Raw genomic sequence first — 72,089 nt, 5'->3', positions numbered from 1 at the left:
CACGTTGACAACAAGATGTTGTACACGGAAGGAAATAGGCCCCGTGGTCGTGGCGGACGAGGCGAGTCGGCACGCAATGGTGGCCGCAGACGGGAGCAAGGAAGAAGGCATCGTGGTGATGTCGACAACAATGTTGGACCCTCCGGAAGCAGGGAGAGTCGAGGAGGTGACGTGAATCGGCAAGAGAAACACGTCGTAGAATGTTGGTATTGTGGCAAGAAAGGCCACAAGGAGAGCGAGTGTTGAAAGAAGCGCGCCGATTCGGAGAAAACCGGATCCGGATCCGGACCGACCGAACAAGGAAATTGGCAGCGGACACACTACGCTGAAGGATCCGAAAAAGTCGGAAAGGGGGCAACCTTCGTGACAAGACACGAAGCGAACTCGATGAAGAAGACCACCCCAAAATTGGACGAACTGTGGTACGTTGACTCCGGAGCATCAAACCATATGACGAACCATAAAGAGTGGTTCTCATATCTGGAAAAACTGGAACAACCAGGAATAGTCGCAACAGGAGACAACACTCCGCATCCGATCACACATGTCGGTGAAGTTCTCCTCAACCACGTCGGGCAAAAAGGGAAGCTAATGAACGTGTTACACGTCCCGACAATTACGAAGAATCTGGTGTCGGTCGGACAGATTGTCGACCACGGGATGCAAGTCCGGTTCACACATCTTAGGTCGGATGGCAGAAAAAAGTACTTTTCCGGCCAATTCAACAGTTATCTGTAACAAATGGGAATTTGGCACGAATTCAGTTGCAAGTATACGCCAAAGTAGAATGGCGTAGCCGAAAGGAAGAATCGATCGATTGTGGAAGTGGTGCGGGCAATGCTAGAAGAAAAGAGCATGCCCAAGCTCTATTGGGCCGAAGCGGTCCGAACCGCGGTCCACATCCAGAATCAGATCGGCGAAAAAGTTTCGGCACATGAGCTGTATTTCGGAAGGAAGCCAAATCTACGACACTTGAGGGTTTTCTATAGCATCGTGTATGTGCATGTGCCGAAGGAGAAGCGGAGGAAGCTGGAAATGAAAGCTGAGAAGTGTATCTTGGTCAGCTATTTAGACGAACAGAAGGGTTATAAGTGTTGTGTTCGATGAGTTCGCGTCTTAGTATTTGCCTCTGACTCCGGACCTCAGCTCCAATCCGAGTTCTGAAGAAGAGGTCAACGAGGCTGAGATGCCTCCAGATGAACGCGAAGTCGGAACTCTTGAAGAGAGTCCGATCTCATTTCGGCTAACTAGACCGAATGAGCGACTAAGTCGGTTTGACCAGTCAGATGAAGAGTCGGCGAGTAGTGGAGACTCGGCTGTGCATTCCCCACGCAGGAAGCCAAAGAGACGGCTTACGTGCAAAGAAAAGGGAAAGAAGAAGATGCCAGAGTACGACACGGGCAGGGACGAGTCGGATCGACGCGAATCCGACTCCAAGAAGAGCGATGACAAGCCTTCAATAGCGAAGTCTGCGTCAGCTAGAACGGCCTCAACATCGGCTAATGAGCAATTACGCCGATCTACCCACCAAAAGAACCCTCTTGTGTTGTTCGGATACAACGAGCACATGGCGCATCACTATGCGTGCATGACACTTGTAGCGGAAGTGCATGAGCCGGAGAGCTACGCAGAAGCGGCAAAGGACGCAAATTGGTGTGCCGCCATGGAGGAAGAGATGAACACACTTGCGGAAAATGAAACCTGGGACCTGTTTGACGCCCCCAAGGGTGTAAAGCCGACTGGATGCAGGTGGGTGTACAAGGTCAAGTACAACACTGACGGCTCGGGCAACCGATACAAGGCCCGGTTAGTAGCAAAATGTTATGCGCAACTGTTGAGCGGCAAGCTCAACCGGAGCAAGATCGGCTGAATAAGCCGGAGCCGGTAAGCGAGACGGATCGGGCGAAACGGATCGGTATTACGGTGAGCAACCGAACCGGCAAGCAGTGGAGGTCGGGTGCAATCCGTAACCGGAAGTCCAATCGGAAGCCTAGTATAGGATAGACTACTAGGTAGCTATAGTCTCGTAGTAAGTGTCAAATGCTCGTGTGAGCATTGAAGTACATGGTACTTCTGTCAGTCCCAAGAGGACTTGTATAAATAGTGCTACTTAGCACAGTGTGTGTACAGAGTTTTGATATAATTTTGAAATTGTGTTCTGATCTCTCTCTCTCTCTCTCTCTCTCTCTCTCTCTCTCTGTTGTTCTCTGTTTTTCGCTTTCGCAAACACTTACGTTCTCATGGTATTAGAGCGCGAGGGTTGAGAGCCTCTACTGCAGACATTTACTCTTGAAAAGAAAACCCTAACAGGTCGAAAACAGACACAGTAGAAGACATGGATAGAGGCATGGCTACGTCGCTCCCGGTGGAGAAGCTCGACAGGAGCAACTACGCATCCTGGTCTTACAAGATGCACCAGTACCTGCTTGGACACGGGTATTGGAGTTATGTCGAAGGAGCGAATGATGCGGTGCCCGACTCGGCACACAAGGACTTCCCGGTATGGGAACAGGCGGCAAGCAGGGTGATGTACTGCTTCGCGTCCAGTGTCGGCGATCAGCTGCTCAGCCACATCCGTGACGCCAAGACACCGAAGGATGCTTGGGGGAACCTGAAAAAGGTTTTTGCTGCAAGCACCACTGCCTGGAAGCTGCAACTCAGACAGGAGTTGAGCAATGTTCGACAGAAGAACATGTCCGTGGTAGACTACACGGTCCGGATAAAGGAAATCTGCGACTCGCTCGCCTCTATCAATGTTACCGTAGAGGAAGACGAGATGGTGCAGGTATGTCTCAGAGGCCTGGCGTCCAAGTTCGGAGCGTTCTGGACTGTGGTGTGTACAAGGGAGAATACCCCCTCATTCTTTGACTTACAGTCGATGCTCCTTGTAGAGGAGAACCACGCTGGTGCATCTACCAGTGCATCCCCGGACAGCCAAATGTTGTACACGGGAACGGATCGGCTCCATGGGTGTGGTGGAAGAGGTGGGTCGGCACACAATGGAGGCGGCTGGCAAGAGCAGGAACGAAGGCACTATGAGTGTGTCGACATCAGTTCCGGGACTTCCACAAGCAGGGGGAGTCAAGGCGGTGCCGGAGGCCGGCAAGACAAATCCGCTACGGAATGCTGGTACTATGGCAAAAAAGGCCACAGGGAAAGCGAGTGTTGGAGAAAGCGTCCCGATTTGGACAAATCCGGATCCGGCAAGACTGGTAAGGGTCGCCAACAAAACTCGGACTACGCAAACGGATCAGGAGGATCCGGAACCGGAAAGGCCGGTAAGGGGCCAGCCTTGGTGATGAATCACAAGGCAAACTCAATGAAGAAGACCACTTCCAAAACGGAGGAAATGTGGTATGTTGATTCCGGCGCATCGAACCACATGACGAGCCACAAAGAGTGGTTCTCCTTTCTGGAGAAACCGAATCAACCAGGAGTAGTCGAAATCGGAGACGACACTCCTCACCCAATCGTGCACGTCGGAGAAGTCCCTCTAAGCCACGTCGGACAGAAAGGGAAGCTGATGAACGTATTACACGTTCCGACAATCACGAAGAACCTGGTGTCCGTCGGTCAGATTGTTGACCAGGGGATGCAGGTGTGGTTTACGCACCTCGGGTGCTTCATTGAGGATGAGGACGAAGTCATTGCGCAAGGGCGCAGAGACGGGAGGATGTTTATCCTCAACACCAATGACTTTGGCACCGCTCTGTTCGCGAATCGACAGAAGGTTGAGTCGGATATCGACCTGTGGCACAATCGGATAGGCCACGTCAACTACCAGAGGCTTCAAGACCTGCAAACGAAACAAGTCGTTGTCGGTTTGCCGAAGTTCAACGGCCGGAGAGCCGAAATTTGTGAAGCCTGCCAACTTGGGAAGCAACACCGGCTTCCATTCCCCACCGAACGGAACCGGAGCCGTAACAAGCTCGATCTCATCCATTCGGATGTGTGGGGACCGGCACAAAGTGTAAACCTTGGCGGGAGGGAAAATGCATCCTAGTCGGCTATGCTCAAGAGCAAAAGGGGTATAAGTGCTATAACCCCCGGAAGAAGGAAGTCCGAGTTAGCCGGGATGTCGAGTTCGATGAATCGGCATCCTGGTACTCTGTACCGACTCCGACTTCCGATCCCGACCCAATGCCGGAAGATCAGGCTAGTGAGCCTGAATCAGCCCTGGCAGAGGATGATGAAACCGGGACTCAAGATGAGAGTCCGGAATAGTTACGGTTGAGTGGACCGAACGAGCGACTGAGTCGGTTGGACCAGTCGGATGAAGAGACGGAAAGTGGTGGAGACTCTGTCGTGCTCTCCCCGCGCAAGGAACCGAGGAAACGGTTCACGCGCAAAGAGAAGGGGAAGAGGAAGATGTCGGAATTCGAAACCGGCAACGATGAGTCGGATCGGTGCGTATCCGACTCCGGAAAGGAGAAAGGCAAATCTTCGGCAACGAAGACCGAACTGGCCAAGAAGGGCCTCAAATCAGGTGACGGTGTGTTGCGCCGATCAACCCGCCAGAAGGATCCCATCATGCGGTACGGGTACAATGAATACATGGCGCATCATTATGCGTACATGACTAAGGTGACAGAAGTGCGTGAGCCGGAGAGCTACGCAGAAGCGGCAAAGGACGCAAATTGGCGTGCCGCTATGGACGAAGAAATGCGGGCACTCGATGCCAACGAAACTTGGGACCTAGTTGATCCTCCCCGTCACTGTAAACCGATCGGATGCAAGTGGGTGTACAAGGTCAAGTACAACGTCGACGGTTCTGTTAACCGGTACAAAGCCCGGTTAGTGGCGAAGGGATACGCGCAGACCCACGGAATCGACTACGACGAGACCTTCGCTCCTGTGGCGAAGATGACGACGGTTTGTGTGGTACTGGCGGTTGTTGCGGCAAGGGGGTGGCATCTTCACCAGATGGATGTGAAGAACGCCTTCCTTCAAGGAGAGCTTGAAGAAGAAGTCTTTATGACTCAGCCCCACGGATTTCAATCGGAGATGAACAAGTCGGCGGTATGCCGATTGAAGAAGTCGCTTTACGGCTTGAAGCAAGCCCCCCGAGCTTGGAACACGAAGATCACCCACCGGTTGCGTAAGCTGGGGTTTGCTGTCTCTAAGTCGGACTCTTCGTTGTTCATCCGGAAAGGCTCTGACGGTCCGGTATGTATACTCTTGTATGTGGATGATTTAGTCATCACCGGACTAGGTCTTCCCGAAATCAACCGCGTCAAGTCCCAGTTGTCGGACGCATTCGAAATGAAGGACCTGGGGGACCTTCATTATTTTCTTGGGATCAAAGTGATCCGGACCCCCGACGGCATATTGCTCTCACAACGACATTACGTGTTGAATATGCTATATAAGTTCGGCATGACGGATTGCCGACCTGTCTCCACACCCCTAGACCGGAACCAGAAGCTCCGTCCCAACTCCGGACCGGCCTGCAATGAGAAACGGTTCCGACAGGTTGTCGGAAGCCTGATCTACTTAACCATCACCCGACCCGACATCAGCTATCCGGTCGGCATGGTAAGTCAGTTCATGTAGAAGCCGACCGTGGAGCACCTTCAGTGCGCGCAACGAATATTACAGTATGTCAGCGGCACTAAGGACCGGGGACTGCTATACCGGCGAGGTATACCCGAAGAGCTTGTCGGTTACACAGATGCTGACTGGGCCGGCGATGCGTCTGATCACCGCTCCACTTCTGGATACATGTTCTCCATAGGTGGCGCGGCCGTTGTGTGGAGCAGCAAGAAGCAACCCACAGTGGCTTTGTCAAGCACTGAGGCTGAGTACCGGGCCGCTACCGTTGCCACTTGTGAAGCCATCTGGCTTCGGCGACTGCTGCGAGACTTGCGGATCGAGGTACCGACCCCGATCCCGATTTACTGCGACAACATGAGCAGTCTGCAGCTCGCCAGGAACCCTGTGTTCCATGCTCGCACAAAGCACATCGAGGTGCACTACCACTTCGTGCGTGAGCGGGTCCTGAGCGGTGAAGTTGACCTACGGTATGTTCATACGGATCGGCAAGTTGCCGACATCTTCACCAACCCGCTCAGATCGGACAAGTTGCAACACTTTACCGACATGCTTGGTATTCAGCATCTCGACGTGCCGCACTTGAGGGGGAGAAGCAAGGGCAAAGTCTCTACCGAAACGGGCAAAGGTCAAAAAACTATTGAACCCGTCGGTAAGAGGAGAGCCGGAAGAAGAGGAGACAAGAAGATGAAGGAAGCCGAGTCTACGAAGGAAGTCGACACATCCGAACAGGTCGGAGTAAGCAGCTATGAAGAAGAGTTGTGCACTCAGGAAGAGAAGTGCATGTTGTGCAGAGGTCATCACGACGGTACTGACCATGATGCGGAGTCGAATGAAGAATTCGATTTCGGTTCACCGGCTGAAGAAGCTGAGGGAAGCATGGAGAAGGCCAAGACTCAGAAGTGGTCCGATGTGGTGAGAGGCCTGGAGCCGGAAGTCGAATCGGAGAGTAACGATTCGGACAAGAGCTGGAACGAGTCGGAGACAGCTGACTCGGATCAACAGATGGATCTGGACGAGTCGGATCGACTGAAGGCCAAGGGGACACGGACACAGCGGAAGTCGATGCCATCGTGGGAGAACCGACGGATCGGCAAGCGCCGGAGTCACAGCAACATGAGTGCTGAGATGGGCCTATTGAGCAGATATGCCAACCGAGAGGGTCGAGGCGCGCAGAACCAAAGGGGTCGCGGCAAACGGGACCGGACCGGACGAGGAGCGCGAGCAAGGCGGAGTGACGCTAGGAGAAGTCGGTTGGAAGAACCGACTGCCACAGAGGTCGACACTACGACCCCACCTCAGGTTGAGCTTGAGGGGGAGTGTTGAGCGGCAAGCTCAACCGGAGCCGGTAAGCGAGACGGATCGGGCGAAACGGATTGGTATTACGGTGAGCAACCGAACCGGCAAGCAGTGGAGGCCGGGTGCAATCCGTAACCGGAAGTCCAATCGGAAGCCTAGTATAGGATAGACTACTAGGTAGCTATAGTCTCGTAGTAAGTGTCAGATGCTCATGTGAGCATTGAAGTACATGGTACTTCTGTCAGTCCCAAGAGGACTTGTATAAATAGTGCTACTTAGCACAGTGTGTGTACAGAGTTTTGATATAATTTTGAAATTGTGTTCTGCTCTCTCTCTCGCTCTCTCTCTCTCTCTCTCTCTCTCTCTCTCTCTCTCTCTCTCTCTCTCTCTCTCTCTCTCTCTTTCTGTGTTGTTCTCTGTTTTACGCTTCCGCAAACACTTACGTTCTCAGCAACACGACATCCATTACGATGAGACGTTTGCGTCGGTCGCGAAGATGACAACCATCCGTGTTTTGCTTGTAGTAGCTATGGTGAAGGGGTGGCACTTACATCAAATGTATGTAAAGAATGCATTCCTACAAGGTGAGCTTGAGGACCAAGTGTACATGATACAACCCCCCGGATTTCACTCTAGAACAAACACTTCGGCGGTATGCCGGTTGAAGAAGTCCCTTTACGGACTAAAGCAAGCCCCGCGTGCCTGGAACACGAAGATCACGCAACGATTGCGTTGTCGTGCCTTTCGGCTCCGGATCATTGCGTGAGTCGGGTGGGAACCACTGAGGTTTTGGACTAGGAGAAAGAAGAATACAATATAAGGCTAGTTACGAATAGGTAGAAAGAGAAGTGAGAAATAAAACTTGTGAATCCCACGTGTTTAGTGTATTTAATCAATATTTAGATTGTAAGAAAGAGAATTTTGATGATAAACTCGTGAATCCCATGAATATATTAGATTGATCAATCCTTGTAAAAATAATCAACAACACCATACATCTTTCTCTCCTCCTTATATAAGGATGGAAGAGGCTAAGCATAGCTTCATGCCTTTTCTAAACTGTTCATGCACACTAAATGTGCATGAGTTGCTTTTTACACTATGTTTTTATTTCCTAAATATAGTGCTCATGCTCCCAAGATGTGCATGAGTAATTTTTTATTGGTGTACATTTTTCTTATAAATAAAGTATTCACGCATTCTAAAAATGCATGACTTACCTTTTAATAAAGGTAGACGTAAATAAAGGTCTTATACGTATTAAATCTGTATTTAAAACACTTAGGATAAGTTAGTACAATGGTAAGGTTGGGGTTTGTCTACGTGGAGATGCAAGGTTCAAATCTTGCCCTATGCACGTAACAATCTTTTTCTTCTATTTTGCAAATTTGCCTCTTCATCCGGTGAGAGACTCTCACAAGCCTTCTTTATCCAGCTCTTGCCGGTTCTACTTGATCCGGTTCTTACCGGGTCCTCCTTGCCGGTCCCTCCTTCATCCGGTTCTCACTGGTTCACCTTACCGGGTCCTCCTTACTAGTTTCTCCTTGTCGGTTCCTCCATGTCCCATCCGGAGGAACCAAAATGCAAATTTTACGTAGTGTGCGAATTACACTACGACACTCGCCCCCTCCAATCCGTACATCCTCCAGTATGTACCGAAGTTCCCGATGCTCATTATTCGCCTTCATCCGTAGCACTCTCCAATTCTTCCAATTCTCCCCTTATGTCGACTACGAGTTGAAGTCCACTTTCTTTGCTTTCCGCATCACCATGATTTTTGTCCGGTTACTCCTCGTTGTCGGTTTTGTCTAGGGTTACATAGGGTTCGTCATCAGTCCGCTTCTTGAAGATCTTTGCCCGTTTCCGCGCTATAGGCACTCGTAGTATCGTTCCATCCAACTCGCATAATCGGTAAGTTCTATTGTCAAAAACACTCCGAACCTCGTATGGCCCGAACCACCTTTTCGTGAACTTCCGTATCATTGTATGTTGATGATCCAAACTACTGTCATAGACAATCACCCAATCTCCTTCTTCAATCTTCCGTGGTCGTAGTCGGTGATTTGTGTCGAACCGGCTTTTGCTCTGGAATCGCCCTTCTTGTTGTCGGCGTGTTGCTTCCGCAATGTCTTCCGGTCTTCCCTCTAGTTGTCATATCCGGACCGCAAGTAGTTCTTCCCGCCTCATCTCTTCCTTCCACGGTAGCATTGTCCATGTTGCGATTGTGGTTTCCGTCAGCATTATCGGTGCTTGTCCGGTCATAAGTTCTATCGGCATATAACAGGTTACGGAGCTATGCGTCGTCCGATCCGCCCATAGTGCATACAGGAGCATCTGCGGTCAATCCTTCACCCTTCCATTGCATGATTTGGCAAGTGCTTTGACGATCGGACTATGTCCTCGTTCGATTTTCCCATTGGCCTCCGGACTGTATGTCGTTGTTAGTGTTAACCGAACTCCATGTTTGGTGAATAATTCCCTAGCTTTCTTAGAGTCGAGTTCTCCCCGATCCGCAATCACCTGTCCTACACACCCGTACCTGCAAAACACCTCCACCAAAAGAAATTGGCATACCCCAGAACACGTTTTCCTTCATAGCGCCCGACCTTCTACTTGGTTTGTGAGATCTTCCCGAGCTAACACCAAGTACTTCTTTTGTCCGATCCGGGTTGGCATGGCTACAATGTAAACCATCCATTTGAAATTGATTGTCAGTGAGAATGTCGGATGTAACTCATCTCGGTGTCGAACCCCGGAGTAGACTTTGCATTTCTCATAGCTTTCCGTGAACTCCGCGACATCTTTGTACATATTCTTCCACCAATATCTTTGCTTAATCTTCACAAATATTGCCCATGTTCCCCGATGTCCCGACTACTTGAAGTGGTATGCCATCCGGTCTTTTCGGCTCCCTCCATATTAATCCATTTTTCAAGAAGAACTTTCGAACTTGCCGCTTCTAATTTCGGATCTCGGCTCTCTTCTTTTTATTGTCTGATGATTCCTCGATTTCTATTAGCACTTTCCCGATCAGCAAGCTTTCTCCCTCGTATTCTTCTTCTTGGAATTCTCGGATTACGTTCACCTGGCATATGTGCTCCGAAGCAAAGTAGTCCCGCATCATCCCGAGTATTAGAAGACAATCCGTTTCGATCACTACTTCGGCTCCGATCAAATAATCCCGATCCGATTTGATTGCCGGCATGACTACCCATAATTCTCTTTTGACTTGTGCATACCCGCGTTGCCTTTCGTTGAGAACCTTTGCTCTGAATCGGAACGGATATCGCGAACCATCCGAATTGGCTTGATTGATGACCCATCCAATTCCGGTTGGACTTGTGTCAACCGTTACTATGATCGGTCGATCATAGCTCGACTTCTTAAGTGATTCCGGCCTCCGTAGTGTTTTCTTAAGCTTCTTCATGGGTTTGGTATGTTCCGGTCTCCATTCGAACTTCTTACCCTTCCGCAACAAGTGATAGAGTGGGTCCGCAATATGTGCATAGTGTGGAATCCATATATGATAGAATGCACATGCTCCAAGAAACCTTCAGACTTCAGATTGTGACTTGCATACTTCTTTCATAGATTGAATTGCATTGATCTTGGTTTGTAACGGTCTTCGGCCGTAGGGCCCACATAGATGTCCGACTACCAATATTTCTTCTTGTCCGAATGCCGATATCTCTCCAGAAAGTGTTAGGTGCACATCTTCTAGGTTTCGTAGCACTTTCTCGCAATCGCAAATATGGTCGTATACGAACTGTCGACATCCCCGATCATCCATAGTCTCATAGTTTTCTTCCACCGCGCATCCTTTCATCGAAATGTCATCTAGGAACGGCATTGTTATCTCCGGAATGCAGTCTTGAAGCACCTTGTTCATTGCATTCATCATATGTGCGATCGAGTTCGTTGCACCTTGTGGTAGTGTACACATACGGATTAATCCTATCGGTGTTCGCGTGGTAGTCATGTCTTGGCTTTCCATGGCTAGTTGGAATTGGTCATACCCGGAGTATAGGTCTCTGATGGAGTATATCGCGCGTCCGGCAAATGCTTCCCCAAATTCGTCCACTATCGGACCGACTCCGGAGTTCCGAATCGTGACCTTGTTCACCGGTTGCAAGTCTTGAATAAACCGGAGTGACCCATTCTTCTTCGGAACCGTAAACCATCGATTTGAGTACGAACCGTTTGATGGCTCTAGAATCTCCATCACCACTTTCTCCTTGAGCAAGTCGATGACTTTCAGAATATGCGCCTGTGGCACCGGAATCGGCTTCCAGTTCCACGGCACATGATCAATCGTGAAGATCACCATCAGCTCCACTATCTTCAGATCAACGTACCCTATCTCCTTCGATGTGAATGCAAATGCTTTTCCATGTTGTTCCAACATCTAACGAAACCGTTCTTCTTCTTTTTGTAAGAGGAAACCACCTCCACCGATCCGAAGTTTTTTCCGGGTCTCATCCGTGAAGGCATGTCTGATATCCAAGGACTTTCGAAGTGTCGGATCTCCCGAGACTTCTTTCCTCTTGTGTTCGCTATCGGCAGGTAGCGGTCCCGCGGACGGTTTCACTTTCTTCTCCACGGTCTTGTATTCCGTACTTATCATTGCTTCTTCTTTGCGGAGCGCATCCGGCCCCATTTTCCCAATGATCTCGTACATCTCGACCGATTCCACCGGAACTACTCGATCTCCCTGGCTCTTTTCTTTCGCAAGCTCTTCAAGTCGTTGTAGCATGCTCCCATAAAACACTTATTCGACTACTCCCACGATTTCTTCGTCTTCTTTTATTATTGATGTTGATCGTAACTTATCTGTCATGGCAAGACTCGAACCCATGACTTTATGCTACATGGGTCGAGCTCTTACCATTAGATTAGGAATTGTATTTTGTAGGATATTATTTTCATTTATACTTTATCATAGAAAATTGATGTATATTCCAGATCTCTCTGGAACATTCTAGAAGCTTCAAGATTATTCCTAAAAACACTATAAAAGGAGGCACAAGGCATTGTTTTGAACCAAATTGGTTCAACGCCAGTCTTAAGCCTCTTAGCCGCTTGTACTTATCTTTTCACATAATATATAGCTGCTGTCATCATCTCTCTCATTCTCGCTATCTCTCTCTCTCTCCTCTTCTCACTTCCTCTCTCGGGAATCTTACGCAGTCCCGTCCTCTTAGTACTAATTCCATCTCTGTTTTAGTACTATTCCTGACAGTTTGAACCAATTTTCCCTCTAGCCTACTTGTCACTCTCCCTCATCCTCCTACCCTTTTCCCTATACTATGGCTACTGTTAGCGCCCAAGAATACCAATCCGTTTTCTCCGAGCTACAGTGCCTAAAAGAAAAGTTTGTTGCCCTGGAACAAGAAAACCAACGGCTAATAGGGGATCTGCAACAAATCGCTCTAGAAAAACAACAAACGCAACAACAACATGGGGAGTTAGCGTTACGGGTACAACAACTCGAAGCAGCGTTGCAACAACAAGGATCCAGTCCCCAAGGATTTCATAAAGAGCCCAAGATTGGACTTCCTGTGAAATTTGATGGAACGCTGTCGTGAAGAAAACCGTCCATAGGCGGAATCGGCGCACCTAGGCGTGGGAACCGGTTCTTCACGCGCGCAAGCTCCAAGTAGCACGAAGAAGCAAGTTCGGGGGATAATCGGCAGGAACGGGCCCTAACATAGGTGGAGACAAAGACCGCGCGAACAGTCTTTTCGGTGGCGCGCGCGAGCTAAGGGACGGCACGAGTAGGCGGCGTAACTACGCGGATGCGCGAAGAACGGAGCGGATCCCTGTTCAAAAGGGACAGGGAATAAAGATGACAGGACGGCCTGCTCGTCGGGCTATATAAGAGCAGGAAAGAGCTGTTGCAGGGGGATCGGGGGACGGAGAGGACGAAGTGCTGTCGGACCGTTTCTGGACGCTTCTCTCTCTCTGTTTCCTTCCTTCTTGAGCTCCATAGCTTTCTGTGCAGGGTTCCGAGGAGGCTCGCGCTATTTCGAGGAACGCCCGAGTGCTTCCGGCAGCCCCTTTGTGCGTCGAAGTGAACAGGCATCGGCACCTGTTCGCCGGCCTGTTCGGTTGTAACCAACCTGTGCCCCATCGAGGGTTGTAGTCGTGATTAGCCATTTTCTTAATATACATATTAAGTCATTCACATCTGTCTGTGTCGGTCTCTGTCCGCGTTCTCCGTGCTGAAGGGCCGTGTCCCTGTGTATCCCCGGTCCTGCGTAGCCGGTTCTCTCTCTTTCTCCTCCCTCGCTTGCTCTTTGGTCCGAGACCCCCGCGGTCCCGCCTCGATTCCACACGCACTTGCATAATATCTCGACATCTTTGGTGAACCCGACGTGAAAGAGGCGGCAGAAGAGCAGAAGATGAGGGGGTCGGATCTCGCAGAGGCCATGGCTTCGGCCGTGGATCGGATTGTAAACGCGCGCGAGAGCACCGGTGCCCTCGACAGAGCTATTGAGGCGGTCGTCGGCACGATCGGCCGGTTCGATGGGAAGGATGACACGAAGTATTTGGCGTCCTACGGTGCAGAGATGCTGATGCGGGACATTCCGGAAGAAAGGCGTCTTGCCGGATTTCCCCGAGTGGCGATGCCGAGCATCCATGCGGAGGTGCTCGAGGTGCGGACGGAGAGCCGTACCTGGGAGGAGTTCGAAGGTCGGCTCCTAGAGAAATACGGGCTGGACGACGCGCTCCGGCTTTCGAAGCGAAGGTTCATGGAATGGGTGGAGTCCCCGGGGAAGGGAAGAAACGCGTCGGCGCTCCTCCGGGAGTTCGAGGAAAACTTTGCGCGCCTTTCGGCGCTCGACCGAACCATCCTGGACACGAGCCGGGTCTTGCTGTTTGTCAAGTCGGTCGACGAGCGGGATCGGGAGCAAGTGGGCCTCTTGCTGGAAACCGAAGACGGGCTCACTACCGACTGGGCGGCTGTCAGGAAGGTCTGTGGCCGTTTCGACAAACGGCGAGAATGGGCGGATAACGGGGCGACCGGGTCGGGCTCGGTCGCAGCAAGGAAGCTCGAACCAGCGCCACAGGTGCGCAAGGAAGAGACCCGGGAGTGGTTGGAAACCGGTTCGGCTTCGACCGGCGTAGTCAGAGGCTCAACCGGAGGAGCGGCGCTGGAGGAATTGACGAAGGCGATAAAGGACCTCCAAATCGCGCAGGCCCGAAGGGAAGGAGGCGAACCGGCTCGTGACCGACGGCCGGCGGCAGGAAACAGGTGCATGTGGTGCGATGAAGTCGGCCACATTCGGAAGGACTGCGGCGACTTCGCGGAGGCGCTGAGGAACAGGGTGGTGTACCTGTGGGAAGGACGGGTGCATGCCAGCGACACCCGAAGGGCCCTGAGCCGAAACGACGGAAAGGGTGGTATGAAAAGGCTGATGGAAGAGGCGGCGGCCCGGCACGCGGAAATCGTCCACTACTCGGCGTCGGCCGGCATTCGAGTCGGGGGCGGCGAGGCCCGAAGAGAAAGCAAAGCCGGATTCTGGCCGACGATGCTGGAAGGCCTTGCCGGTGCAAGGCTTGAAGGGGAGGAATCGGACCGCGCGGAGAAACGAGTACGGGAGATAACCGGGTGGAGCGACCCGGTCGAGGAAAGGACGGGCTTCGTGGAAGCCGCTTGCCAGAATTACGAGGCTCTGGTAGAAGAGAAGCGGGTGGGGAGACCCGGGACGACCGGGCCCTCACAACGATACGAGACCCGGTCCGGGCCACGACGGGACGAAGCCGGCGGGGCCGGTACGAAAGATAAACCCTAGAAGGGCGGGTACCGTCTGGGGACGGAGATAGAAAGGACCACGGACTTACGAAAGGTCCTGGAAGAACGGATCCTCGACAGTAAGGTGGAGCTGTCGTTACGAGAGGTGCTGGGAATCGCCAAGAAGGAGTTCCACGACTCCATCGTGGACTTGGTGAAACGGAAGAGGCTGTCAACGGAGACAGAACCGGAAAGACCAGTGGAAGTGCGGACGACGCACCTAGACGACATGGCGCTGGGAGACGAGTGGGCAGAAAGCCACTATTCGAGACCACACTGGGCCCGAGCGACCACGGAAACCCCGGTGAAGATCGGCGATGTCCAGGAACCGGTGATAGCTTTGGTTGACCACGGATCGGAGATCAACTTGATGTCCATGGACTTCTATAAGAAGGGCAAATGGCCGATCAACACCAAGCACGGGTGGAAAATAAGGGCGGCAACGCGCGCCACCGAGGAGCTGCACGGGGCCTGTCCGAATGTGCGAGTCAAGATCGGCGACGTCGAGATTGACCAGCACTTCTTCGTGCAGGAGACATCTTCGCATCCGGTCATACTGGGAGAACCGTACATCACGGCGGCGCGGATGGAGACCAAGGTGCTGGACAACGGTTCGGCCTACGCGAGGGTCAAAAGCCAAGACGGGCGCCATTCGGTCCAGTTTCTGACGGTACGGCCGAACCACGAACGAAACCGCGACTCCCTCGGTTCCGCAAACCGAGAGGATTTTTAGAGAGGACTGCCAAGGCGTGGGGCCGCGACAGTCCGGATACTCCGGGAAAACCCCACATCTGTACGAAAAAACCGTGTACAATAGGTAGGAAATTTTGCTTCTCCGACAGCGGAGCATGTGCGTTGGTCGGCATCACCGGCCGAGAGAAAACCAAGACGGAGGGGAGACTTCGGGCGTGCGGAGTTCTCGGCCCTGACGAAGAAATCAACGGAGCCGTGGAGGCAGTCTCCTTCGACGACACCTTGGGAATGCTGGGGAGGATAGTCGAAGAAGACCTTATCGAGGACCGGGCGATACCGGTATGTTCAGAAGAAATGTACGAAGTCATCGCGGACTTCGGTCGAGGGCTCGAGTCGGAACGGACGGCCCGAGTTAGCACCAAGTACAAGACTGTGGACCGGAAGGTGAGGCCAGTTGCGGCGCCCCTACCGGAGGGCAGCGAATCCCGAATCAAAGGGGTTGCATCGGACCCCAGCTTACGGGATCCGGCCTGCATAGGACACACCTTCACCAACGAGACGCTCCGTGAGCTGAAGATAAGTGGGGGCGGGTTCCTACTGCCGGCGGAGGAAGACCGGTTCCGGAGAATGCTCGGAAGGCACGGGAAAGCCTTCGCATTCTCACCGGAGGAAATCGGGTGCGTAGACCCGACGACCGTAGAGCCGATGGTGATATTCACGGTACCGCATGTACCGTGGAATCTCAAGCCAATTCCGGTTCCGAGAGCTCACATCCCGAAGTTGATGGAGCTGTTGAAGCAGAAAGTTGATATGGGCATTCTCGAGCCGTCGAGCGCCCCGTACTCGAACCGGTGGTTTACCGTACCAAAGAAAAACGGATCGTTGCGCTTCATTCAGGACCTGCAACCGGTCAATAGGGTGACCATTCGGAACGCAGGGATCGGACCGACCATAGATGAGTTCGCGGAGGCCTTCGCCGGAAGGTCGATTTACTCGGTCGGTGATCTATATTCAGGGTACGACCAGTTCCAGCTAGCCGTGGAGAGCAGAGACATTACGACGATGCGAACTCCCCTCGGCCTAGTGCGGATGTGTACGCTGCCGCAAGGAGGGACCAACTCGGTGGCCCACATGGTGAATGCAATGAACAAGGTGCTGAGGGACTGCATCCCGGACATCACCATGCCGTTTCTAGACGACATCCCGATCAAGGGATGCCCGGTAGAAGAGAGGGACGAGACGACCGGGCCGGACGGATGCCGGCGATTCGTGGTAACGCACATCGACGACTGCGAGAAGGTGCTGCAAAGGCTAGAGGATGCGAGGCTAACCTTCTCGGGGGAGAAATCAGCCTTCGGGCAGTCGGAAATCATGGTGGTCGGACACTTATGTGGGTCGTATGGCCGGAAACCGTCTCCGGCAAAGGTAGAAGCCATCTCCGCGATGAAGCCCGACTGCAGCTCGGTCACGGAAGTACGAAGATTCCTGGGGGCATGCGCATTCTACCACATATGGATCCCGCATTACGCGCACGTCGCGGAGCCGCTGTACGGGTTATTGAAGAAAGGGCGAAGATTCGAATGGCTAGACAAGCACACGGAGTCGGTCCGGAAGCTAAAGGAGGCTCTTTCGGCAGCACCGGCGCTCCGAAAGGCCGTCTACAGGAAGGGCACCCCAGTGTACATAACGGTTGACACGAGTCCGACCGGAATCGGGTGGGTCGTCAACCAAGAAGATGAGGACGGCAATCGGTTTCCGGTCCGATTCGGTGCGAAGGTCCTCAGCGAACGGCAGCGAGGATACGCCCAGGTTAAACGCGAGCTCTGGGGTATCGTTTCGGCGGTGAAGGCCGACAAGGACTATCTGATCGGGACAGAGGTAATTATAGAGACGGATTGCATGCCGATTCTCAGCATGATTTCCGGATGCGCGACGCCGGACCTGGCAATGCTCAGGTGGATAGCGTACATCAAGTCCCTGGACCCGGAAATACGACACATTTCCGGGAAAGACAACGCCATGGCCGACATGCTTTCAAGGGCAAGATTCGATGACGAGGGCGGCATGGTTTCGGAGGACGAAGACGTCGGCGTGGACTTCTTCGAGACTGCGTATGTAACAACCGACGGAACAAGCACTCCGGCGCTTAACGACTTCGACGCGAGCAAGTACGAAGGGGAGTGGCTGCAGATCGGTGGGTTTCTGAAGACAATGACGCCCGATGCGTCATGGACGAAGGACGAGGCCAACCGGATCCGGAAGAAAGCGTACCGGTTCTTTCTCCGGGATGGCTATCTATGGAAGCACCCGAAGAAGAAGGACGGCGTTCCGCTCCGGGTGGTGGCGATGAAGGAAGAACAGGAGGAGCTGCTGACGGCCTACCACGACAGCCCTTGGGCTGGACACCGTGGAACATGGGCTACGTTTGAGAAACTAAAGGGGAAGTATTGGTGGTCGGGGCAGTACCAGGACGTGCATCGGTTCGTGACAACTTGCGAGAGCTGCCAGATGCACTCCGTAGTCCGACATCGAGACGAGCTTCACCCTACGTACCCTCCGGCCATCCATTTCAAATGGATGGTAGATCTAGTAACGATGCCAATGGGAGTAGGACAGATGCGGTACCTGGTCCTAGCGCGGGAGGATCTGACGAACCAGGTGGAAGGCCGGGCCCTTCCGAACAAAACGACCGCGGCCGTATGCCGGTTCCTAATCGAGGACGTGATATGCCGGTACGGGTGCGTCGGGAAGATCGTGGCTGACCGAGGGGAGTTGGACGCCGAAGAAGCCGCGGAGCTGTTCGACCGGCTGGGAGTCGAGCTCTCGCTCACCACTGCGTACAATCCGGAGGCGAATGGAAAGGTGGAGCGAGGACACGGACCGATCGTCAAGGCGTTGGTTCGGGCATGCGGAGGCCGAGTCGGTGACTGGCCGCGGCTGCTACCTTATGCTTTGTGGGCAGACCGGACCACGCACAGTTCGGTAACCGGGTACATGCCGACAGAGCTCATGTTCGGCCAGAAGCCGATCATGCCGACGGAACGGACGATCTCCTCGTGGGCAACGGTCGACTGGAGGGACGAGATGAGCCGGGAGGAGTTGTTGGCCGCGCGCATACGACAGCTCGAGCGGAGACCGGAGGACGTGGAACTGGCTACGGAGAAGCTCCGAGTAGCGAGGAAAAAGAACAAAGCCAGGTTCGACCGAACGCACCGGCTCCGACCGAAGAAAATTGAAGAAGGTGACTGGGTGCTCGTCTACGATAGCAGCCTCGACAACCAGCACCGAGCTACACGGAAGTTCGCACGAAGGTGGTTCGGGCCTTACGTGGTACAGAGCGCCAATGACAACGGGACATACCACCTGGCGGAACTCGACGGCACGAGAATGACGATACCGGTTGCAGGGAAGCGGATCAAAGCGTTCAAGAAGCGACACGACGACGAGCCGGACCCGGCTCTCCTGGTCGGCAGTGACGAACGATCCGAAAACGAGGATGAACCGACGGGCGAGGAATGAAGACGGGCCGGTTTTCTCAGTCCCAACTCTCTTGGCGCATACCGGAGGATGCGCGGTTAGGTGGGGGCGGATGTCGTGAAGAAAACCGTCCATAGGCGGAATCGGCGCACCTAGGCGTGGGAACCGGTTCTTCACGCGCGCAAGCTCCAAGTAGCACGAAGAAGCGAGTTCGGGGGATAATCGGCAGGAACGGGCCCTAACATAGGTGGAGACAAAGACCGCGCGAACAGTCTTTTCGGTGGCGCGCGCGAGCTAAGGGACGGCACGAGTAGGCGGCGTAACTACGCGGATGCGCGAAGAACGGAGCGGATCCCTGTTCAAAAGGGACAGGGAATAAAGATGACAGGACGGCCTGCTCGTCGGGCTATATAAGAGCAGGAAAGAGCTGTTGCAGGGGGATCGGGGGACGGAGAGGACGAAGTGCTGTCGGACCGTTTCTGGACGCTTCTCTCTCTCTGTTTCCTTCCTTCTTGAGCTCCATAGCTTTCTGTGCAGGGTTCCGAGGAGGCTCGCGCTGTTTCGAGGAACGCCCGAGTGCTTCCGGCAGCCCCTTTGTGCGTCGAAGTGAACAGGCATCGGCACCTGTTCGCCGGCCTGTTCGGTTGTAACCAACCTGTGCCCCGTCGAGGGTTGTAGTCGTGATTAGCCATTTTCTTAATATACATATTAAGTCATTCACATCTGTCTGTGTCGGTCTCTGTCCGCGTTCTCCGTGCTGAAGGGCCGTGTCCCTGTGTATCCCCGGTCCTGCGTAGCCGGTTCTCTCTCTTTCTCCTCCCTCGCTTGCTCTTTGGTCCGAGACCCCCGCGGTCCCGCCTCGATTCCACACGCACTTGCATAATATCTCGACAACGCGTTCGCAATTCCGGGGATTCCTTAATCAGGTACGCTTAGTCATCCAGATGCATCCTTCCCGATATCCCACTGATGCATCTCGAGTCGGCCTAATAGGCACGCTACTTAGTGGCTCAGCCTTGGCATGGTTTGCTCCGCTTCTAGAAAAACAATCACCCTTACTTAATAACTTTGAAGATTTTATTGGTGAGTTTAAAGCCTGCTTTGGAGACACCGACAGCATCAGGACGGCGATCAACAAGATCCGGCGATTGCGTCAAGGCGATCGTCCAGCCTCTGCCTACGCGGCGGATTTCCGCCTACTTGCTTCAGATATACCCTGGGATGATCAAGCACTAATGGAGCAGTTTCGCTATGGCTTGCGAAACGATGTCAAAGATCTACTTCTAACTTTCCCCGAAGAACCAAAGTCTCTTACGGAGGCAATCAGTCGAGCAGTTCGATGTGACAACCGCCTTTTTGAACGGCGGTCAGAACGTCAATTACAGATACCACGCTCTAGGCCAGAGCCCACTTACGCCGCAGTCGCGGCTAAACCGTTTGCACGAGACACACCTCAAGCAAATACTTCGACACCGATGGAGATCGATACCATGCGTCGACGCGGCCCATTATCGGAAGAAGAAAAGCAACGACGACGTGCCAATCGATTATGTCTTTATTGCGGTGGACCAGGACATATCGCCATCAATTGTCCCCATAGGCCAAGAAGACAGGTAAATCAAATCGTCGCCTGTACTAAACCCGAGTCAATTCTTCCCTTTGGAGTGTCTGATAGTATTAATAGTACTAATAGAGTGTCAGATAGTATTCATAGTACTAATAGCCCAAGTATCTCAAATAAATTTGAAATCCTTAGTCAATTAGATGAAGAGTTAAACGATTGAGTCCAGCCAAAATAGGAGCCATTTGGTTGGACAGCAGCCCTAGATCTGTACAGCCCATTAGTGGTTCCATTCCTTCCAAGCAAGTTAGCAATGTGTTCCTAGCCCAAGACATTGTTAGTACTAAAAGTACTCCCCCAGTACCCGTCCTAGCACTTTTAGATTCCGGAGCTAATTCCTGTTTCATGGATCGAAATTTTGCCCAAGCTTCTCAGATATCCTTAAGAAAACTTCCTTGTCCCGCATCTGTAGTGGTCATTGATGGTCGTCCCATTGCTTCCGGGAATATTGTAGAAGAATCAGAACCCATTCAAGTTGTCCTAGGTAGTTTTGTGTGTATAATATCATTTAATATAATTAGTAGTCCAGAGCATCCCATTGTCCTAGGATTACCTTGGCTTGAATTACATAATCCAGCCATAGATTGGAGAACAAGAGAAGTCCGATATCGACCACCCCAAGAATCAACTCACCGAGTTTCGACCATTTCACTCCATCAACTACGCGAAGAAGGACCCAAGGAGGCAATGTTCCTATTTGCCATATCAGTACATCCTTCTAGCACTATTAAGAAGGACTCCTCAATACAACTTCCGGCAAAATATCATCCTTATGCCGATGTATTTGACAAGGTAAAAGCCGGTACCCTTCCTCATCACCGTCCCTATGACTGTCCCATCGATTTACAACCAGGAACCGAGCCACCATGGGGACCAATTTACAACTTGTCACCCACCGAGTTAGAAGTCCTTCGAGCCTACATAGAGGAGAACTTGGCAAGCGGGTTCATCCGTCATTTGAAATCTCCGGCCGGTGCACCCATCTTCTTTGTCAAGAAGAAAGATGGCTCACTTCGTCTTGTCGTTGATTACCGCGGATTGAATAAAGTCACCATCCGGAATAGGTATGCACTTCCTCTTATATCAAGTCTTTTAGAGCGAGTTAATGGTGCCAAGTTTTTTACTAAAATCGACCTACGAGGAGCGTATAATCTCGTGCGGATCCGACCGGGAGATGAGTGGAAGACCGCTTTTCGCACGCGGTATGGGCATTTCGAGTATACTGTTATGCCGTTTGGCCTAACCAATGCACCCGCAGTCTTCCAACACATGGCAAATGATATATTCAGAGACCTCTTGGATATCTGTTTGATCATTTATCTGGATGATCTGTTGATTTATTCGAAGACCCAGGAAGAGCACGATTCTCATGTACTATTAGTACTAAAGCGACTCCGCGAGAATGGTCTTTATGCCAAGCTAGAGAAATGTAGCTTTGACTGCAAGCAAGTGGAATTTCTAGGCTACGTCATCTCCTCAAAGGGCATCGCCATGGATCCAGCTAAAATCCAAACTGTACTAGAGTGGCAAATTCCACGGTCGGTACGAGATGTACAATGTTTTCTAGGCTTTGCTAACTTCTACCGTAAGTTTATACAGGATTACTCGAAGATTATTTTACCTCTCACACAACTTACGAAGAAGGGCCAAGCATTTCTTTGGTCCATCGAAGCAGATATGGCTTTTCGGCATCTTAAGAAAGCCTTTACATCAGCACCGATTCTAGCTCATGTGGATACAAGCAAACCATTCATCATGGAGGCCGACGCATCAGATTTCGCCCTCGGTAGCATCCTTTCTCAACAAGGCGATAAAGAAGAGTTGCATCCGGTGGCTTTCCATTCGCGCAAATTCAATGTCGCAGAAATCAACTACGAAATACATGACAAGGAGTTATTAGCCATCGTGGATTCATTTGTACAATGGCGGCATTTCTTAGAGGGCTCTCCACATCAGGTCATTGTCTTTAGCGATCATAAAAATCTTGCTTATTTTCAGAACGCTCGCGTACTAAATCGACGGCAAGCTCGGTGGGCGCAATTCCTCACGCGTTTCAACTTCGAAATCACATATCGACCGGGGAAGCAGCAAGGAAAAGCAGATGCACTATCACGGCGTTCATATCTTGCACCTCGTCCTGGTGACGCAACATTTGATAATCAAAAGCAAGTAATCTTGGGACCAACACGATTGCACACGACGCGGATTTTTCACACCCCGATGGATTCACGGATTACCGATGACATACGTGCAACCTTGAAGACGGATAGTTTTGCTCAAGACATCCTGGCGCACATTGATACTTCTCGGGCATCCTGTTCTCAGTCTCAACAACCAGGTATTGACTACCGACAATTCGAATATCATGATGGTTTGTTATTCTTTAAAAAGCGCGTATATGTCCCCGATTGCTCCGGTCGCCTTCAAATCGTCCAACATTGTCACGACACCCATACGGCGGGACATTTCGGTAGTACCAAGACGTTGGAGTTAGTGCAGCGATCTTTTTGGTGGCCCCACATGCGCCGTTTTGTCGACGACTATGTTCGGACCTGTGATGCTTGCTGCCAAGCAAAGATGCCACGACACCATCCATATGGCTTGTTGGAACCTTTACCAATTCCAAGTAAGCCATGGCAGTCTATTTGTCTTGATTTTATTACAGATCTGCCGGTCTCGAAGGGGTTCGATGCTATCCTAACCGTCGTCGATCGATATACGAAGATGGCACATTTTGTGCCATGTACTAAAGCCATCACTAGCGAGGAAACCGCCGCTCTTGTTATGCGTGAGGTATTTCGGCATCATGGCCTACCAGACAGTATTATCAGTGACCGAGGCCCGCAATTTGTCTCCAAATTTTGGCAGCATCTCTTCAGGATGCTCAAGGTCTCCTGCAACCTCTCCTCCGGCTACCATCCTCAAACTGACGGACAGGCGGAACGAACAAATCAAACGTTGGAGCAATATCTCCGATGTTTCCTGAGTTATCAACAGGACGATTGGGCCGAGATTCTCCACTTTGCGGAGTTTGCGTATAATAATGCTATTCACTCCTCGACTCGGGTCTCCCCATTTCTCGCTTATACGGGTTTCCATCCTCGCTGGTCGGTGATCGACACTCCGGAGCTACCTACCAACCCTCGTGCCGAGGACCATTTGGAGAGGCTACGCAAGATCCAGATGGATCTCTCTACTCACCTTCGTCATGCTCAACACACACAGAAGACTTATGCGGATCGTCATCGGATTCCCTCCTCTTTTGCCATCGGAGATCGAGTATGGCTCTTACGTCGTCACATCAAGACTACTCGACCGTGCGACAAGTTGGATTATCGACGACTCGGTCCTTTCCGTATTACGGGGAAGATTAATGATGTCACCTTCCGCCTGGATCTCCCTCCGCAGCTTCAGATACATCCGGTTTTCCATTGTTCTCTTCTTGAACCTTATAAAGCAAACACCATTCCCGATCGTGTGACACCACCGCCACCCCCGCTGGAGTTGGACGACGGCCCGGAGTATGAAGTTGCTGCCATCCTCGATTCCAAACTTGTTCGCAACAAACTTTATTACTTGGTCGATTGGCTCGGTTATAGTCCGAGCGAACGTACTTGGGAACCCGTCGAGAATGTTGCCAATGCACAAGATCTTCTTGCTGATTTCCACCGAAAGTATCCGGACAAACCCGGTCCGCAGTTAGCGCCGACTCGTTCCACTCGTCGTCTTTAAGGGGGAGATAGTGTCATGGCAAGACTCGAACCCATGACTTTATGCTACATGGGTCGAGCTCTTACCATTAGATTAGGAATTGTATTTTGTAGGATATTATTTTCATTTATACTTTATCATAGAAAATTGATGTATATTCCAGATCTCTCTGGAACATTCTAGAAGCTTCAAGATTATTCCTAAAAACACTATAAAAGGAGGCACAAGGCATTGTTTTGAACCAAATTGGTTCAACGCCAGTCTTAAGCCTCTTAGCCGCTTGTACTTATCTTTTCACATAATATATAGCTGCTGTCATCATCTCTCTCATTCTCGCTATCTCTCTCTCTCTCCTCTTCTCACTTCCTCTCTCGGGAATCTTACGCAGTCCCGTCCTCTTAGTACTAATAGTACTACTGTTCTTAGTACTAATTCCATCTCTGTTTTAGTACTATTCCTGACATTATCCTCTACTTTTCGGTATTCTTTCTTCATTCCTTCGGTTACGGCTGTGTACGTAGCTGCCCCATCCGGACCGATTCGTACTTGCTTTGCTCCGAGAGTTTTCTTCCTGTGTGGGGTATCAGGGCTTCTCTGACTATCACTTCCCCACTCCGCAACAGTCTGCTCTAAAAATCCATCTTTGTTTGGGACAAGAACTCCCTCTTGTTCTTTTCATGATTCGCAGGCACAGTTAGGAATTGGACGGATTTCCCTCTACTTTGACTCCGAATTCGTGCGAAAGCCGCACCGATATTGAGCACCTTCGTCTCCATCCATGATGTCGTGGTAAAGGGTTGCCCAAGGATCATGGAGTGTGAGACCTCATCTTGCAAGAATAAATTTTGGTCTATCTCCACATCTCCGATCTTCACCGTCCCATCCGAACAAGCCGCAAATAGGTCTTCTATTGCTTTAGTGGCTGCCCGGATCTTCCATCCATGATTAGTGTTAATAGGCCACTTCCCCTTCCAGTAGAACTCCTTGGACATCAAATTGATCTCCGATTCGTGATCAATCAATGCTAGCACGGGCTCTTTGATGTTTGCCGATTCGGACCAAAATCTTCGTAGTTGCACGTGCCCAATGTGGCCTTGTGTAGTGGGAGTTTGGAATTTCGTCCTCCAATTCGGTGTCACTCATTAAAATGGTATTTTCATTCACCCTTGGAGCATTTTCCTCCGTACTTTGTCTTTTTCTCTTCACGAGATCCACAAGAAGATTGTAGAACTCCTTCGCTATCCCAAGTAATTCCCGAAGCGAAAATTCTACCCGACTATCGAGGATTCTCTCCTCGAACACCTTTTTCAAGTCCTTTTGTTGTTCGATGTCCGAGGCGAGTTTGAATGCTGGAATTGTCTATATACACTTCATGCAATTGACATAAGGCGTACACGCTATTCTTATCGACGGGGAACTCCCATCCCGTAGCTTCACAGATGCCTTCCACAGTGCTTTGGATCTCATTGGAGTTGGTTTTCTCGCGGTTTTCTAGCACATCCGGACAAAAAGACGCCTTTGCTCCCGACGACTCACTCATACTTATTCCCGCGGTTGTCGCATAATTACCTTCGCTGCTATTTCCTCCTGAAGGACCTTCTTCATGCCACCTTTCCGGAAGTTCAGTCGGAGTGGCTTCCAAGAGTCCATCGAATGGATCCGATTTCCCTCGTAGTAGATAAGATCCCATCGTAACGCCTCCTTGTGCTCGTCGCAATCCCTCCGATCATGTTCGGTGCTATCGCACCATATGCACCGACGGTCCATATACTTTGAGCTTGTGGGACAGTCATCCGACTTCTCTACCATCGCGATTTTAAGATTCTCCATTTCTTTCAGCAACTGCTCCACCGTGGTTGCATCGATTCCCTTCTCAATCGTAGTCTCCTGAGCCCTCGGTTGATGATCTTCCAATCCAAATCTCGGTTTTGGAATCGGTTCTGAAACCCTCTTTTCTTCGCTAGCAAGCCATTGCCCCCTCTTCGTGTATCACGCGACAATGTCCTGCACACTTTTCCATGTTTCGGTGAGGACACTCTCATTGGTCATGTCCTCCAAAAGCACTCCAAGATCTTTCCGGTTCTGGATGTCCACGGCTCGTAGGAACATGATCACTTTGTCCGGTGCAAGGATAGCTTGATCTCTCGCAGACAACCTCCCGAACCGACTTTCGAATGACGAAAACACATCGAGGACCTTCATCCCCTGATCTGGTGTTTCCACCAAATCTTCGAATCCCCTCCTCGTTGCCTTGGAGGATTCCTTAATGGAGAACGTAGTCTTTAGCGCCTCTTCAAATGCCTCCCACGACGGATCTTGCTACAGTATCCCGTGCATACTCCCTTGAAGCCCGTTGATCGCCACCCGGTTCAAGGATGTCACTTGCAACCCTTTATCACATTCCGTGATCCTTGGGCAACCCTTTATCATGGCTTCACAGATGGAGACAAAGGTGCTCGATAGCGGTGCGGCTTTCGCATGAATTCGGAGCCAAATCGGAGGGGAATCCGTCCAATTCCTAACTGTGCCAACAAATCATGAAAGGAACAAGAGAGAGCTCTTGTCCCAAACAAGGATGGATTTTTAGAGAGGACTATTGCAGAGTGGGGAAGTGATAGTCTGAGAAGCCCTAATACCCCACAGAGGAAGAAAACTCTCGGAGCAAAACAAGTACGAATCGGTCTGGATGGGGTAGCTACGTACACAGCCGTAACCGAAGGAATGAAGAAAGAATACTGAAAAGTAGAGGATAAGTTACGGTCAGCATCAATAATAAAAGAAGACGAAGAAATCGTGGGAGTAGTCGAAGTACTGTTCTATGGGAGCATACTACAACAACTTGAAGAGCTTGTGAAAGAAAATAGCCAGGGAGACCGGGTAGTTCCGGTGGAATCGGTCGAGATGTACGAGATCATTGAGAAAATGGGGCCGGATGCGCTCCGCAAAGAAGAAGCAATGATAAGTACGAAATACAAGACCGTGGAGAAGAAAGTGAAACCGTCCGCGGGACCGCTACCTGCCGATAGCGAACAAAAGAGGAAAGACGTCTCGGGAGATCCGACACTTCGAAAGTTCTTGGATATTGGACATGCCTTCACGGATGAGACCCGGAAAAAACTTCGGATCGGTGGAGGTGGTTTCCTCTTACAAAAAGAAGAAGAACGGTTTTGTTAGATGTTGGAACAACATGGAAAAGCATTTGCATTCACATCGAAGGAGATAGGGTACGTTGATCCGAAGATAGTGGAGCCGATGGTGATCTTCACGATTGATCATGTGTTGTGGAACTGGAAGCCGATTCTGATGCCACGGGCGCATATTCTGAAAGTCATCGACTTGCTCAAGGAGAAGGTGGCGATGGGGATTCTAGAGCCATCAAACGGTTCGTACTCAAATAGATGGTTTACGGTTCCGAAGAAGAATGGGTCACTCCGGTTTATTCAAGACTTGCAACCGGTGAACAAGGTCACGATCCGGAACTCCGGAGTCGGTCCGATAGTGGACGAATTTGCGGAAGCATTTGCCGGACGCGCGATATACTCCATCGGAGACCTATACTCCGGGTATGACCAATTCCAACTAGCCATGCAAAGCCGAGACATCACTACCACGCGAACACCGATAGGATTAATCCGTATGTGTACACTACCACAAGGTGCAACGAACTCGATCGCACATATGATGAATGCAATGAACAATGTGCTTCGAGACTGCATTCCGGAGATAACAATGTCGTTCCTAGATGACATTCCGATGAAAGGATGCGCGGTGGAAGAAAACTATGAGACTATGGATGATCGGGGATGTCGACAGTTCGTATACGACCATATTTGCGATTGCGAGAAAGTGCTACGAAACCTAGAAGATGTGCACCTAACACTTTCCGAAGAGAAATCGGCATTCGGACAAGAAGAAATATTGGTAGTCGGACATCTATGTGGGCCCTACGGCCGAAGACCGTCACCAACCAAGATCAATGCGATTCAAGCTATGAAAGAAGTATGCAAGTCACAATCTGAAGTCTGAAGGTTTCTTGGAGCATGTGCATTCTATCATATATGGATTCCGCACTATGCACATATTGCGGACCCACTCTATCACTTGTTGCGGAAGGGTAAGAAGTTCGAATGGAGACCGGAACATACCAAACCCATGAAGAAGCTTAAGAAAACACTACGGAGGGCGGAATCACTTAAGAAGTCGAGCTATGACCGACCGATCATAGTAACGGTTGACACAAGTCCAACCGGAATCGGATGGGTCATCAATCAAGCCAATTCGGATGGTTCGCAATATCCGATCCGATTCGGAGCAAAGGTTCTCAACGAAAGGCAACGCGGGTATGCACAAGTCAAAAGAGAATTATGGGGAGTCATGTCGGCAATCAAATCGGATCGAGATTATTTGATCGGAGCCGAAGTAGTGATCGAAACGGATTGTCTTCTGATACTCGGGATGATGCGGTGTTGTACTATACCGGATGTGGCTATGCTAAGGTGGATTGCATATGTTAAGTCACTTAATCCGGAGGTATGACACATCTCCGAAAAAGATAACGCAGTAGCGGATATGCTATCAAGGGCGCGGTTCGGAGACGACATAACCGAATCCGATAATGAAGAAGTTTTCGAAGACTACTTTGCTTCGGAGCACATATGCCGGGTGAACGTAATCCGAGAATTCCAAGAAGAAGAATACGAGGGAGAAAGCTTGCTGATCGGGAAAGTGCTAATAGAAATCGAGGAATCATCAGACAATAAAAAGAAGAGAGCCGAGATCCGAAATTAGAAGCGGCAAGTCCGAAAGTTCTTCTTGAAAAATGGATTAATATGGAGGGAGCCAAAAAGACCGGATGGCATACCACTTCAAGTAGTCGGAACAAAAGAGCAACAAAACCAGATAATGTCCGAATTTCACGAATCCGATTGGGCTGGACATCGGGGAACATGGGCAACATTTGTGAAGATTAAGCAAAGATATTGGTGGAAGAATATGTACAAAGATGTCGCGGAGTTCACGGAAAGCTACGAGAAATGCCAAGTCTACTCCGGGGTTCAACACCGAGATGAGTTACATCTGACAATCAACTTCAAATGGATGGTCGACATTGTAGCCATGCCAACCGAGATCGGACAAAAGAAGTACTTGGTGTTAGCTCAGGAAGATCTCACAAACCAAATAGAAGGTCGAGCGCTACGGAGGAAAACATGTTCTGCGGTATGCCAATTTATTTTGGAAGAAGTGTTTTGCAGGTACGGGTGCGTAGGACAAGTGATTGTGGATCGGAGAGAACTCGACTCTAATAAAGCTAGGGGATTCTTCACCAAACATGGAGTTCGGTTTAAACTAACAACAGCATACAATCCAGAAGACAACGGGAAGATCGAACGAGGACATAGTCCAATCGTCAAAGCACTTGCAAAAGCATGCGACGGAAGGGTGAAGGATTGGCCGCAGATGCTCCCGTATGCACTATGGGCGGATCATACGACGCATAGTTCTGTGACCGGTTTTATGCCAGCCGAACTTAAGACCGGACAAGCACCGGTAATGCCGACGGAAACCGCAATTGTGACATGGACAATTCTGCCGTGGAAGGAAGAGATGAACCGGGAAGAACTATTGGCGGTCCGGATATGACAGTTGGAGGGAAGACCAGAAGACATAGCGGAAGCAACACACCGACAACAAGAAGAGCGATTCTGGAACAAAAGCCGATTCGACACAAAGCATCGACTACAACCGTGGAAGATTGAAGAAGGTGATTAGGTGATTGTCTATGACAGTAGTCTGGATCATCAACATACAACGATACGGAAATTCGCGAAAAGGTGGTTCGGGCCATACGAAGTTCGGAAAGTTTTCGACAACGGAACTTACCAACTATGCGAGTTGGATGGAACACTACTATAGGTGCCTATAGCGGGGAAACAGGTGAAGATTTTCAAGAAACGGACTGATGAAGAACATTATGTAAGCTTAGACAAGACCGACAACGAGGAGCAATTGGACAAAGCTCGTGGTGATGCAAAAAGCGAAGAAAGCGGTCTACAATTGATAGTTGATATAAGGGAGGAATTGGAAAGTGCTACGGATGAAGACGAACAACGGGCATCGGGAACATTGGCACATATTAGAGGATGTGCGGGTTTGGAGGGGGCGAGTGTCGTAGTGTAATTCGCACACTACGTGAAAATTGCATTTTGGTCCCTCTAGATGGGGTAAGGAGGACCCGGTAAGGAGAACCAGTGAGAACTGGATGAAGGAGGAACCGGTAAGGAGGACCCGATAAGGAGAACCGATGAGAACCGGATGAAGGAGGAACCGACAAGGAGGACCCAGTAAGGAGACCCGGTAAGTGACAGGAACTGCACGCTCCCTATGCGCAACGCTTGACCACAACCGAGTTTAGAATCATACACAGAAAACGGGAAATGAAACACACGACACAAAGGAGAGAAGAGTACACAGGATGTTAAATGTGGAAAACCCTGAGAGGGAAAAACCACGGGAGTCCACAGACTCCAAACTATCCCTATATCACAATGATTACAACAGTGAGCTCACGGAGGCAACGACCTCGTGCTCACGATCTTCGCCATAGGCGGCGGTTACAACAGAGGCAACGACCTCTTTCTCTCTCTGTACACTGTTACGCGCTCTCTCTTCTTGCACCAACAAGAATGACAACTTCTACTCCTTTGAGTTTGCCCTAAGTCATATTTATACTAATATGACTTTTTGGCTATTTACAAATATAGCCCCGATGGACTCTCCGAAACATATTTACGAATATGTCCCTTCATCCGATGAGCACTCCTCACCGGGCCTGCATCATCCGGCGCTTGCCGGGCACACTTCATCTGTATCTCACCGGGTCCTCCGTAGCCGGGTACTCGTCATCCGACGCTTGCCGGGTACACCACATCCGGTTCTCACCGGGTCTTCCGTGGCCGGGTACTCGTCATCCGGCGCTTGCCGAGTACACCACATCTGATTCTCACCAGGTCTTCTGTAGCCAGGTCCTCCTCATCCGGTTTCAGCCAAGGCCGTTTGCTCATCAGCATTGTTCTTCTCACTTCCCATCCGGAGGGACCTGTCTCCTAACAGTAAGAACCGGATCAAGCAGAACCGACAAGAGCCGGATAAAGAAGGCCAGTGAGAGTCTCTCACCAGATGAAGAGACAAATTTGTAAATAGAAAAAAAGATTGTTACATGCATAGGGCAGGATTCGAACCCTATACCTCCATGTAAATAAACCCAAACTTTACTATTGTAATAACTTATCATAAGTGATATATGACTTATATTTACGCCTACTTTTACAAGAAGGCAGATCATGCACTTTTAGAGTGGGTGAAAACTTTATCTAGAAGAAACAAGCAAACAAAAGAAAAGTTACTCATGCATGCTTAGCGTGCATGAACACTATATTTAGAAAATGGAAAGCATGGTTGAGAGGAGGCAACTCATGCACACCTAGCGGGCATGAACACTTTAGGAAAAGCATGATGTTATGCTTAGCCTCTTCCATCACTACATAAGGAAGAGAGAAAGATGTATTTGGTTGTTGATTATTTTGTAAGGATTGACTAATATAATATATTCGTGGGATTCACGAATTTGTGATCTGAAGTGTCTCTTACTATCTAAATATTGATTAAAGATACTAAACTCGTGGGATTCACGAGATTCATAACTTACCTCTCTTTCTACCTATTCATTACTAGCCTTATCTCATATTCTTCTTTCTCCTAGTCCAAAACCTCAATGGTTCCCACCCGACTCACGCAACAATCTAGAGCCGAAAGGCACGACAACGTTTCAACGGATCGGCAAAACGCCAACATTTTCACCAAGCCCCTTGGTTTAGACAAGTTACGACAATTCTCGGGTGCACTTGGGTTGCGGCACCTCGACGTGCCGAACTTGAGGGGGAGAAAAGTCTCGCATGACCACGGAAAGGAGCAGGAAAGGAGCGGAAGTGACCGCAACACCAAATTAGATGACGAATTCAATTTAGTGGTGGCTGAAGAAGCCGAAGGTGGATCCGCGGATGAGTCCAGAAGTGGACGAGAGGGCAGCAGCTGAAAGAAAGAGCCAGAGCCAGCCAAACATGGGGCAGATGAAGCCAACAAGGGCGAGAAGGCCAAAATTGAGAACGAATCGGAGACGCCAAATCAACAAAAGAGGCGTCAACACCGTGACAGCAAGGGAGCTGGAAAAGGCCACACGAGTAGACAAGCCGACCGTAAGGTTCGAGGCGCGCGGAATCAAACGGGTCGAGGAGCGCAAGCGAGGCGTGTAGTCAAGAGGAACCAGAGCGAAGGACCGGAAGAGCCTCAAGTTGAGGTTGAGGGGCAGTGTTGAGATACAAGCTCAACATTAGTCGAAAACCAGTGCATAAACCGGTATGCAACAAGAGGCCGGATCGGTGCGGAAACCGGGAGACCGTTGAACAGATATTCCACGAGGGAATATATTTGGGAGTTAGTGTAGGAGCTCAGTTATGAGCATTGAAGTACGTGGCAGTACTTTTGTCAGTCCGTATGGACTTGTATAAAAGTGCTCGTTGAGCACATCCTATCTACAAAGTTTACACATTATTTGAATTTAGTTTTTCTGTGTGTTTTTCCCTCTCTATCTCTCCCACGTACATTGTGTCTTAAGCTCTCCATTAAACCTGTTTTTCCCTGTTGGTATTCTGTGTTTTGTATAGCTTCCGCACGTAACATTTCACATATCACAACATAGGTGGATGGGTTGGATCAGACTACCAATCGCTCTAGTACCATATAAAGAATCGACTATGATTCTTGTAGTGGAATAGAGATGTGTGTGTGTGTGTGTGAGTGAGAGAGAAGAGAGTATGCAAGAGATAAACATAAAGTTGAACAATATATTCACAAGAAAAAATGAAAACAGTCAACAACAGGAGAGGGGGTGCTTATACGATCTCCTCTCTCTAGATTCTCTCACCTAAATGCTCACTCTCTCACTAGAATCTTGGGACGCTTTAACTATAACGGATGTGTCATAAGGAGTTACATTCTACGACACATAGTTAATGTTACAAAGTGGTGGTGCGTTCACACACCTCAATACATGTTCTTTAGTCATGTTCACACATGAAGGCGAAGGTTGAACTTGATGCTTAACAGGAAACATATACTATCCAAGAATTCCTTTAAGGTGGAAGCATTGGGAGAGTCTGTACCATATTTTAATGTGACAGGGAACAATCGGCAACGATTCAGTTCAATCCGAACCGAACCGTGAAACTGCGGTTTAACGGTTCGGTTCGGTTTCAATAGTCAAAAACCGCGGTTTAAACGATTAAATGATTTTTTATTTTTTATTTTTAAAAATTTTAAAAATTTTAAAAATTTGTATTTAAACAACCTTTTCATTTTTAGACCTTATTCTCACATTTTAGGAACATCTTAAAAATTTTTAAAAATTTTAAAAATAAAAAATTTGACCTATGCTGAAAACCGAAACCGAACCACGAAACCGTAGTTTTTACAGTTTAATGGTTTAATAGTTTGAAAAATGTTTAATGGTTTGGTTTAACTGTTTCGTGGTTTGGTTCAGGTTTCAAAAAATTTAAACGGTTCGGTTTGGACCCTCTCAAACCAAACCAAACCGTTACCGATTGTTAGTGATTGGCACTCTCTTCTCGACTCATTCTTGAGGGGTTTAAGAGTTTACTTAACTTCTAATTAGATGTTTAACCGAAGGATTAACAGTTATAATTTTAAGGGTTAACTAATTTAATTAATTAGCATTCACCGCAGGAAACGAGTGAAGGTGAAGAAAGGAGAAAAACGAAGAAGAAGAAGAAGAAGAAGAAGAAGAAGTCGCAGAAACAGGAACAGAAGCAAGAAGTCCCCATCCATCCATCAATCCCTTTCTCTTCGCACAGAGATTTGTTCGCCATGGTCAGTGCACACGCCATCTCTTTCTCCCTCTCTCCTGTCTTTCTCTGAGAAACTCGCTTAAATTTTAGCCTCGAATAGGTGAGTAAACACATAAGAAAACTCCGTCTCTCTCTATCACTCACTTTCCCTGAGAAAGTGGCTTATCTTTGTATGTATGTAATTATAAAAATGCCATCACGCTTTCGCTATCTCTGAATTATCTGAGAAAGAAATCTTCGAATCTAACCTGACAGGATACTCTGTCGACTTTCTTATTTTTACAGGTCTGTGTTGCTTGTTTGGTGCCACTTTTCCTTATTCCGATCATCAATTTGCTACCAAAGATCTTGGATCTCATTCTGGTAAAGTTCTTCCTGAAGTTTTATCTGGAGAATCGATTAAAGTTCTTTTTTGTGTTTCCTGGATAGTTTCATTTTTCTTCCTTTAGTATCGTTGGTGTTTATTCACAGAATGATTTCGGATGTTTATTTTCTAAATAATTTCATCTCCTTTCATGTCTAGATTGAGAAAGTTTTAAAATGCAACGTCTCTTCATAATTTCATGTCATTTGGCATTTCCCTCGAAAATTGGTGTTTTGCTGGATAATTTTATCTGATTCCATGTTTCTGCATTTCCCCTTTTATTACTGCATGATCTGTATCCATTACAGAAGAAGCTTACGGAAATTTTTCTGTGCAATTTCATTTTCTTTCATGTTTCTTCAGAGAATTGATATTCATTTGAATGAAATCTTGTTTTACTTGATAGTTCCTTCTTTCATGTTTCTTCACTCGAAAAAAATTTAGGCTCTCTTTAATCCACAACTTAAATTTTGCTTAAATGAAGATTTATAGAATTTTTCTGAATAATCACATCTCGTGTGTCTGCCCAGGAAGATTTACTGCATTTCTCTCTGATAATTTCATCTTCCTTCATGTTTGTTGAGAGGGAAAATTGTAATTTCCCCCTCGATATTTCTCTTCCATATTGCTGCAGCGGAAGATTTATGCCTTTTTATTCTTACTAGTCTCATCTTTTTTCATTTTTCTGTAGAGGAAAGTTTACAATATTTTTGGTTGGGAATACAAGCAACCTGTCCGAGTTCCTCCAACTTGCCCCATCAAGTCTTCAAGACCTCCAACTGTGAAGCCTATACAGGTTAGTCTTATTGGTTCAACCATCTAAAATTTTGTGCAATATTGTATACAGTTACAAGGACTACTAGTAAAACCATGCAAAAGGCTATGTTTTATACAGTTGCAATGATAATAAAAACATGGAAAGTGGCACAAGTATAGGTCTACAATGGCCAGTAAACATAAGAAAAGGGCCAGATTCTAACATTTAAATGACAGTGAAAAATCAAAAGTGCCACATAGTAGAATGTTAAAAATGGTAGTGGAAACATGGAAACAGTCTCTTTGTTTGATGTTAAAATGGCAATGCAAACATGGGAAGTGATGATTTTTAATAGAGATATCTGATCAGTGATTCATTTGTTAATGCATCCATTGCTCTTTTGAGTTTATTCTAGTGACACGGATTTGAACTTGAGGAAGCAGATGATAAAGAACATAGGCCATTTGCATTGCAGTATCATGTGAAAAATATGATTGTATGCTCTGCTAGATATTCTTTCTTTGTCTTACAAGTGACTTGAAGTAAACAACGTAATCACTTATAGAGACCATGTATAAACATTGCCTTAATATGATGGTATATAATAATCTTGATCAGCGATCAATATGAATGTTGATTTATGAGCATTGAGCTTCTCTCTGGAATTGATGATGTGAGTAGTGATGCCACTACATCTTGATTCTTGACCACACTATGCTTGAAGTAGTATACAAAATCTATAACTGATATGTTATGTTCGCAAACGTCCCGAAAATTTTCTATGGACTCTTGAATTGTAGCCCTTGTGTGACTTGTAGCAAAGAAAGTGACGATTGTTCTTGTTGATGAGCTTGTGTGGCTGTATTGTTGTCCTTAACAACTTCTCCTTGTTTCTCTTGAGTTCTAGCAATAAAAACCCTAGGCACCCTAGTCCTCATAATCCCTTACCTTGTGTAGTGGGCAAAACCTTTGCTTAAAGAGGCAATGGTATCTCCCTCTTCTTTCATTAAAAAACAGTAACAAGGACAAACATAGTGTCCTTTAGATTTCACTCTCTGATGATACAGTTCACAAATTCTTTCTGCTAGAGGTATTTGTGCATATTTGCTGACCTCAATCTCTAATTGATGTGAAGAAGTTTTCAGCTGCCCTATCACACTATGCTACACGTGGGATAGATGTATGTCTACATAAGAGGGCCTAATAATGAATCCATCCTCTAATGCTTGTAAAAAGTGTCTTATAGTGGGTCATCTTCCTACCAAGAGATGTTGTGGGGCTGATCCGTGTTATGTTGTTTTCGATGTTGATATTATAGTGTGACTATATATGCATGAAGGTGTGGCTCCTATGGTTGAGAAAATTGAAACACCATGCACTACATGTATCGATATTGATGATGTAAATAAGGGAATAAAGAAGATGGCAAGTGGGAAAGCAGCAGATGCAACCTACGTCTCAAGTGAGCTTTTAAAATGGACAATGCCACATACTCATCATTGGATAATGACAATTATAGATCAAGCTATAAAACAAGGATTTCCAAATGATTGGCTTATGAATTGGATTAAACCAATATTTGAAGCTGGAGATAAGAATCAAGTATCAAATTATCGTACAATAATGGTGAGCTCAACTATTGCTAAATTATATAGCATTATTATGGGGCAAAAGATAAGCACATGGGTTGAAAGTACAAGCAAAAGAGCACTTGGGCAAGTAGGATTTAGACCAAAACACTCCACTGTGGATCATTTGGTCACATTGAGAGTAATCATGGAAGAGAATCAACTACAAGAAAAAACATTTTATTGTTGTTTTTTTTATTTTAAGAAAGCTTTTGATACCGTACCACGAAGTGAGCTTTGGCATAGAATGGTAAAGATTGATATGCCATTAGAGTATCGAGTTGCTGTTGCACTCCTATATGAACAAGTTAAATGCCAACTAAAAATGGATAGTGGATTCCCAAAGCACTTTTTAAGTAACATGGGGGTCAAGCAAGGATGTCCACTATCACCCACACTCTTTGGCTTATATATTGATAAATTAGAAGAAGTGGTGAATAAGGTTGCAAGAGAAGGATTGAATGCCCCCAAATTGATGCAACATGTTATCTTACATGTTATACAAATGATGTGGTACTCTTCTCATATGATGTTGATAGTATCCAAAATTTACTTGGGGTATTAGAATAATTTTGCCATAGTAGTGGACTAGCAGTGAATGTGGAGAAAACAAAAATGATGGTAGTGCAAACCATCCAACCTCCGCATTACCCTAATGCTCACATATAGAAGTGAACATATACAATTTGTTCGAAGCTTTAAATATCTTGGTATTGGTGTACCCGCCACAAATAAATGGAGTGCATGATTTGATTCTAGGCTCCAAGCCGGTTGGAAATCTTATTACCTTTTGGAGAACCAATGCAACCAAAGTGGTACTTGTGTATGGGAATTAAAATTAATGTTGTTCAATGCCATGGTAACTCACGTATTGCTTTATGGGGTAGAAGTATGGGGTGACACCATCTCTCTTAACGCACGGAATGAGATTAAGAAAATTCAAAAGATGTTTTTAAGGAGGCAATTAGGAGTTAAATGCACTACCTCTTACTAGGTTATGATCTTGGAAACAAGTGTTCGACCCATAGAACTATTGGCACTCCAAAGAGTATATAAATACATTATAAAAGTCAAGAATATATCGAATCATCGATTACCACAACTTGCTTGGAATGTTGGATGTAAGATACAAAAGAATCATAAAAGTAAGATTCTCTCATCCAGTTGGGTTGTTGACATAAGGAAATGGTTTAGAAGATGGGGTGTGGATGATCTTTTAGAGCTTTCGGGCAATGCTATGCAGTATGTAATGATTGAGGAAAGGTTGGTGGAATCAATAAGGATGAAGTGGGAAGATGCTAAGAGGACAAAGCTAGAATACTACATTGGAAATGTCAACCCTGAATGTTGGTCTCAATATAAAGCAAGAATGCCTATTGATCATATCCAAGCTTATTTCATTACCAATACGAGTAATAATGCTCGTAGAGCCCTTACACTACTTCACACTTGATCTCACAAGTTAGGTATTGAAGTTGCATCATGGTATCAAAATGTAACGAATTTGAAGACATACAACGTATGCAATGAAGGCATGGTAGAGGATGAATGTCACTTGCTCTTCACATGCTCGACATATAGTGCAATTCGTGCAAGATATGCTGACATACTAAGAGGGAGTGATAACTTAAGTGCCATACTTATGACACCACCGAGAAGGTTGAAATCATATGTGTGCTTTATTCACACATAGAGACATTGTGCTTCAATGTATGAATACCCTTTCTTAGGAAGTAGACACATATCAAGAACACATGTATACTCTAGTCCCATAGGTCAATTTTGGCCCCTTTATGGACGATAAAAATTCTAATTCTAAAATTTTAATTCTAGTGAGTTCGGATCACTCGGTTCTTTTCCATTTTGGTCATGTTTAGATGGGGACAATCCAAACTATATTGGAGCGACAATAGTTTTTTTATTATGATTATGCCATGTGTCTCGAACCATTGTTCTGTTTCAGCATACCAACAATGAACGTCTCCATGTTTAGCAAGTTCTTTTAATGACATAGATGCCAACCTTGAGTACCTTCGTTTAGGGAGCTCCCAAAGGCATTGGATATTGGTCACTGATCAGAATAATACCTCGATGATTATTGGGGCTGCACCCATCCCTGCCCGGATTATATGATGGGGCTTCGAAATATTGATACCTTGCTTTGAAAATGACCTCCAACCCATGTTTTTCACATCTTTACTAAGGGAGGGGTTCTCGACATGACTCAACTTCATTTGCATATAGATTTAGGTTTTTGATAGCAAGGTTGTGTAATGTACCTCTTTTCTTTTTGTACTCACAATTCCGAAATATGATTTTCAAACTTGATGCAATCCCATAGGTCATTGCTTATTTTGCATTTCAAGTCCCTTTTTCTGGCTGCATAGGCATGCCTTCTTTGTTCTTGCATCCTTGGGGTTCAATCTTTTGATACAAAGAAATTCATACCTTCAAGTGCACCTTGCAATTATCCAAAATGATAACTCTTTTCCTATCATCCAAGATTATACAAACAACAGCATGACATGATTCTCCTTATGGCCTCGTCTAATCAACTTTATGTGCTCCGTATACCATAATATCATCACACATAGCAAACTGATCTTCAAAGAATCATTTCCGACTCATTATGTGCATGCACTTCATTTCACAGTTTTTATCACTGTTTTTTGTAAAGACATACATATGGTTGAAATACAAGGAATGCGAGTTTCCACTAGACATTTCCAACACATCAACAGCCATTGATGCCCTTTGAGTCATGCTTGACATTATCTCAAATTTCTATGAGCAATGTTTAGTATATGATCCTTTGGTTCAGTTTTAGAATAGACCAAAATAGTGATGCTACCATGTTGTAATGAACCGTTCTTGCGAAAATGAAAAATGCAAAGAGAGAGAATACTTGTAGCCTTGAAGAAACAATGGTCTTGCAGAGAGAGAGAGATTCTATTATTGTTTTTGGAGGTAAAATATGACCAATGAGACCAAAAACGTAATTTTTTTATTAGAGAGAGAGAGAGAGTTTTTGTTATGTAGATGAATGGAGCAGTGGAAGAAGTTTCTTCTGTATCTGATAACGCAAAAGGGGTTGGAGTGGTTGAAGTTTCACGATCTGTATCTGATATAGCGAAAAGGGATTAATATTTCTCAGGTGTTACTACATGCCACAATGACATTACAAACATGTGGGTTGACATTTCCAACAGATGTACCACATGCGATAAATGTTGCGCTAGAGATAATGTAATTTTTACTATATTTCAGAATCGTCATGTGTATCTATAGACTATAATTCAAGCAAAAATTAATTTCAGTATGATTTACGAATTAAAGAAAGTTGTTGCCCGTCCATACCTAAATAAACTTCTTTGTGTCTCAAAGTAGACTATTTTGTGTTGTGGAAGGTTTATGGATATTCTCATATGGTTTATTATTCTAATAGTCATTACAAGTTTGTGTGGGAGCAACTAGAAATATTTATGAGGATATCAAAGAGCTCTCATGCCCTTAGATAGCTTACCTTGAGAAGTAACTTGGGTGATCCAATTGAAAAGATTGCCTAAAATAGAACTTGTTAAAATTCATGTCTTAACTTAAGCTAGTGTAGTTAAAAATTAGAATGTTAAAAATCCACAAAGATTTGATTTGATTCACCTCCCTTTTTATATATGTATGTGTTGATGTTTCAAGGTCGCTTGACTAACAAAGAGATCTCATGCCCTTAGCTTGAGAAATAACCTGGCTTATCCACTTCAAAAGATCACCTAAAACAAAATTCATTGACTTTGTGTCTTAGCTTAAGAAAGTGTGGTTAAAAATTAGAATGTTACAAATACACAAAGATTACATTTGATTCAACTCCCTTTTTATATATGTATGTATTGATGTTCCAACCTTTTTCATGCTATGCACACTTTATTGCTAGATGTAGAACATCATTGTGAGCCACATATGTTGTGAGAACTAGGAATATGTGGGAGTGTGATTAGGCGGATTAGGATACACCAATACCACATTAGTAAATGAGATAGAGGAAGAAAAAACAATGTATTTTTGAGTGAAACAAAGAAAGATTAAATGAAGGTAAACTACAACAAAGAGCAATCAATCTCATGTGCTCGAAAGTGATGAAATGTGTACAAATACAACTCAGAGGTAAGGACATATTGAGGTTTTTTTTTTAATATCTCAATCTGAACTAGATTATGCTCAGCATACCTTCATCCTCAATAAGGTCTCCTCAAATATGAGGTGGTTAACTCATGTACCTTCATTGCACCTTTTATTTAGTTGTTTAGGGATGTGATGTGATTGGTGCTTGTTCACATCCAACATCCCCCTCAATTGTTGTACTTTGCACCGACTTCAATTCATATTCTGTTTCATCTTTTATTGATTGAGTTGCCATGTCCTTCACATCATGAACTATAGACTTCCACGTCATTCAATTTCCTGAAACTCTTGCATCATTTGTCTTTACCTATTGTATAGCAAATTCTTGCATGATTTATCTTTTGATCTTTCATGTTATCCGCCCCAAATTCTCACATCATTCGCATGTTTGATTAATTTGAACTTCCTTTTCTTCAAGACTACCAAATAGACTTCGATTGGTATTCACCTACTTTTGACAATTGGGTATACATCCCATTATTGTAATCAATCGTCTCATGGGCCAAATTTGGTCTTAGAAGACATTAATATATCTTTCCTTCTTTCTTTCGCAAGTCTTACAACATTCAAAGAGGTTTGTGCAATTATATGATATTGGGTAATATTCTAACTTTACCTTCTCATCTAAAATGAGCGAGCTCACATGAAGTGGTATTGGATATTGATAAGCTTGTTTACCTATGGAATATGAGATTCTCAATGATAGTAATGGAGCTTTGCATGGCACATCTTGCTAATGTCACGGAATGAGATTCTTGGTAATAGCCATGTAACTCACTTTATAGCATCTTGTCAATGTCAATTCCCCTTGAATTGACATTTTGAGTTCTACCGAGAGTCTTCTTACCATATTGGTTCATGTCATATATAATGCACTACAGGTCAAGGTCCAAAGCTAAAAACAATATTGAATTGGAAAATAGAGTAAAGAAAAACGGAAATAAGGAATTTGTATTATTAACAAGGAAAAGATTTACAAAAATGTGCCCAAGATTGGTGTTGAATTGGAATGGTTTTGACAACACAATACCTTCTTTATATTTAGTGCATCATCATGCTATGCATGGTCACCAATTGGTTAACATCCACGCATGCCATTTGGCTAATTGCATTAGCTATATTGTGAGATGTTACAATACATGAATGTATGGAATACTATATGTGAAACCTATGACATTGTGTGGTTTCATACACCATCCTCTTTAATAACAATTCCACAAGTCATAATACATGAATTTGAACTCGAAAATGGAGCTAGAATCATATGATTCCAACAATAGGACATAGAACATTAGGTGGACATGCATGTATAGATAGATGGAGATCAAGATGAAATGTAATGTCATTGACCTAACTTATTATCACATATAGACTAAGACATTGATAATCCAAATTGTGACATGGCATGATGCTCGTCACATTATGTTGCAATGGCCATACAAGATCTCTAACTCAAAACATAGGTTCCTATAGTGAGGAGTCAAGAAGATGGTGATTTGTAGCCTTCTTCTTTGTGGCTTGAATATTATACAAAAGACAAGAAGTTCAAATTGAGTTTCTTGGAATGAAATAGATAATCTTCAACAATGAGATTTTTTAATACTTTTTGTGGGAAGTTACAATTCAATTTCTTGGGATGAAATGGATCATTGCCACCAATGAGATTTCTTAATACTTTTGGATGTTTAAGCATCGTCCAAACAGGTTGATATCCTGCATTTGTAAAAATTGGAGTATATCCTATAGAATAATGAATTGAATTATTGTACTTGAACTTTGCAAAATGCAAGAAATGAGCCCAATTAATTTAATTATTGTACTTCAACTTTGGAAAATGCAAGAAGTGAACACAATGAATTGAAATATTGTATTTGAACTTTGCAAAATGCAAGAAGTGAACCCAATGAATTGACATATTGTACTTGAACTTTGCAAAATGCAAGTGAACCTAATCATGTCATTGTTTCTTTCAAATGTCTAATTTGTATGCTCAATTTAAGCATTATTTTGTAGATAATGACTTGTTGAGACTTGAGCAAGAAATTACAAATTTTTTAGATGATTTATGACTCATGATTGTTGATTTTATCTAGAAGACCACGATGCCTAAACGTAAACATATTTCTTGTCTCTTAACTAATGATAGTCTTCATGCATGGAAGGAAACGTGTCACCTTATTGAATTGATCCACGATAGTAAGAATGATGGCAAAACCCTAGGAAGATGGTATATCTATACCAAAATCCGAAGAGATTGATTTCCATGAATACCCATCCCATCAAGACACCCTTCAATATATATACTCTACATATTGTTGAAACATTTGCATACCTATGTGGTTGCACAACAAATACCTCCCCTACAAAGCACACCCATGCCTGCATTGAGCCATGGCAATCTAAGATGCAATGGTGATGATCATCACACTCTAAGATTAACTTGAAACATTGGTGATCACAAGTGTTTGTGATCAACATCATGACCAACGCCTCATGCAACACAATTTGGACCTCGAGACAAGACAAATTCATGGTCCCGGCCCTAGGCCGAAATAGATTAACAACGAACCATTGCTACCACCATGGAATCCACGTTCTTCATAACTAACCAATGCTAAACCGTAAGTGATGATTGCATGGTAATCATGTTAATGTTTGAAGACTCAATGAAGGGATTACAAACACCTACAAAGGCAACCACAAATCTTGGTGGATAAACCTCACACCCACTTGACGAATCCTACAGGACAAGGTTACAATACAACGCCCTAGATAGACACCAACACGTGTCATAGCCATCTCATACAAACATTGTCTATAACTTGATTCACCTACTCTCTCTTTACCTTCTACCCTTATTTCTCTCTTGTTTTTTATTCTCTTCTACCATTCTATCTTGTTACAAACACTTCCATCAATAATAATCAAACAAAAATAAGTCAAGTCTAAAGACTTGAGGGGGAAAGCAAGTACTTTGGCATGCCATGAGGATCAGAAGAGAGATTAATGAGAAAGCTCTAACCTTATGTTGGGAAAGTGAAGAAATGTGGGAAGAGCCAAAAAGTTAGCTTTTTTGCTTCCCTTAGAGTAAAGTGATTTTTTCATTTGTTCTTTCACATGATGGGGTTAGAAAGCTTTCCTTTTCACATCTAGCACTACCCTCTTTCTTCATAGATTGTAGGTAGCTTGGACATGTTGTACAAATGCCAATATCCCGGAAAGGTGTGGAGAGTGAAGTGTATAGAAAAACTAGATCTTCGAGGAACTCCTCTAAAGGAAAGATACTAAATAGACCTATGTCTAATTTCCATTTAGATTGTGGGCTAGGGCTTTGATTCTCACCTATGTTTGTTACCATAATCAACATTGAATATTGGGACAATGTAAAAAAAAGCATTCTAATTTGATTATACATCACATTTTGTTTGATTGGTTGTAGAAAGAGAAGAAGTAAAGAGAGGTTAAAGGTTACAAATATTGCATGTCTATACGTGATTAGTGCTACAATTGATTATATGAAAATGAAGCGTAAACAAAGTTTTTAAAAATGTCTTACATCAAACTCAAAGCATGGTTACTTATGTATGGGCGATTCCCGGAGCATGGCCGCTACAAAATCTTCACACAAAGACAACAAATAAACAAATATGACTATTAAGAGAAAAGAAGTTAAACCCATACCAATAATTGAAAAAATGGGATGATATGAAACAAAAAAATGAGCATATGGGAAACAATATAATATAGACAACAATTGAAGAAAGACAATATGGGTAAAGGAGTGAAGATGGTGAATCAACCCAACAATCTAGGGTATAGTGGCCAAAGTGGAAGTCGTGTTGATCCCTTTACCCTAACAAAAGAAACTGTTATTGGATTTAGAATAGATCTTCGCAATAACCATACCAAAAAAATTGGCTAATAACTTGGTGTGAAGGCTAGAGGGACTAGGCCTTCTGGACATAGAAGGCTCCACCCGAATGATGGGGGTACTTTCCAACATTGTCATCATAGTCATCATCGTCATCGCGGCTTTGGTGGAAGGCCCAATATCCAATCGAGAAGACTAGGAGGAGGAAGACCAAAAGAGCTGCATCGATGATGGCGATTTGTTTCCAATCGTCCTTTACATTCTGTAACACACCGGCTTTGCATGAATCACAATCAAAGCATAAAGTAGAGGTGTCATTGCTCCAAAGCTTGCAATCCCCATCTGTCGTTGTATTGCTGCCTTTTCCGGAACTCCATTCGATTCCCCTCACATATGTCAGGTTGCATGCCGTGGGCGGTTTGCAACATCCGGACTGCAAATCAACGAATAATAACAAAAACTCTTAATCATTTTTATGATTAACTTCTCCAACAAATAATGTGCCTCTTTAGATGAGAAAAATTAATAAATGAAGTGAAAGCAAATTAAGAATGAAAGTGATTATTCTATATTTCAGGTTAGGCAGCTCAAGTAGAATATTTAGTGCTTTAAGTTCTCACACTCCCCCAAAGTCCGCTGTGCAATTTGCATCTTGTTGCTATAGATTTTTGTGTAAAGGGAAATTTTGAAGATAATGTTTTGTTTTTTTTTATATTCCTTACATCAAATTGAACCATGATTACATGGTTGTGACCCCCTTGCCATCTCCCACACAAGGGCTTCCAATCAATCTTTCTTCATACATCCTCAGACTTCATTTCCCCTTAAGCTTCATGTATCAAGTGTCTAGATAAAAATGCATATATCTTTCTATCTAAACTCCTTTCATTTATAATCTATCATTGAGTTCAAAATTTTGGACTACCATTGGTGAAGGTCTTTTAATTATTTTTAAATCCATGTATTTGATCAACCAACCTTGGATTTGACGTTCTACTCTACCTTTACCAAAAAGAAATTCCTTTTACAAAATGCACACCTATATTAATTCATGGACCCCACCACCCTAAAATGCATCATTATAATTTAGAATTGACAAACTACCCACATGGAAATGCACGTTCCATCGTTATTTAACACTTTTCATGATTATTCACAACATGACAATGAAACCAAACTCCTAAGTTCCAACGCAGTGCTTAAATTAAAAGGCAACATATATTGTCAATGGAAATGTTTCTAGATAATAGCTTCTCATAGTTTTGGTGAAGCCATGCAGACTTGTGGTCAAAGATGGTTGTACTTTTCCCTTGGCAAACTTTCCACTTGTATGATATTTAAAATAGTTAATATGCTCAATATATCAATACTAGGGTACAATAAAAATTCTACTCTAATTAAAAATATGAGCTATCATTGTGAGGAAGTTATTAAAAATGGGTCTCAAAAGTTAAGCAATGTAAAGCTTGTAAACAAAAGCAGAGGCACTCTCCCTTGTTTAAATGCTTTTGTTTATATATATACAGATAGATACTTTCTTTCATTCATACATCGTATTCTATAATTTGAGGCCTCCTAATGCCTTACGTCTACAACTCTAAGACAATCCCTCACAAATGATTTTAAACATCTCCTTTTCCCAATTAATATAAACACACTTACACATTGGCATTTAGGTAGGTAATATGGTGTGGCAAAACAAAGTGGATGTTGTGCATGTGGTCTCCATTAATGCAGGAATAATACTTGATCTTAGCGGAGCCATTAGTGACATCTAATGTGTACACTTCATAGGGAATGAAACGTTATATCCTTCTTTATTCATAGTAAGTTCCAAATAAATATATTGTGAATTGCAATCTATGATGAATGAGATTCAAACATTGTGGCATCACCTATAATGTCATTCTAAAAATAATGAAGATTGACAACAAGAGCTTACACCTGACAGAGAGAACATGGAATAATCATCAAGTATTACTAATGTAGTGTACAATGATACAAAAGTAATTACAATCAACATGAGCTTTATCTTGAAGATTGGTATTGTTAGTTAATGGAAAACAGGACAAAAGGGTAGAGACTCGAGAGATCAATGACGAGCAAGAACATAAAGTTGGATCCAAAACATTGAAACTTTAATTTTATTCAATGAGTTTGCATTGGGTCAAGTGACATTATAGAAAAAGCTAAGAAATACAGGACAAAATTGGCACAAGAAGTATTAGACCTATACTGACCATGCACCTCACATTGTGGATTAGGACTTAACATTAAGGGCCAATTCTTTATGTAGGTGAGCATGCCAATGGGGGGCAATCAGCCCTAGAGGACTAAGGGCACCAAGTTTCACTTCCCGCTTGTATGCGCATCTACGAAGGCTCATAACATGGTTTTAGCATTGTATCCACATATGATGGAAGTCAGTGAATAGTCTCGTCTGAAAAAACAAAAACCAAGAGACAAATGTGGTACATTGTAGCAAACATGAGGGAAGGGAAATCAAGGCACATTGGAAACTGAATTGCCAGAGGGGGGGGCATACATCTTCCGAAAGAAAGAGAGAGAGAGAGAGAGAGAGAGAGAGAGAGAGAGAGAGAGAGAGACGGAGTCACAAGGCCAATGGGATTGTTCAATGTGTTACTCCGAGAGTTTCATGACCTATGAGGGTGGGGTGTCCAGCTTATAAAAAATTTGCTCCTAATAATGCCCAAACAAGTAAGTAGATGGTGAGTACTACAAACTTGGGAGGAGTTGTATGAGGCTCATAAATTGAGGGATCGAGGGTAGGATTAAACATTCTTGAAGGAAGTGAGGCATCATGCCTCACATCGGGGGTGTAAAGTGTCCTTGGTCAGGCCTCATACTCTTCTCCATACATCCTCCTGGGCTCTTGGTTAGTACATTATGTGCACATGAAAAAGAATGAGACAATCCTCCTGGGCTCTTGGTTAGTACATTATGTGCACATGAAAAAGAATGAGACAATCCTCCTGGGCTCTTGGTTAGTACATTATGTGCACATGAAAAAGAATGAGACCATCCTCCTGGGCTCTTGGTTAGTTACATACATCATTATGTGCAAATGGAAAAGAATGAGACAATCCTCCTAGGCTCTTGGTTAGTACATTATGTGCAAATGCGAGAGAGAGAGAGAGAGAGAGAGAGAGAGAGAGAGAGAGAGAGAGAGAACTAACCTCAATTGCAGACATGGAGTCCAACTCCGTGATGGACTTGGACTTCGCGACGCTCTTGCACACCTTGGCATCCACTAGACATTGGCGGATCTTCTTCCAGTTGCCGGCCTTGGCAGTGACCTCGCGCTGGAGCCAAGTGGAGTAATCTTGGAGCTCATACTCCTTGAATCCATGGCCTGCCACGGGATGCCCTCCCCCCTTCTTCCACATCACGATCCCGAGCACAGTAAGCGCTATAAGCGCGAGAATGAGCACCACAAGGACACCCAGGTAGAGGCCGATGAACCACCTGGATCGCCCCACGGCCCCCCAGAGACCAGACAGAGAGACAAGCAATATGAAAGCACCAGCTATAATGAGAGGCCATTGGAATGCCTTCAGGCACTCCCTGTAGTGGCCCCCCTTTTGGACTGCAGCCCAAATGCCGGCTCCCAGAAGAGCTAAGCCAATTAAACTGGTTACCGCATTTACTATGGCCAAGAGGACATTGCTGAACCTCATGATCTTTCTTTTGGTGTGCCTCAATTTGTGGTGCTAAATGGAGGTGGAGGTCAGATCTGAGGTTATGCTGCTGCTCTAATCCTTGCTCTTCAAGTAAGCATATAGATGCGCAACCCTAAGCCCTAATCTGAATTGGTCTCTAGAATTCTCTGATGATTTCTGATCTATGGAGAAGAGAAAGAGACAGGGGAGACAGCCCTCAAAATTAAAAGCCCTGAAGATGAACGACGATTTGGGCCCTGTTTTTGAGGGTGAGTCTGAGTCCTGACCAATTCAAAAGAAATATATGTATATGTATGTTTGTATCAATACATACATACATACATACATACATACACAAAATGTATTATCTAAAAACAAACAGTAAATACATACATCCAAAAAAGAAAAAAGAGACCATGGTATTTGGTAGTATACTATACACTTCTTTTCTCATGCCACTTTGTATGTATGTATGTGCGTGTATGTATATCAATGTCTGTATGTATGTATGTATGTATGTATGTATGTATGTATGTATGTATGTATGTATGTATGTATGTATGTATGTATGTATGTATGTATGTATGTATGTATGTATGTATGTATGTATGTATGTATGTATGTATGTATGTATGCATGCATGTATGTATGTATGTATGTAGGTATGTGTGTGTATGTATATAAATGTCTGTATGTATGCATGCATGCATGTATGTATGTATGTGTGTGTGTGTGTGTGTGTGTGTGTGTGTGTGTATGTATATAAATGTTTGTATGTATGTATATGTGTGTGTGTGTGCATGTGTATGCATGTAATTAATGTATGTGTGTGTGTGTGTGTGTGTGTGTGTGTGTGTGTGTGTGTGTGCATGTAATGTATGTATGTATATACGTAGACACACATTTACGCACATATGTGTGTGTCTACGCAAAAAATGCTCTTCATACTCTTATAGAGAGGGGCGGAAGAGAAGGGTCAATGATACGACATGCTCTCTCACTCCATCATATCACGTTGGAACAAGAAGTTAGCACACTAAAAATGATTCGCAATTGTGGTTTTCTTTTTCACCTGATTCGTGCGCTAGAACGATAACCTAACTCATGAAAAGGACTTTGCAACAAGTTTGCGTCGGCTACCAATATCTTTTCACTCGTCCAATTATGCTGCTTTTTGGGAAAGTGTTGCGATTTCAAAAAGTTTAAGGCTTTTTCTATCCTCGAGGCTCATTCCATTGCACATTGTAAGTTGTACGTTGGGAGCTCAAGTCGTGTCTTCATAACCGAAATGCATAGTTGACAAACTCCTTCATGTTAACTTTCATTACAAAATAAGTCTCCTCATCTAGAAGTTGAGCAATGTAGGAAGTTAAATATTTTGCCCATGAAAGATCATTCATGCAAAGCTTTATCGATAAAATATTAAGGAAGTCATATCATTCATATAAACTCTTAACACAACAGAGTTAATCTTCAAAAGGAAATATAGCATCAAGGGGAAATTGTTTGTAAACTAACCTAACCATTGACACTAGTTCTTGTTTATGTGGCTATGCTATTGAGTTTCTACTCCTTTATGGTCAAATTATAGTGGCTACAACCTACACTGCCCCAATTGTTTCTCTAGAACTATGGTCTTTTATCATATTTATATTTTTGGGGATTATACAATCACCATTTCATATGTTGCCCATATGCTACTTGAATTCAACCCAAGGTTAGCTACCACAACAGATTTGGCCGTGTCATTAATAAGACAACTTCCAACATTCTTGTGCATGTATGTGCCATGTAGAGAAATTAATGGATTGGTTTATTACATTCTTTACATGTGTATATTTCTACCATTGGAAATGTATATTTATTTTCCACCTCTAAGTATGACAAAATGGGTACATGATAGATAGGTGAAGTGATTAGCCTCGCGTATCTCCATTATTAATTAGTGAATGGATAAACATTTTGATATTAATGTGCATTGTATACGGTATATCTTTGAACACATTGATAAATAAAGACATTACCTCCTCAAGGACAATGTGAAAACTTATCTTCGTATGCTTGATATATATCATAAACATAGTACTGAGCCTTACACTTTATAACCTTAAGGTCATGAGTCTAATGTTACGTTTGATGTAAAAAGCATTCCCTCATTTTTTTCAGAATTTGGCCTAACGTTACGATTGCTATAAAAAGCATCTATATTTACATTTTGAAATCATCTGTTCTAAGAAAACATTTATATTCTCACATTGAAATCGTCCACCGTAAAAATATGAATTCATATATTTTAATCATTAGGTAGTTCATTGTAAAAGAGATTTGTATGTTTACGTTAAGAACATTAAACTAACATTAGCTAATGCAACTTTTGTTAAGAAAATGGCTTTAACAAGGTCAATTGCAATCATCAAGAGTTGAAAATGAACGGTGCCTTAAAAAAAAAGGATCAACAAGTTCACTTCATTACGATAACAATGACCTTATACTCTTCTCTTGATAATTACTTTTATAAATTGCTTTCCACAAGCCAATAGATGAAAACATTGCCTTTTATAAAGAAATTGTAAAGTAACCACATGAATATATCCAAAGACCCCGAGTTTTTACTAATCATGTTATAGTTGTGAGTTACACGAGACAACTTAATGTCTAACCATATATCCAATTATTAATGAAGGATTACTAGTTTATGCATCAAATGATTGGCAATCAACATAAATCTAATAGAGCTACATGAGAGTTGGTGGTGCAATAAAGTATTCAATCTATGTTTTCTCAATTACCAATTTGAAGTAATCAATCTAATTTTTTATGACTACCAATTTGTACTCTAAAAGAATATTCATTACCAAATCTAATCCTAGACTACTCACCTAGGAAAGGAGAGAAAGAATGCGCAACACATTGAATTTTGAACCTATAAGACTACAATGTCATTAAAGGAGCCAATTAGAAGATCCCTACAACATTATTTTGATCCAATTTATACCAACACACGTGCTTTGAAGTGTACTAAAACATTGAGATGCATACCAAGCCCTTTTTGTGCATTTCATTCATTGACTTGGATTATAACATAATTACTAGACACCATGTGGTGCAAGGTTGGGGTGGTTATAGCCATGATGCTAGACTTAAATATATCATTACGCTCATATTTTGAAGATGATATGTATTTTGCATGTGGAGGATGCATGTGCCTTAGGATCTCTCTCGGAACTATAGCCAAGATATATGGGTCTTATAAATCGTTGCACATGGACTTGTGTTTGGTATACTTATGCGTACTCAATTCAAAGAACAAAATACGAAAACTCGAGATGATGTGTAACTAATCTAGTAAATAACCCTGCACTAAAATAATAAAGCAGGGAGATTGTTTCTCCACATGATGACATGGACATGAGAAGCATAAAGTGAATGGTTATTATTTGCAAGAGTTGGTGGGTGAAATATGTGAGAGCGCATGTGTTGGAAAAACCCATAGAACAAGAGGAGGAGGCGTAAGGTAAACGGGGGATTCAAGTAAAAATTACTTTCAAGTCTAATGTTCGCCATAAAGCATTGATATAAAAACATGAAGCAACCACATAGTCATGTAGCGTAGAACATGCACTAAAGTGCGAAAACATGTTACCCAGGTCCCAAACCATACGATCTTCTAGAGGGAGAATATGCATTGTATTTTTGTCATCGTTGGAGCCAATTAAAGAACATTGAAGTATCACTTTTTCGATAAATGAATATTTGCCCCAACAAGGATAATTACTTAGTGTGATGGTTTATAGGAGTATATTTAAATGTATCAAGAATAATGTTGATGATGTGTTTTAATGGGCACAATGTCAACTTTCATTATTTTAAGGCCTCTGTTAGTCTATTCGTATCGTATTATTTGTGACATCCTAGTGGCACTACTTGTAAACCCTCAGATAACATACTTTGAAGAGTTGTTCGGCCCTACCCATCCCCTGCACATGTATATTTTGCATGAATGATAAAATTTACTACTTTTCCTATACAATTTATGTGCAACCACTATGAACATGCATGTTGTATATCTAGTTTTCTTGATGCATCAATTGTATATAACCTTTTGAGAACACACATGCAATTACGTACTAGCTTACCACTTTCTATGTTTGAGTAAATGTTGAGCTTATGCATAGAGTTATAGTGGCTAGTGTATTGAATATCATTATCTTTGGACAACTTGGGTTCAAATACGGCATACTAGAAGATTTATGAATATATCCATTGGTTGCTTGCTGAGAGGGTGGTAGTTGCATGATCTTTTGTTGTTCCATGGTTATGAAGAGTTGTTGATGTTCATTGGTATTTTTAGTGTTGATCAATAACTCTGAGCATTGTTGGGGTGTTAGACCTACCCACATTTGTCCTATATGAGTGTATGTGGGTTGTGTGCTAGTTGTTCATTGATGTGATGTGAACCCTTAGTAGCTAGAGTTAGAGATACATAAAAGATAATGTCACATTTGTCTCTCATCAAATGAAAGTTGTATACTAATAATGTTGGGGAAACAAAGGTTAAGTAAAATGCTTTTGTTTGAATTTAAGTCTTGATGTATGAGGGGGTTGCACAAATTCCGACAACGGGATAGTACATTATCCTAAAGATCATGCATTAATTATACTAATATCCTCTTGATATGAATGGTAGTCTTCAGTAAGTGCAATTCTATCAATTGCACATGCATGATGCCACTATGAGAGTTACTCTCAACTTGTGCATATTGTTACTTGTAGGCCTGCATACCCCTTGTAGATATCCACTCATCATAATACGTAGTGTGTGACATCACCATTTGGAAAAGCAAAATTGACATCAATTAACCTTACTCTCACACCAACTATTCTAATACTAGGTATGTTTGCAATTGTATAAAAGTATCATCAAAACCAAGGCCATAGATTTGTGTGAAACTTTTACAACTAATCAAGATTTATACTTACTAGAAAAACCATTCTACATCATGTTTTATTTTGTAAACCCAATGAGTAATAACTTTTTCAAAATTATTCTTACTATCAATGAAATGGCAAAAAATAAAATTTCTCCATCCTCGTTAATATCTAATTAGCCTTTCGAAAATTTTCATCTTTCTAAATTCAAACACATAATCCCATCGAGTATCATGAATTTCAAGGCCATTCAATTATACTCACATAAGGAAATCTAGATGTTCTATGTATTTCTTTTGATATCCTTCTTGACATTCTGCTTTGAAAACTTTATTCATAATCAACAATATTATAACCAAAATAGGTTGCCACAGACTCATCAAATTAAGGAATCTACCATGACAACCCTTCAATTTGTAAAATATATGGCAAGCTACAAGAGCACATGGTCCTGCCAACTAATGTGACAGGCATGCTATTCATATTGTTAAAGCGTGTATCAGGGGCTTTCTATGGGCTGGGAATAGGAAAGACAACACAACACCTAAAGTATCATGGTCTACGTTGATTCTTCCCAAAAGTAAGGGGGGTTTAGGATTGATCGACCCTGGAGTACAAAGTCAATCATTGTTGTGTAAGGTATTGGTAAGGAGCTTGCTGCCCGGAAATGAGTTATGGAAAACGTTGATTTTAAATAGGCGCATCCTTTGGAGTCCACGACTAGGTGGGCATTGGAAGCCACATAAATCATGGCTATTTTGTATGGACTTAAAGCTTAGGAAATCTAATCGGTTGGCTGATCGCACATGTATGTCAGTGATGAAGGCGTGGGGTATGCTCCGTGGGCATCTTAGTCGTATAGGTCCATGTACTAATGCTGAATGGATGCACTAACCCCTATTGTGGAACGAGACTTTAAAGTCGACCGAGGGGAAGATGTTTGGCGAAAGCAAGGGTATGCTATGGGCTATATTACATGGTGTTGGGATTCAGTCAATGGCAAATTGGATGCAGTTGTCCCCTAGTAATCGGGATAAACTATATGAAGACGTGGGAAAGTTCAGAAATGGTAGGAAGATGCTTGACCTAGTCGATAAAGTTGTTTACTCTGTTCCTATTAGTAATGGGGAAGAGGGTGAATGGTTCAAACAATGTGATGATGTCGGAAAAGTTATCAATGCCAAGGGTATAGGAAAGAATGGGAAGATCATCCAGTTGGGATCAATAGTTGTAGGTGCTCGTTGGTTCCCGATTAGAATTGTGGTACGAGACGGTAAGAAATGGAAGGTGAATCCATCAGTCGATGAGGTTGAGAAAGATTGGATCTTGTATGTAGTCGAAGGGAAGCCACTTCGAGTGTTTAGAATGGGATCCTGCAGAATATATGTGGGGGGATGAACAAGGTAAATCATGTGGTTTTGTTGACCACTCAACTTGCTTGGGGAGACATTTATGCTTGCATTGTGAGAAGTGTGTCAACAAATGGACCCATGTAGTTGTCGACTTGGTCTTCGTGGATAAAACCAGGATTAGGATATGGAACTCATCCCTCCCCGAGAGGGTCAAGGTGTTTTTTTGGTTAATCACCCATTAGGTTGTTCCAATCGGAGAGTGGCTGGGGAAAAGGGATGGCATGAGTAATTGCAAGGCCTGTGGAGCAAGTGTGGAGGACATAGCACATTGTTTATGGAGCTGCCTGCGAGCCCAAGAAGTTTGGACGAGGAGCTTAAGAATTCTGGCTTGATGCAGGGTTGAAGTTCAAGTATCAAGTGCAACAGTTGTTTGGTTAGCTACTGCATCGGTTGCATGGTTTCATGGGTGGAATGGAAATAGTCCTTCTTTAAAGCTGGTGAATGGAACAGTTCAACCTGCAGCTCAAGGAGGTTCATTCTACATATAGGAATGGTACGTAGATATTTGGTTTTTAGTGGTTGGTCTTACTGTTTGGGAAGTGTGGGTATCTAGGTGCAAGGTGTCGTTTATCGGGAAGCAAACCCCATTGGCTAAGAATTTAATGATGATTTGGTTTAATATGATTTCTACGTTACAAGGAAAGGTTGACAGCCTTTAGGGGCCCTCTAATGCGAGTGAAGAAGCTAGATACCACTTCCTTCTTAAATGGAGAGGTTCTTTGATGCTACAAATGGTGGATGGCAATGCAAAGTGGACTTATGAGCCACTCAGGTGGTTGTTTCCTCCTAGGGTACCAAACATAGAGGTAGGTGCTGAATTGTGAAGAGATTGGAGGGTGTCTTTGCTGAATGTGGGTTGTGTGAGGCTCATGTTGAGGGGAGTTTGTCGAGTAATTATGTGATGAGGCTTTGTTGCTTCATTTATACATGATGTTTTCTTGTAGCCATTGCAAAGTGGCTTGTAACATATGAGTTGTATATTATCCTATGTACTTTTTCTTAACTAATGGAAGTAGAATTTTTTGGAATATATATATATGCCAAGCTTTGTGCATGGTGTAACCTTCCCAATTCAAACACCACATATCAATAAAATAATAGAGTTTTACTTGAGAAGCCTTTGCATAGTTTATCTCGAGAGAACACATTGACAACAATATTTGGCTGTAAATGAGAACTCAAAATTTCCAACCATCTTTTTGCATTTGAATCCCTTATAAGTTATAACATCATCAGGGTCATAATGACATGGACCTAATAATTTTGTTGCATTAAAGAGACACAAGTATGGGAACTTTACATTTAGTCGAACTAATGTCTTTTGCACATAATGTTGACATGTTTGAATATAACTTCTCAATGATGCATCTACATATTGTGACTAGTCTTATTCATATGACATACATAAGAATTACAATGCATGATGCCATACATTTACTCTATTTCCAAAAATATATCCTATGAGGTTAATGAATGGAAAGAGTGACCAAAAGTACTTACCTCAATAGAGTATAGCAATAAAAATATTAGAGTGAGAGAAGAAGAAGAGGAATGAGAAACAAGATAAAGGAGCGAGTGAGTTTCTAAGTGAGAGGAGAAAAAAGAGAAAGAAGTATGCAAGTTCGAGAGAGAAATAATTTTAATGTCCATGGGAGAATAATTTTGATCTATAAGACATGGCCTAGCCCATGGCAAGGATCAAACCTTGGTTCTCTCAATTTCATAGCTTTGATGTTGTGGTGGAAACTACCGAGCCAAGGGAAAGAGACATAACATTGTAATTCATTGAAAAAGGAATCACTTGTGTTTTCTTGATGATTATGATTTCATGAAAAGGAGAGACTTCACTCCCAATTTAAACATGACTTTGTTTCATTTAGGGGTAAAGAGATGGCAGATGTAATTGAGGGTCGATCTAGGAGATTTTTAGACTTTGTTAAGGTACTACAATTATTAGAGTCACTCAATAATTAGTTTAATTGACTGTAACTACAAAGCATAACATTGATTCAAGCAATACTTACTTGTAAAAAATTGAATAGCAACCTTGGTTGATTGGCATTTACGGGGCCATACGATTTTTACAATGACTATTAATCTCTAAGATTGAACAAGAATGGAAAGAACCTATGCCGACAACACCGCAAATTAAAGTAATGGGGTCCATAACGAAATGTTTGAAGATCAACATACCTAGTAGATGCCTTAAGAGCCAAGTTTCAAGGTAATTACACTAGATTAACTCCCCTGGAAATAATGAATAACATGAACATTCTAGTAATACTAGATACAATAATGAGAGTTAACATCATTATCCATAATTGTTGGTGAATATGGGATAGCCCTAAATTGGTTTCATTTGACATAACATTACGAATTATGGATGTTTCCAACTAATGACTTTAGGGGATGATAGTCAACCATAAGTTCGGTAGGACGTTAAGTTCTACCTCCCCTTCATGGTTACAAGATCGGCCAACCAAATTTCTTATGGTTTTTTGTTAAGTCAACCGTCCTTATGGATTTAGTCACTTGGTGATAGACATTTGTTATGATGTAATTTACATCTTGTCGAATACGGTAACATAATGGACGTATTCACATTACCCCATTGGACAAACTAGTTACAAAGTCGGTTATATACTAACCGAACTAGGTCAAATGCCCTTTATGCTATTTACAAAAATAACCTAATCTAGTTTGTCCAATGGGTTAATGTGAATACATCCATTATGTTACCGTATTTGACACTCATCTGTAATGGGTGTATTACAAAAGAATTTGTAAGAATAAAAGAGACAAGATACAGATACAACAAAATGATTATATACTACAACTTTTATTGTAGTTGGGTTGAAGTCTGTTGTACTCTTGTCTGCTCCCAAATTGGCCAAGCCAAAATCATCTCCACACCCATTAGTTGCCGAATCGACCAAAACTGGTCGGTGAAAGACACTTCATCATCCTGTCCGCAACATTGTCGGTTGTAGAAGCCTTCTCCAAGCCAAGATTTCCCTTGGTCACGCAATCCCAAACGAAACGATATTGAACTTCGATATGCTTCAAGGCATTATGATGAACCAAATTCTTCGCCAATGCAACAACTCCCTGGTTATCGCTAAAGATGATCGATGCCGAATTCGGGTCGGCTAGCCAAAACATGTAGGCCAGTTGACCGAGCCATAGTGTTTCTTTAGCCGTGTTGGACGCAACTACATATTCAGCTTTAGTTGTCGAGGTAGCCATATGCTCTAGAAGTTTCTACCTCCATGAGTAGCTCCATGCCCGAATTCGAAAAGATATTCAAATGTTGACTTTCGGCTGTCCAGACAACCGGCAAAGTTCGAGTCAGTATAGTTGACTAAGTGTTGGCCGATGGCTAGAGTATGAAAAGTAGTTAGGGGGAGGGCCGGTTTCGTAATTATTAAAACTTAGTATTTAATGATAATAGGAACGAGCGGATCCGGAAAGGATGTACCGATCCGGACCCGAACCGGTTCGTAGCTGGTTGCCGGTTTGGCACCGTTTTGTAAATAGAACCGGATACCTATAGAAGGATCTAAAGAACGATGTATCTGAGAGCGGAATTAATATAAGAGAGTTTTGTTACTATTGTGTATCTGTCAATTCCGTGTTGTGCTTATTGTCTTTATCTTACGCGTGTAATCAACCATATGTGATTGTCTATTTGGAATCGATCCGGAAGGTGCCGATTACGATCAAATTGGAGTCGGATCCTTACCCCATAATCACCCCTTTGGTGAAATGATCCGGAAGGACACCCTGTGTTAGCGGCTAGTCCAGCCCATGAGTAACACTAAGCCCAAAGTTTCGTTCGATCCGAAGTGGATGTCGAAGTCTGAAGATATGCTTCACTACGTTCTAGTGTGGTCGTCCGGGATTGTGCATGAATATGTTTATGACTCCTACCATATGCGATATGTCTGGTCATGTCGCAACCATATCATACATGAAGGAGCCAAAAGTCGGTGCGTACGATACTGACTTCATGTGATCCTCCTCTGGACTGGATGTCGGGCAGTTTCTATGACAAAACCGAAGGTTAGCAAGTAGCGGGGTCAAAAAAGATCAAGCCAACTACATGTTGAATCGCTCTAGGATTCTTCGGATGTAGTCTGCGTGAGACAGGAACAACAATCTTTGATCGCGATGCCAACTGATCTTCATTTCATGAATATGTCTTGTAGGACCCAAGTCCTTCATAGCAAACTTCAACCGTAGTTGCTGAACAAGTTTGGCAAGCTCTTCAGCATTTCGGTCGGAGAGCAACATATCATCCACGTAGAGGATGAGGAAGATGGGCGACCCATCTAGGGCATTCTTTGAATAGAGGAAATGGTTCCCATCACTCTGAGAAAATCCAATCGATTGTATAAAATCGTTGAATTTTCTATACCATTGCCTTGGTGCTTGCTAGCGATGGGCTCGGTTCGGTTTGGTTTTTTGGCCTTGAAACCAATCCAAACCAAACCACTTTTAAGAAAATGCAACAAAAGACATTGCAACATCATAATGTTTTTATAGAGTTGAAACTTATATAACAAAAGATTATCTCATGTTATGTTTAATGTTAGATCAATCTATTTGCCTTCTTCATGTTATGATAAACACTGAATAGTATTGTAATGTACACGTTGGAACCCAAATTTATCTCCTTTTTCCATTAACCATTAACCTTATTTATACATTCATGTCATTCAGTTACGTTTATGACACTTTCTTGATGTGTATTGGTTCGACTTGGGACCGAACCAGCATGGTTCGGTCTCGATACATGACACCTCCCCCTTTGAGAAAATGAAAGCCAATGTTTTAGGCTTTTCCCACCAGATAGCCCAAATAGGCGAGACTCTTAGAGATAAAAAAGGAGCTTTTTGACTTTCCCCTTTTCCCAAAATGTAAATCAGAGTGTTTGAACATCTACTATTGCGTTGCAGACTGTGTGGTTCACCGAACTGGGGGAGGTGCGTTTTCTCCTATTGCAACTATGTGTCTTCTCCTATTGTGTTGCGACTGCGTGGTTCACCGAACTGGGGGAAACCATGGACTGTGTTGCTTCGTTGCTTGCAATTGATGGAAGGACCTGCGTGCTTGATTCAAGTATCTTTTTAATCCATGAAATGTGTGCAATTATTTGTGATGATGTATCCATTCGTCGTAGGCGATAGGTGTTAGTTTTGATGTGGTGTGTTACCTGATAGGGACTAAGCCATCAATGCATAAAAGATTCACAAAGTCCTTTACGGTGGATAGGGTAATAAACCCTAATTGGGTCCCAAATTTCGAATTCACTTAGATGATGTGTGGCGTGGAAATGTTTCTTTTGACGTTGTTGTGCCTTATTAAGGTTGTATTGGAGTGCCCGTCGGAGGAGAGGAATGTTGGATTGCAAGTATAACCACCATGACGTTGCATCAATGATTGGTGTGTATCTTCACAACCTGTGGGTCTAGGGGAAGTCTTGGATCCCTACCATACAATGCTCGAAATGGACTCACCCTAATTGATACTTGAACTGAAGTGTTGTAAGCATGTACCGCAAATGGGAGTACTTGATTCCATGATTGGTGCAGCGGATCAACATAAGCGGTGATTGTTATGGGCATGACCATATAATATCCCGTGATGAGAATTTACCATAGTAATCTATACATGTGGATAAGTGTGAGGGTTAAAACGAGAGTGTAAAGAAGGAAAGGATTACTTTTAATCCTCGGGATTGAGACAACCCATTAGGCCAAGTGTGAACATGGCTGGGGGCCTTGGGTATCGCTATAAATAGAGGCCTAACTACCCTCATTTCAGGAGTTGGTTGACTACATCGAGACTCTGTCTTTTGGTGGGTCAACTCTTGTAGCGAGCGCGCCAGCACCAGGTATGACTCGATGCCACGACGGTGGTATGGGACGCTGATCGAGGCTCGAGTCCGTCTCGATCCCTTCGCTCGGGGGTGGTTGGGTGGATCGACACCCTTCTTTCTCTCTCTCCTCTCTATCTATTTATCTATTTTCTATCCTTATCTCATGCTTACATTAGTCTATGTCTCTAATAGTTGGTATCCGAGCTCATTTTCTAATGTTTCTTTTGTTGTGTTTTGTGTTCTTGATTGATGGCGATCGATCGATGTGCGGTTGGCCTTGATCCAGACAACGATCAACAAAAGAACTTCGGTAATCTTCCTTGTTTTTTCTATTCTTTCTTCTCCCAATTTAATCATGTGTATGGTTAATATGTAATTTTTTTTATAGATTCAATGATGTTGTAGTGGTAATTAATTGGTTATATAAAACGTTTACATATGTGCACGAGGTCAATACCTCATTTGACATATGTTGAATATGTGATGAGTGTCGTATGTGCACGAGGTTAATACCTCAATTGTGTATTACATTCACAAACATATGTTACGTTTGCGTATGAGGTCAATACCTCGATTCATTGTAAATGATATGCGTTTGGTCTCGTATGCGTAAGAGGTCAATACCTCAATTGCGTATTACGATTAACCCTTATTTTTGGATGTCTCGTGTGCGTAGAGGTATATGCCTCGATTACGTCATTTTTGGCTATTAAATATAATGATTTGTTTAATATAGGCATATGTGGTCACGTGTATATGTAGTTGATCGTATATATGTGATAATATACATGTGTATATAAGTTATTACGTGATTTTAAATCAAATGTTTTCCTTTTCGGGGAAAGGATCTTGGTGGCCGTCCTCACATTTTTGTGAGAATAGCATTGTCACCATCCCTGTTTTCAACAATTTTTTATTGTTGAAATCCTTGTTGGTGACTTCGATATTTCGTTACGTAAAGAAACGCTTATAGTCATAATGATGTTGAGTACGTAGGGCTTGACCCACTTCATGTGAGGTCGCTCCTATGACACACGTATCCAACATCCCTCCCTCATTACATGGATACGATGCCACCATGAGATCATTCTTACGAGAGGCATTCGTAATGACGTGACCATGTGATGGGCCACGTGGGCCTACTATGAAAAGAGGGCTCATTTGGCTTGACCATTAGGTTGCACTTTGGCGTATGCCATCGTAATTACGAGACTTGAGGTTAGGTAACGTACCAACATAGTTGTAGTAAATGAGGGCGAAATAAGGACTCTTGACATATATGTTTCTTTTAAAAAAACATATATGGGCAAATGCCTCGCATATCTCTTATATGCATGAAACATTAAAGATTCAAGAAGAGCAACTTACTTGGTTGGCTCAAGTGTTTAATGCATTTGTTCTAGAGGTCTCGAGTTCAAATATGACCCAGACCATACAACATTGTTGATACATATGACTATTATATATAACACATATTTAGACGTGAGTTCTAAGTGTGCTTCGGGGTCCTTGTAATAGGACTTAAAGAGCCGAAACCACATATGTGGGCACAGAAACATAGTTTATTGTTAACATTTTTTTTCGTGTATAAACTATTCATGACGCGAACATACATGGTTGAGCCTCGGGGAGCCACCATGAAAAAAAATCGATATAGAGATAAGGGAAAGACATTTATTTGTCACCCCCATGGTTTTTAAAACACCTTTGTGTTACCATAGTAACCTGATCTTGAACCTCATCTCATACGTCTAGAGGGGTATTGACGTGAGATAATGATATCGATTAATGTTCACCCATGATATGTTTACATCACGACATGATGTTATGACTATCTTTCTAACCTTATCCTATTTCTTTTCTAGAAATAATGATCATTTAATGGCTCAAAATAACGACCCGATTTCATCCGCTCAAGCGGAAGGAACTCAAGGGAATCCTCCTAGACAAATGTCCACTGAGATGTATTTTTCGCAAATAACCCAATACCTTAGTTTCATCGCTCAACATATGACCGAACTTTGGCAATCTCAAAGTGCTCTTGAGGCACGTGTCATTAGTCTACAAAATGAGACTAATAGACCTGATGAGTGACAGGGTGAACCATCGTTTGTCGTTAACCCATTTACGGGAGAAAGAAAGGAAAGAACCGAAGAAGCAATCTGCATGTGGCTGGGCCGATGGGAGTCTCATTTTGAGCTCTATCCCACGCTAGATAGTACGAAGATTGCATATGTCGGCCGAGAACTAGGGGGTAAGGCCGCCGCCTGGTGGCGTGGGCTTCGTACTTCGGGGAAATTGCCCGATACCTGGACAGATTTTGTCACAGTTTTCAAGGGCTAATTTCTGCAACCTCCCTCTCGAATCGAGGCAGCACAAGCTTTAATGAACCTCTCAAGTAGGAAGTTTTCCTCACTAGAAGACTATGTCCACCATGCTAGAACCCAAATCCAAAAATCGGGTCTAGAAGGGGACAATTGGTTAATAGCTTGTTTTGTCAATGGCATCCCCAATTCAGACTATCATTGGATAGTGCATGATAAGGATTCAAAATCCTTCGAAGAGGCCGTTGAAATAGTTCTTCGCTATCAACGCACATCGAAGAAGGACAATAACAAACCCAATGAAGCGCCCGAGACTAAGCAGTCGCAATTCGCTGGGAAATGCAAGACACCCAATGAATTCATGGATCGCGATTGTAAGTGACAACATCCTTTTTGCGTATTCTGTAAAAAGAAGGGTCATACAAAAGAACAATGTCGAAAGCTCCAACGGAAATAGCACAACAACAAAGCTAAAGCTGCAGACCAGAAAGGTCAGATTCCTAATGTCCTTCAGGTCTATACACATCATTTAAGTAATTGTCAATGTTCTTTCCCTCACTATGTATTGGGTCCCAATGATTTACTACGTGCAAATAGGTATATCAATGGATCTCCCGTACAATTTCTATTTGATTCGGGAAGCTCACACAACTTTGTCAATGATCGTTTGGTTCAGATATGGGGAATCCAACCCACCGTAAGTGATCACACCTATACGGTGCACTTGGCTGATGGAAGAGTACAATACATCAATGGGGCGATTCATTCATTAGGAATTTCTATTGATACTTATATAGAGGAAGTAGACTTCCATGTAATGGATCTTTGTACCATTGATGTAATACTGGGTTATCCCTGGTTTTATAATACAAACTCTTCTTTATTTATTGATTGGGTTCATCATTCAATAACATTTGTACTGAACGATTGTACTCATTTTATTCAATGTGAAAAAACAATCCCTCTCGATTGTTTCCTCTCCATCAATATCCGAGTTGTCTTGTTCTACTCTATTTTATTGTGTACTTGATCTGGATATTCACGTTTACAATATCAATAATGTCTCGGTTCAATTAACATATTTTGAACAACAACTTGATGAAATCTTAAATGATTTTCGTGATGTTTTTCCGAGTGAACTACCATATGGCTTACCTCCTAAACGTAATATAGACCATTGTATAGATATTGTACCTGGTGTTGCACCAATAAGTATACCTGCTTATCGCTTAAGTCTATCTGAAGAGGATGAGGTATCTAAGCAACTCAAGGACTATTTATGAATGGGTTATATACGTTATAGTAAATCTCCATGGGGTGCACCCGTTCTCTTGGCTAAAAAGAAAGAGGGCACATGGCATATGTGTATTAATTACCGACGCTTGAATAAAGTGACGATCAAGAATTCGTATCCATTGCCCCAGGCTGATGATCTAATTGAACGTCTCCAGGGAGCTCGGTATTTTACGAAACTTGATCTCCGTACTGGCTACCATCAAATTCGTATAAGTGAGGACGATGTTCCAGAAACGACATTTCGTACGCGCTATGGCCATTATGAGTTTCTGGTTATGCCTTTTGGTTTGACCAATGCTCCGGCTACATTTCAACAAGAAATAAATGACATTTTCCGAGAACAACTTGGAAAATTTGTCGTTATTTTCTTGGATGATATTTTAGTTTATAGCCGTACATTACAAGAACATGATAAACATGTCCGCTTTGTTTTACAAACATTGCGTGACAAACAGTTTTATGCGAAGATCTCAAAATGTGATTTCTTCAAGAAATCAATTACTTATCTTGGACATCTCAATAACCAAACGAGGAGTTAAAATTGATCCTTCTCGCATTGAGAAAATCAAGCTTTGGCCGACTCTTCGGAATATTCGAGAAGTTCGATCATTCCTTGGTTTTGTCGGGTTTTTGTTAAAATCCCTTCGTAATTACTCCCAATTGACGACGCCGTTTACTTATCTTTTAAAAGGTCAAACGCGCAAGTCTACAAAACCTATCATCTGGAATGCTACACTAGACCTCGCCTTTAAGGAACTCAAGGACCTGGTATGCAAGGCTCCTTCACTTCTTTTACCCGATCCTTCAAAACCTTTTGAGGTTGAAACCGATGCAAGCGATTATGCTATAGGTGCTGTCTTATATCAAGATGGTAAACCAATAGCATTCGAGAGTAAGAAACTTGATTTTGCTCAATGTCGGTATACCGTTCAAGAAAAGGAATTATTTGCAGTTATACATGCACTCAAAACATGACACCATTATCTTTATGGAAATCGCTTTGTGGTAACTATGGACCACGAGTCCTTGAAATATTTTTGTGACCAACAAGACCTGAAAGGTCGTAAGGCACGATGGGCTGATCTCATCCAGGACTTTGATTTTTCCATATGATATCATAAAGGTTCCATGAACATTGTCGCTGATGCACTACGTCGTATCCGTGAAGTTAACATGCTTAGCTTCATTGAAAAATCATCAGATCTTTATGATCACCTTCGAGGGAAGTATCCTGATGATAGTTATTTCGCAAAATACTGGGCAAGAGTTGAGTCTGGAACAGACACCACCACATCCTCGAAGGAATACTTCCACATTGCTAACAGTCTGCTCTATCGTAATGGGAAGGTTTGTGTTCCAGATTTACCCGAGGTCAAAAAGAGGATTCTTTTTTAATGCCATGATGCACCCTCAGCAAGGCACCCTGGAATACATCGTACACTCTTTCTCATCTCCACTCAATTTTATTGGCCTAAGATGCGTCTTGACATACATAGCTATGTGACTAAATGTCACCAATGTTAGGTTAACAAAGCTGAGTGACTTAAAGCCACAAGACTTTTACATCCCTTGGACATTCCCAATAATAAGTGGGAAAGTATATCCATGGATTTTATTGTTAAAGCCTTCCTCCCACCCAAAAAGGCCATTATGCCATCTGGGTTGTGGTTGATCGACTAACTAAAATGGCCAGATTTATTGCTACTAAAACCACGGTAATAACTCTTGAATTGGCTTACCAATTCGTTGACGAGTTATTTCGTTTTTATGGGCTACCGATGGATATCGTGAGTGATAGAGATCCAAACTTTACTAGTGACTTCTGGACGCAAGTCTTTAAGAAGTTAGAAACTACGTTGAGCATGAGTTCCACGGATCATCCTCAATCCGATGGACAAACAGAACGAGTAAATCAAATTATTGAGGACATGCTTCGAGCATATGTTGGTGCAAAACCAACAAAATGGGAACATTATCTCCCAATTTTGGAGTTTGCTGATAACAACTCCAAGCATACGTCGACGAGATATAGTCCTTTTATGTTGATGTATGGTTTTCAGCCACGAGCCCCGATTGATGTTAATATACATCATGATGAGTTGCGAAGTACGCAAAAATTTATTTAGGATATGCAAGATATGTTGCATATTGCACGAGATAATATAAAAACAGCTCAAGATAGAGCGCGTTTTTATGCCGATCATCATAGGCAACCTCGTGTATTCAACCCTGGACAGAAGGTATTTTTATGTGTACCTCACAATTCTAAGACATTGTCTACGGGTAAGTGTGCTAAGTTAGCCCCATGGTTTTGTGGACCTTTTACAGTCCTCAAATGCATTGGGTCATCAGCCTATCGTCTCGCTCTTCCTGATGGTGTTGGAATTCATCTAGTCTTTCATGTGAGTCGTCTAAAAGAACTTCTAGATTCTGGCGACAATACAGTTACAACTGAAACTCTGGTTACTTTTGAAGATTTATCTTCTAAACCACATGTACCAGAAAGAATTCTCAATGTTAAAACCAAAAAATTACGTACTAAAGAAATCTGAGAATTTAAAATAAAATGGATGGATAAATCAATAAAAGATGCCACATGGGAATGCGAAAATATTCTTAGAAGTAACTTCCCTAACTTTCCATTGCAAGAGTGCAATGTTTTAAAGAGGGGGAGTATGTTACAGGCATGACCATATAATATCCTGTGATGAGAATTTACCGTAGTATTCTATACACGTGGATAAGTGTGAGGTTTAAAACGAGAGTGTAAAGAAGGGGAGGATTACTTTTAATCCTCGGGATTGAGACAACCCATTAGGCCAAGTGTGAAAATGGCTGGGGGCCTTGGGTATCGCTATAAATAGAGGCCTAGCTACCCTCATTTCAGGAGCTGGTTGACTACGTCGAGACTCTGTCTTGTGATGGGTCAACTCTTGTAGCGAGCGCGCCAGCACTAGGTACGACTCGACGCCACGGTGGTGGTATGGGACGCTAATCGAGGCTCAAGTCCATCTCGATCCCTTCGCTCGGGGGTGGTCGGGTGGATCGACACCCTTCTTTCTCTCTCTCCTTTCTATCTATTTATCTATTTTCTATCCTTATCTCATGCTTACATTAGTCTATGTCTCTAATAGTGATCACTTGTTTTATAGTTTTGTTCATCCTTTCTATGAGCCCGTTAGTTTGGGGATGGTATGGTGAGGTAAATAATTGCTTGATCCCTAAACTTTGTGTGAGTACTTTGAGAACTATTAGGAAACGACTGGCCACAACCGGTTTCACGTTCGTATTCGTGTACAAAAACCAAGAATTAGCAAGCAGACCGAAAAACGTGAAGACATAGAGACACCGATATTTTTAAGTGGAAAAACCGAAATGGGAAAAAACCATGGGGGTCCACAAACCCCGAGAAAACAGATCACTATGGTAGAGAGGAAGTACAAATACGGAACTCGGAGGCAAAGACCTCGAGTTCTCCTTCGTCTGATAGACGTTTACAGAGTTACACTCTCACTTTCTCACTCATGGTTACAGAGGCAACCACCTCGTTCTCACTTTACAATAATGATCAACTACATTTACTAAAGTTTTCCCTAGTTGCTTATAAACAAAAAGAAACTTTCTGGCTATTTACAAGTATAGCCCACAAAGGGGCATTTTAGACTATTTACAATTATAGTCTTCCGAAACAATTTTGATTTTGATTTTCGGTCTCTATTTTGGTTTCGGCCTCAACGGAGACACTCACCAACACGATATGTCTCTTCCCATACGGAGGGACATGTTTCCCAACAAACTCCCCCTTCACTCCGGCATGGGGTAGTTCACCAAACCCACTCTTTATCGGCATGCGTTTAGCTTTTTGGCGGACAACACCTTTGTTAGCATATCCGATCCATTTTCTGTCACAAACACACCAAGAAGCTAGGAAAGACACAAGAGTATGAAGATAGAAATGAAGATCAATGTGACAAGATGAGGTGAAACGAGAACACTATATTCATACGTCAATGACTGGTGTAGAATCCCTTGAAAGGGACCGAGGAGGTTACAAGTATTTATATTGTAAGTCGAAGTACATGCATTAGAATATTCTAGAACCCTCTAGAACCTTCAAGTTCTAGAACATTCTAAAAACTCCTAGAACATGAATAGATAATCTACGAAGATATACATAACATGATCATGTACTTGGATGTGTTGGTTATAATATAATACTTGATTATCTAATACAAGAGGTCAAGAGTTCGAATCTTGACATAGTTGTGGACATGTCTGTGTGACATTTTCGGCCATGTGGATCTTCACTAGAGCAAACTCCTTTTCTTCTACTCGCTCTCGAAGCCAATGATATATTCTCTAGATGTGTTTGCTCCTCGAGTGGTAGGCGACATTTTTCGCAAGGTGGATGGCACTCTGGTTATCGCAATGTAGTTGGAATTCCTCCTACTGAATTCCCCGCTCACCGATAAACTCCTGCATCCATATGATTTCCTTGCCGGCTTCCGCTGCGGCCATATATTCAGCTTCCGTGGTCGACAACGCCACGGCCTTCTACAGCCTCGATTGCCACGAAACAACTCCCCCTGCATAAGTCATTACGTACTCGGGTGTGGATCGACTGGTATCCACATCAACCAACATGTCTGAGTCAGTATAACCTTCTAGTGTGGGGTAACTTGAACCTAAATGAAGACACACATTTGAGGTGCCTTTTAGGTACCGAAGTTTCCACTTCACGGTAGCCCAATGCTCTCTTCTAGGGTTGCTCATGTATCGGCTAACCATGCTGACTGCATATCCTATGTCCGTTGCGGCCATATATTCAGCTTCCGTGGTCGACAACGCCACGGCCTTCTACAGCCTCGACAGCCACGAAACAACTCCCCCTGCATAAGTCATTACGTACTCGGGTGTGGATCGGCTGGTATCCACATCAACCAACATGTCTGAGTCAGTATAACCTTCTAGTGTGGGGTAACTTGAACCGAAATGAAGACACACATTCGAGGTGCCTTTTAGGTACCGAAGTTTCCACTTCACGGTAGCCCAATGCTCTCTTCTAGGGTTGCTCATGTATCGGCTAACCATGTTGACTGCATATCCTATGTCCGTTGCGGCCATATATTCAGCTTCCGTGGTAGACAACGCCACGGCCTTCTACAGCCTCGACTACCAAGAAACAACTCCCCCTGCATAAGTCATTACGTACTCGGGTGTGGATCGACCGGTATCCACATCAACCAACATGTCTGAGTCAGTATAACCTTCTAGTGTGGGGTAACTTGAACCGAAATGAAGACACACGTTCGAGGTGCCTTTTAGGTACCGAAGTTTCCACTTCACGGTAGCCCAATGCTCTCTTCTAGGGTTGCTCATGTATCGGCTAACCATGCTGACTACATATCCTATGTCCGCCCTAGTACATACCATCGCATACATATACTTCCAATTGCCAAGGCATAAGGAATTTTTGACATCTCGGCCTTCTCGGTTTTTTATTTCGGACATTGTTCTTTGCTTAACTTGCAGTTCGTCGGCAGTGTCAAGCCGACCAATTTCGCCCTTTCCATGCCGAATCTTTTGAACACCTTTGTCACGTATTTTTCTTGTGATAGCCACAACAATTTCTTTATTCCATCCCGAACAATGTGCATCCCCAAGATTTGCTTTGCCATACCCATATCCTTCATCGAGAACGATCTGCTCAAGGCTTTCTTCAACACTCGAATCTTCGTATGGTCCCGTCCGACAATCAACATGTCGTCCACATACAACAGGAGGATGTGGAAATCTCCTCCATCTAATTTCTTCACAAATACATAGTGATCGGCCTGCATTTTGTGGTACCCATTGTCGATCATGAAGGATTCGAATTTTCGGTACCATTGCCAAGGAGCTTGCTTCAACCCGTACAAGCTGTTCCTCAATCGGCATACTAGATTTTTTTTACCTTTTTCCACAAATCCTTCTGGATAGTGCATGTAATATATCTCTTCCTCTAAATCTCCATGGAGGAAGGCAGTCTTGACGTCCAGTTGTTCGACTTCGAGGTCCATGCTGGCCGCGATGCTGAACACGGTTCAGATTGATGTCATCTTTACGACTAGGGAAAATATTTCGTCGAAATCAACACCCTTCTTCTGTTGAAAACCTTTCACGACGATTTGTGCTTTATACCTGGGTGGATACCCGCCATCTCCTGGTTTCAACTTGTATACCTATTTATTCCGAAGTGCCTTCTTTCCTCTCCGTAGTTCGATCAGCCCATATGTGTGGTTCTCATGCAAGGAATCCATCTCCAATTCGAATTCGATTCCTTTTTTGGCCGTTTCCCCTCGCTCTTCAGTCAGTTCTCGATTTTGCCAAGTATATTAACTCAACCGACTAGCTCAGATTCAATTTCGATCGAATCGGCTTCTACTCGATTTGGCCGAGCATCGACTTGGTTCGATTCGGTAGTTGGAGACTTATTCCCAATCTCCTAGTCGACTATTGTCTTTTCCTCCATGAAGACAATGTCGCGGCTCCTAATCACTTTCTTCTCGGCTAAGTCCCATAGCCGATTGCCAAATTCATCATTGTTGTAGCCGAGAAATATACATATCCGAGATTTCGGGTTCAACTTCCCCCTCTGGTCCTTTGCCACATGCACATAAGCAAGACAGCCAAACACCCTCAAATGTCGGTATGATACGTCTTTGCCACTCCACACCCTTTGTGGAATATCACCATCCAAGGGTACTGAGGGTGATCGGTTTATCACGTACATTGTTGTCATCAGCGCCTCAACCTAGAACGTCTTCGGTAACTTAGCATGTACGCGCATACTTCAGACCCTTTCCATTACGGTCTGGTTCATTCTCTCGGCCAGCCCATTAAGGTCTAGCGTCTTCGGCACAGTATACCCGAGCTGGATTCCTTGATTTTGGCAATATTCCTCGAACGGTCCACGATACTCTCCGCCATTGTCCACTTGAACTACCTTCAGTTTTCGGCCGGTTTCTCTCTCGGCCCTCACTTGGAACTCTTTGAAGATGGATAACACTTGATCCTTCATCTTTAACACGGAAGCCCACAACTTCTTGCTATAGTCATCAATGAAGGTCACGAAATACTGTGAACCACCATGCGACTTCGTGTCCATATAGCATACGTCCGTATGCACGAGCTCCAACAACATTTTCTTCCTCATCGAGGGCCTCATTCGGAAAGATGTTCGATTCTGCTTGCCGGCCAAGCAATCAGTGCACTTCTCAAGTTGCACGTTCTTCACCTCCAAAATGAGGTTGTCCTCGAAAAGCTTTTACATCCCCTTCTGGCTCATATGGCACAACCTCCTGTGCCATAGTTCACCGACCGTGTCGGCTGCCACGTTTGCTTCCCCTCGGCATATTCCAGCATTCATTATGTACAGTGTGTTGGTTTTCCGGGCTGGAGCCACGATCAGACTTCCCTTGCAGAACTTCATGACACCGTTTCGGATGCTACCCATGTAGCCTTCATCATCTAACCGACCGGTTGATATTAGGTTCAATTGAACCTCCGGAACGTGTCGTACATCTCTCAACACGAGTTTGCACCCGGTTGATGTTTCCAAACACACATCTCCAATGCCAACGATTCGGCATGCTCCTTCATTTCCCATCTTTATGGATCTGAGATCTCCGGCTCTGTAGGATGAGAAGCACTTTTGGTCAGGGGT

The 72,089-nt window shown here is 43.9% G+C and overlaps 2 protein-coding genes across 2 annotated transcripts; one reads left to right on the top strand and one right to left on the bottom strand.

Annotated features, from left to right (window-relative positions):
• Positions 1-33,947: 33,947 nt before the first annotated feature.
• LOC147865290 (uncharacterized) lies at positions 33,948-40,281 on the top strand. Its single transcript, XM_087318065.1, has 4 exons — positions 33,948-34,088; positions 34,352-34,429; positions 35,122-35,226; positions 39,855-40,281. The coding sequence occupies exons 1-4, from the start codon at positions 34,086-34,088 to the stop codon at positions 39,957-39,959; spliced, it is 291 nt and encodes a 96-aa protein (XP_087174191.1). The 5' UTR covers positions 33,948-34,085; the 3' UTR covers positions 39,960-40,281.
• A 4,348-nt stretch (positions 40,282-44,629) lies between these two features.
• Positions 44,630-48,615, bottom strand: LOC147865289 (tetraspanin-8-like). The gene is made up of 2 exons (XM_087318064.1): positions 48,060-48,615; positions 44,630-45,295 (listed from the first exon to the last, which is right to left on the bottom strand). The coding sequence occupies exons 1-2, from the start codon at positions 48,558-48,560 to the stop codon at positions 44,939-44,941; spliced, it is 858 nt and encodes a 285-aa protein (XP_087174190.1). The 5' UTR covers positions 48,561-48,615; the 3' UTR covers positions 44,630-44,938.
• Positions 48,616-72,089: the final 23,474 nt, after the last annotated feature.

The sequence above is a fragment of the Azolla caroliniana genome, unplaced genomic scaffold (assembly GCF_043228905.1).
Source record: "Azolla caroliniana isolate FFs.n. ecotype wild unplaced genomic scaffold, voAzoCaro1.0.p SCAF_4, whole genome shotgun sequence".
Lineage (NCBI taxonomy): Eukaryota > Viridiplantae > Streptophyta > Polypodiopsida > Salviniales > Salviniaceae > Azolla > Azolla caroliniana.
The sequence above is the reverse complement of the archived record's forward strand: the minus strand, read 5'-3'. Positions and strand labels throughout refer to the sequence as shown.

Coding starts and splice junctions, on each gene's coding strand:
- LOC147865290 (XM_087318065.1), top strand. Junction 34,430..35,121: donor AGATCTTGGATCTCATTCTG/GTAAAGTTCTTC, acceptor ATTTTTCTGTAG/AGGAAAGTTTACAATATTTT. Junction 35,227..39,854: donor CAACTGTGAAGCCTATACAG/GTTAGTCTTATT, acceptor TTTGTTATGTAG/ATGAATGGAGCAGTGGAAGA.
- LOC147865289 (XM_087318064.1), bottom strand. CDS start 48,560: ATGAGGTTCAGCAATGTCCTCTTGGCCATAGTAAATGCGGTAACCAGT. Junction 45,296..48,059: donor ACTCCATGTCTGCAATTGAG/GTTAGTTCTCTC, acceptor GTTGATTTGCAG/TCCGGATGTTGCAAACCGCC.